Genomic DNA, 72,089 nt, shown 5'->3' with positions numbered 1-72,089 from the left:
TTCCCAGCAGCCATGTTGTGCTGCTCACAACTACTTGTAACTCCAGTTCCAGTTCTGAAGCCTCGGACTTCTTCAGGCACCTGCGCTCTTGTGCACATACCTCCATGTAGACACTTATAATTAAAAGTCATAAAAATTCACCTTTTAAAAGGGGAAGCTTAGAAACATTAATATAATTGTCTGCACTGAGACCAGCCTGTCAACGTCAGCTTGACAACCAAAGCCAGCCCAGACCCTCACCTAGTCTTGCTCCTTTCCCTGCCCATGACAGGCATTCAGGCAGTTGTTTCTCCTGTTTGCAGCTGGTCATCACTCAGCAAAAATTATTCCCACCACATGTCCTTGCCTTGGTTATCATTTATTTATTTAATTTTTGTGATCGGGTCAACATACCTGTCTGGAGGTTGTAGGGAAACTTGCAAGAGTTTTTTCTCTCTTTCCACCATTCAGGTAGGCTTTGAGGGATTGAGCTCAGGATGACACCTGGCAGGAAGCATCTTTACCCACTATGGCTGTTTCAATAAGAATGGCCCCCATAGGCTCATATATTTGAATCATTGATTGCCAGTTGGTGAACTACTTGGGAAGGATTAGGAGGTATGGTCTTGTTGGAGAGGGTTTGTCACTGGGGATGGGCTTTGAGGTTGTAAAAGCCCACACCTGACATAGTCTTTCTCTTTCTGCCTCTTGCTTGAGATTCAGATGTAGTCTCCCTGCTGTTGCTCTAGTTCCATGCCTGCCTGCCTCCTGCCGTGCCTCCTGCCATGGTTACTCTGGTTTGTATAAGGTCTTTTTCATGCAAGTATACCACATGCTCAGTGTCTGTCTCTTTCTGAGCTCTCCTGTCCTCCCCTCTCTTGTCCCTCCTTGCACTAGTCCTCCTTATTCCCAGAGAGTTTTACTTCTACTTTCTTGTCATCTGTACATTAGCGTTTTATGTGCATGTAGAAGATCTCTGAAGCACAACTGACAACGTGGAAACTGTCTTTCTGAGACTGAACTTAACAGACGTATTAAGGTTTCCTCCACGTTGCATCCGTTTTCCCCACAAACAACATCACTTTATTCCTCATAGCTGAAAAACACTGCGCTGTGTACATAAACCATAACTTTTGTTTGTTCATCTGTTGATGAACACCTAACTCAAATGCCACAAAAATACCTCTGTGCAGGCGTCTCTGTGATGTAGTAACTAATGTAGTGGAGAAACAGCTTATAGAATGAAAAAAAAGCACAATGGTCAATAAATCCAAGAAAGATGTTTCACTTCACAGGCCATGGAAGAAATGCAAACTACACCGAGATTTCATCTCACCCAAGTTGGAATGGTTGTCCTCAAGAAAATAAATAACAACAAGTGCTGTTGAGGATGTGGGCAAAGGACAACACTCATATACTGCTGCTGGGAATATAAACCAGTCCAGCCACTATGAAAGCCAGCAACAAGGTTCCTCAAAAGTAGGTCTACTGTACGATCTAGCTATCCCCTTCTTAGGTATCTATTCCAAATCTTCCCATTCTCTTTGAGGTACTAACCTCTCTTGGGGTCCATGGCACCAGATGGTTTTAAATTAGTTTTCACTTTATTTTTGTGTGAATGTATAGTCTGTGTGCACATAAGACACCATGTGTGTGGGTACCTGCAGAGGCTAGAAGTGGGAGTCAGGTCCCCTGAGCTAGAGTTACAGGGAGACTCAACTCAGGTCCCCTGGAAGAGCAATGAGTGCTTTTAATTGACGCCCCACCTCCCCCCGCCAGCTCCAGCCTGGCATCCAACTGTGATGTCCTTTCTTCTCTTCACCTGGCATCATCCCCCATGTCACCCCGTCCCCCAGTAGCTGTGCTGAGACTTTATGATTCTCTTTTATCAAATTCAGTTTTAAGACGTTTTATTTTTCTTTCAGAATGAAGAAAACCTGACCTCCTTGCTGTCTCTATTGTCTTTCAGGTCACTGGATTTCTCTTCCTTTGCTGTCTGACATACTGTGGACCAACATGGGACCTGTTGCCATCAGCCTCTTTGGATCTGTCCCATCCCCCTTCTCTACTACCTCTAAGGAGGTAAAATCCTTAGCCATGCTGCCATCCGGTTTCTCCTCTACCCTGGGACTGCTAGAAACGGCTGGAAGAAATAGTGCATCCTTACATGTCGGTGTTAGTGCTGAGTTAGAATCACCCATCAGCCTCTTACCTCCCTTTGCAGACTTTCTGGCCCACAGAATCAAGCTCAAATCTTCATCAAGTTCCTCTGGTTCCCACTCTCAGTCTCTGCCCCTCCTTTCACCTAACAGGCTCATGTCCTACTTCACTCAGAAGACTGAAGTCATCAGGGCTGACTCATGCCAACTTCCTGTCTCCCTCTAGTCTTCGCTTTATCTCAACTCACACCCTTCCTTCCTCCCTGCAATCTCGGAGGACACCATGGCGCTTCTCCAATCTGGAATCGTCACCCCCTCCCTTCCTCGCCATTCCTTTTCTCTCCATGTGTTTGTCCCCTTTCATCTGTTAAGGCTTCTTCAGCGGTGGTCACTCTTCTCAAAGAGTTTCTTAAGACCAGTCCCACAGTTGGGTTGGGTGACGCTCCTTGGAGCCTTCCCAGGGCACACATGTATCCTCTTGGTGACACTGTCATAAATCTGTTGGGTTGTCTGTTTCCTGTTGGGAGGTCCTTGGGATGAGAGGTCAGATTCTTCTCACCCAGTGCTTGGTGAAAACCTGTCCCGATAGAGAGACAGTTTTACTTTTCTGCTTTAAAAAAAAAAAAAAAAAAAAAATCACACTTTCATTCTTAATTGAGCCTGGCTGTATTCCCTTAAAAGCCTGGACCCAAATCAAAACCAAAGCAGGCCAAGTAGCTGGGAACGTAGCTCAGTGGTAGAGAGCTTTCCTGGCATCCACAAGGCCCTGAGTTCTTCCCCCAGCACTACAAACAAACAAACAAACAAACAAACAGAACAAAAGCAAGTCAAACAGATCCACAGCAGGGATGTCTCAGGCTCTCATACCTTTTTTTAAATTTGAAATAAAATACATATATGTGTGCTTCTTTATAACCATACAGAAATACATAGATACATTCCCATTTTCCTCAAACTTTATGTGTTATTAAGAACAGATTTGTGGATTCACATTCCTAATGCTGTCAAAAGGCAGGTTTTTGCTTTCGTCAAATGTCCTTTTAGTGCCTCGGTTTACAAAGTTGGAAGGTTAGATTAGGTAAAACACTGTGGCCATTGCCACATGGAGATGCCAGTTTCATTAATGATAATAATAATGACAGTAACGACAACAACACAGAGACTCTTCCCATGGAAAAATAGCAAAATCAAATCCGATAGTCTCAAAGTACTGTACTACATAATACTTCTCTTTTTGATACCTCCTAAAGACAAGGCTGTACCTTATAAGTTGATTTCAAATAAAATGAAGTAACTAAATAAAATTGTGAGCAGCTGGTCTTTCACATTCAGGGGTCCCTAATCTGTGGAGTCAATATACCATGAACTGAAAACTTAAGAAAAGACTTTGTAAATTTCCACAGAGCAAAACTTGACATTTTCATGTTGCCGAGGACCCTGCTGAGCCCACACGAACTATGCCATGGGGAAGGATCCCTGTCGTGTTCCTGCCGTGTCAGGGCCTTCCGCTTCCCTCACACACTTTCATGGACACTGCCCTGCAGCTTGGGCTGGTGCCAAGTCCTCAAACCTCTATGGGGTAATGACATCTGCGCCGAACGTGGGCAGACATTCTTCTTGCCATTATTCCCTTGACCACACAGTCTAAGAACTCTGCACGTAGCATATCGCTTGTGTTAGGTATCATGAGTGACCCACACAAGACTGAAAGTACACAGCAGGAATTCATATGTGATGGGCAATACAAACAGCACACTGCATAGTGAGATGTACTTAAGCATCCATGGCTTTCAGTACCCTGATCCTCGGATCAATAATTGGATACCAATGGACAATTTTATTTATTTACCATTTGACACTTTGAATCCATTCAATATGCTCTGAGAAAATTTCACATGTACATAATGCATAATGACCTCACGTTGACTTTTTCCCATCCTTCTACCCCTCCCCCACCACCCCTTCCTCTCCACAAAGCTCTCTGTCATTTGTGTCTATTCATTTTGCTTCGTGTCCTACTGAATTAACATTTTTAAGACAAACTTTAACTTTGATAATAGCTTTAGATTTATTTTAAAAAATTGTGAAAATAATAGTTTCTTTATGGTTCTTCACCCAAATGTTTCTTTCAGGTTAACATTTTACGATGTTGTGCTACATCTCCCACCAATATGGAACCAATATTGATTTTTTTTTTATTGCCATCCTAACCAAACTCTCTCAACCACACTGAATTTCACTGGTTCTTACAAGTAATGCCGTTTTTTGTGTTTCAGAATAGCATTCTAGATATGATATGATGTTTACTGGCTGCCACTGTCTCTTCAGTTTTAACTGGTTCTTTAGGGGTCTCCCAATCTATTTTTCAGAGCCTTAAGTGTTTTGAGAAGTGTGCCCTCCAAGAAATCCCTCAATCTGACTTTGGTATGTTTCTTATGGTGAGACTGAAATGATATATTTTGGGTAGAATAGATTCATTCAGCAGCATGGACAGCCATGAGCAGTATCACTAACCACCACGGCAACTGACCTTGACCTCCGTGTACACAGAGTTGTGGTGATATTGTGTTCCCCCAAAATATTGTGCACCCTAATAAACTTATCTGGGGTCAGAGAACAGAACAGCCACTAGATAGACATAGAGGCCAGAAAATGGTAGCACACACACACACACACACACACACACACACACATACACACACACACACACCTTTAATCCTAGCAATCCAAAGGCAGAGATTTGTCTGGATCTCTGTGAGCTCAAAGCCACACTGGAAACAGCCAGGCATAGTGACACATGCCTTTAATCCCAGGAAGTGATGGCAGAAAGCAGAAAGGTATTTAAGGTGTGAGGACCAGGAACTAGAGCTTGGTTAAGCTTTTAGGCTTTTAGCAGCAGTTCAGCTGAGATCCATTCAGGTGAGGACACAGAGGCTTCCAGTCTGAGGAAACAGGATCAGCTGAGGAACTGGCAAGGTGAGGTTGGATGAGGCTTGTTCTGCTTCTCTGATTTTCCAGTGTTCACCCCAATACCTAGCTTCAGGTTTGTTTTTATTAATAAGACATTTGAAGATTCGTGCTACACAGAATTCTCCTTATCTGTCCCTGGTTTGATTCCTTTAATGATCACTGAAGGAGCAAAGCTGTCACCTCCAGCTCTGTTTACAATGCAGGAACTTGAAGTGGCATCAGGGGCTTTGAAACACTGGTTGCCCCATAGAACTCCAACTACTTCCTTGAAATGACATATAAAAGACTAGAAAGCAGTACCTTAGAGTGCTTTCCAAAGTGTGACCCACTCCTCACACTCCCACAATTAGCCGCATTCAGGCTTCGATGATCCGCGGTTTCTTTATACTGCAGTGTAACCAGCGTTGGGAAAGATCCGCAACAGAGTAGCCAGCCAACCAAGTAACAAATGGTGAGCTGTATAACTAAACATCTCGATTCAAATGCATGTTGAAAATGAAATGCCTTTCTTCAAGGTGTTATTTTTTGTGTGTCTGTCAAAACGTATGTACCTCAAGATACATGGCTACTTTTAAAAAAGATTTATTTATTTGTATTTTATGTGTATGGGTGTTTTGCCTGCATACATGTCTGTACGCCATGCATATAAAGTGCTCTCAGGGCCAGGAGAGGGGGCTAGATTTCCTAGAAATGGGGTTACAGATGGTTGTCACAGATGGCTTTCCCACCACTAACTCTCTTCCCCACGTTCTGGAGGCCAAAGACCCCAGACGAAGGACTAAGGCCTGACAGGTTGATTTATTCTGATGTCTTTCTTCCTAGCTTGTGGAGAGAACTACGTTCTTATTTTTACTTCCATACTCTTTCTTTTTGAAGCAAATTCTTCTGGAATCTATGGGCCCCAATTTCTTCTTATCCTAAAGGCCATGGTGAGATTAGATGAATGCCTATACTGTGGTGGTTCTGCTCTTATGGATATGTTACTTTCCAAAGTCTGCAATGACTTATGATATTGCTTGAGAGTTGGGGTCCTAGCTCATCTGCCTTGCATGGGTTGGGTGCCTTGTACAATGACAAGGCAAGGGAATTTGTTGGTTTTGCCCTCCTGCTCTCTGTAATTCAATGGCACCCTGTGCTGCCCTTCAGAAAGTAGACTGCTTATTAGACCTATGACCCTGCCAGACTCTGAGATTTCCTCAGTACCTAGAATTATAAGTCACCAATTCACCATTGTGTGGACTAACTGTCTATTTAGTTGTGGTAACACACATGACTGAGGCAAGATCACGTTCTAACTTAATCATCTTTCTAAAGACTTTATCTCATAACTACTCTTGAAGAAACCACACATAGGGGGTTGAAACTAGACTTTTGTTTCCCATTATGTGCAAAAGACCTAGACATGAAGCCTGGGATTTTGGTGTTATTATAGAAAAACCTGGAATCACTTAAGCATATAGACCCAGGCAACTACTTTTTGAATAAGATACTAACAGATTAAAATAATGGAAAAATATCGACACTAGATTGAGTCAAATTTAAGTCTTTGCTCAACGAAAGAAACAATATACAGAGAGTAAAGGGGCTGTAGAATGGGAAAGAATCTGCCAGCTTCTCATTTAACGTAGACTGAATATCCAGAATGTATAAAGAACTCAAACTATTTAAAACACAAAGAGCATGCAACCCAACCAACAGAAGGGCAAATGAGCCAAACAGATAGTTTGAAGGAAGTGCAAATGGCCAATAAATACATAAAAAAGAATGCACAGTGTCCTTAGTCATTAGGAAGGGCAAATTAAAATTACATCATAATCCCATCTCACTTCAATTAGAATAGTTATCATGGGGAGAGTGAAAAAAATAAGGAATGCCTATAAGGATGGAGGAAGGGACCCTCACGCACTGTTGATAGGAATGTTGACTAGTTTGGCTACTCTGAAAATCAATATTGAGAATTTTCAATATTCTAAAAGAAGCATGCAGCCCAGTTTTGAGTATATATCTGAAGGCAGCAAAGGCACCATGTGAGGGAAACACTCGCACATCCACGCTGATCATGGGACACTGGTGACAGTAGCCAAGTTATGGAATCTGCCCAGTTGCCTGCCAACAGATGAATGAATAAAGAAGACATGGGGTAGACATCTTATAGACTGAAGAGCCATATTCACCATGAGGAAGAACTAAATAAGGGCACTTGCAGGAAAAATCATGGAACTGGAGATCTTTGGAAGCCAGTCTCAGAAGGACAATTATTGTAGTGTTCTCTCATGCGTTGAACGTAAAAAAAAATAAGAAAAGATAGCAATCAAGTGGGAAGAGAACTATTAAGAAGAGTAAGAGGTCAGGGGAAGGAGTGATAGATGGAAGGGAGAATAATGGGGTGTGTCCCCAAGAGTGTTATACTGTGTTGTACACGTGTCTGAAGGCATCACACTGAACCTGTGTATAAATGTTATAAATTAAGGCAATGCAAGGACAAGGACAAAAGATGACTTATTTCTAAATATAGTTGCATTCTGAGACACTGCGAGTAAGGACTTAAATGTAACATGGAAGGGAGAACAATCAACCTATAACAGATCCAAGGTTCAAATCTAGCCATACGGTCTGGAGGCTTATTAAACCACTCAACTGTTCTGAGAGCAGCCCAAACTCCAGCAAGTTTAGTATTCCTTACCACAAAAGATGGGGCAGGATTTTGTCTAAATGATGACCTTGCTTCCCATGACAGAATGGGATATTAGGCTCCCATGCTCTCAGGGAAGGCACTCATTGGCTTTATTTTTTTACATCCCACAAGAAGCTGGCCTAATGAGAAAACTCAGTGATAACATTTTCTGGGGGAATGAATGACATGTGTGCTGTGTGTGCTGTTCATTCAACCCTTTGTGTGCTGTTCATTCAACCCTTTTGATAATTCCATTTGTTTATTTAGCACATATTTGCTAAGGGCCTACATTTCTTCGGGCATTTTTCTAAGCACCTTTTAAAACACTAACCAGTTTAATCCTAACCAGAGACAAGAAGGTACCATCACCTCTCCCATGAAGTGACTTCACAACAGGCCTGTCACTTAAGAAGGAGACTGAGAGCCAAGAGTTGAAGAAAATGAGCAGATGTTAGACACATCTAGATATTTATCCAGACTTTAGCTGTTTTTGTCCCTCACTAGCTTCAAAGTGTCCACCTATTGATAATTACACTTGCATTGGCTTTTTTTTTTTTTTAAAGAGAAACAATCACTGGGGTTAATTGTTAGCTTTCTACTGTCCTCTTCTTTATCATAAACTTCCTGGGAGAGGTGCAGTTAATGTCTCATGCTTAAGCCACACATTTTAGGATAATCAGTAAATCTGTGAGTTTTATATTCTGGTTTATGAACTAGGAATGAAGATTCCACCTTTAAAATGACAGAAAAGTGTCTTAAGCCTAGAAGAACAGAATAGAAAAAGATGCTGGAAAGCACAGGAAAAGAATTTTAAGGACGTTCAGGCAGACACAATATGGGTAGAACTGTTTAAGTAGAGAAACCAGAGAAAATAAGACAGCCTCGGACAGCGAAGGGACCGAGTTCCTCCTCTGAGGACACCAGAGAAGCTGACACTGTAACCAGCAAGAGCAGACAGCAGCCGTGATCATGCGTTCAGCAGCTGTATCAGGAGCGGGAGAAATGGCTGCCCTTCATCTCTGCCTCCTTCCTCAAGGGTGCCGTCAGTGATTCCCTCAAAGTAATATGAGCAGTTCTCTAAAGGAGGGGGCAGGGGCTGGGTCTTGCATTAAGTTAAGCTGTAGAGGAGACTAAAGAGAAGTATCACAGGTGAGCAGCTGCCGATCTTCTCTGAAGCCACAGCTGGTACGAGGAGTACGGGGAGACCCATGGCTTAAATCACATCTATGGAGGCACACTCTAGCCTGTTGCCTGCCCCTCTTCATTGCACCCCGAAGGGAAAAGGATCTGACAAGTGTTTCATGCCCCTCAGTCTAGAACAACAGCCCGGGCAATGGACAAACAACAAATGGAGTGTCCATGCCCATGTCTGTAGCACGAATCTTAACAGGTCTTATTAATAAAAACCCGGACCCAGGTACTGGGGTCAACGCTGGAAGATCAGAGAAGCAGAACAAGCCACAGCCACCTCACCTCACCAATCCCTCAGCTGATCCTGTTTCCTCAGACTGGAAGCCTCTGTGTCCTTATCCGAATGGATCTCAGCTGAACTGCTGCTCAAAAGTCTAAAAGCTTAACCAGCTTTAGTTCCTGGTCCTCACGTCTTATATACCTTTCGGCTTCCTTCCATCACTTCCTGGGATTAAAGGTGTGTGTCACCATGCCTGGCTGTTTCCAGTGTGGCTTTGAACTCACAGAGATCCGAATGGATGTTTGCCTTTGGAATGCTAGGATTAAAGGTGTGTGTGTGCCACCATTTTCTGGCCTCTATATCTAGTGGCTGTTCTGTTCTCTGACCCCAGATAAGTTTATTAGAGTGCACAATGTACTGGGGAACACAATATCACCATACATGTCTATGTCCATGTCCATGTCGATGTATATGTATGTGTGTATGTTAATTTTCTTTGTCATTGCTGTGATAAAAATACCTGATATAAGTAACTTAGGGAAGACAAAGGCTGCTTTGGCTCACCGTTTAGGGGAATACAGTCCATCAAGTTGGGGGAAATCTGGCAGAGGAACACAAGACAATTGCCAGGAAGCAGAGAGAGAGAGAAGGCCAGAGTTCAGCCATTCTCTTTCTTTTCCCTGTTTCTTCAGGCTGGGATCCCAGCCTGCAGGGAGGTGTTGCTTACATTCAAGGTGCCCTTCTTCCCTCTTCTTAAACTGCTCTGGAACTGCCCTCCCACACCCCACCCTCAAAGGTGTATTTCTAAATGCTTCTAAATCCATTTAAGTTGATGGTGAAGACTGGTCATCACAGCCCATTCCACCTGACAGTCACCCCAGACAAAGATTCTCAGATGTGAGAAGCAAGAGAGCATCCTCAGATCATTTGAGAATATATCAACTACAAAACACTGACAGTGAAATGTGGCTGGAATAATGTGAGCAACTGAACAAAATAATTCAGGAGGACAGAATTACTTAAAGGCTGTAAGTAATATTATTAAAGATAGTTTAAAAGGCATTAGAATACACCAGCAAGAATAAGCCAGTGTGGAAAAAAAATAAGATATCAATTCACAATTAAATAACTTGACAAAATTCACTGCCGAAGTTTAATAATAGTCAAAAGACAACGTAGACATCCAGGAGATAAATGTTAGAAACACCATCAGAATATAGATGAAAAAGACAAAAAGATATATAGAAGACATTTATCTAGTTTACTTTTTGCTGTTGTGAAAAAAAATAAAATAAATACTGACCAAAAACAACCTGAGGAGGAGAAGCGTTATCTGGCTTTCAGGTTACATGAAGTCTGTGGAGAGAAGCCAAGACAGGAAGTCAAGGCAGGAACCTGGAGGTAGGAACTGAAGCAGAGACCATAGAAGAATGCTGCTTACTGACTTGCTTCCCCCCGGATTACTCGGCTGTCTTTCTTAGACAGGCCAGGCCCACCTGCCCAGGGACAGCATCGCCCTCAGCGGGCTGGGCCATGCTATACTAATCAGTAATCGTGAAAGCACACTGCATACTAGCCTGATGAGGGCAATTCCCTGATGATCCTGTCTTCTTAGGTGTGTCAGGTTAACAACTGATTCTAGCTGTGACCACATTCTAAAGGAAGGCAGTAGATGTAATGGAGAAATTACCAAAGAAATATTAGGAGATTCGACTGAGCTAAAGTGGAAGAATGTAAAATATATTTTAGAGGTGTGATTGTAGCCACCAGAGAAAGTAGCAATAAAAGGTCTTGATTGAGACTGATTCCTCTGGGGAATAGATGTACACCTCTGTGTAGTACTTGACTTTTTTTAAATCGTTGTCCTACACATCGGGACACACACACGTATGTGTCAAAATGATAACTAAATATGTACATGTAGTTAAGGGAAGAGTGGAGATTACCATGCCAGAGGAGTATGACATCTGACACCAACCTGACTCTTTAATAACCTCTGGATGGAGAGGTAACCTTGGACTGCATCCCCACTGCAAACACAAATGTCTTCACAATCACATGCCACAGTGTAGGCAGTATGAGGCAGGAACACCTGTATCATGGCAAGTATTCTGTGTTAGCATGTAAACACAGATAAGGAGGTTCTACCTGTGTCAGTCAACATACCTGTTATCCTCTATTCTACCACAACTTCGGCAACTCTTCCCAGAAGCCCGTGTTTGCCACACCAACTCCAGTGTCGTCCGTGTGATGTGAACAATTGTGTCAATAATGTTGGACGGGAGATACGTGTCCCACAGGACTAAGCTCCCTGGAGGTCCCTGGCAGAGTGCCTGCATTATGCTTCCTTCTCAAAGAAGATGTGCTTCACAGATCATGAGCTCCCTGGGCTATGGGTTCTGTATAACTGCTTTCTGATAATGTTCTAATTAATCTATGAAGCACAGCCAGAATTAATGAATGCTTGGGTTGTGAACTATGGAGGAAATGGGAAACTGGACATGGATCTTAATTAGATACAGCACAATGAGCTATTTCTTAAAAACCCCAAGCCACTAGGTAAAGAAAGTATAAAAGTTCAGGTACTTCTAAGGAATGAAAACTCACCACTAGGAATCCTTTTGGGAATCCCAACTGAAGTGATTTATGGTAGAAAACATTTTCTCATGGGAAGCAGATGGTGGGCCCCTCCGTTGGGGAAGTTCAGCATAGGAAACGTAAGGACTACAGCAGAACCCCTTCCCTTTACAGGTGTAAAAGTACAAGAGTCCATATTCCAGAGGTGAAAAGGTTTTATATTAGAAGAGATATGTGGTGGAGAACTGAAGAAAGACTTAGAGAGGGTCTGCAACATCCAAATTGGCTACATGGGCCATGAGAACCAGAAAAGTAGAAGTGTATAGTAAACTAGAAAACTGCTGGGCTAAGATAAGGGACACAGATGCAACCTCAAGAAGTCTGCACAAGTCTAGGGACTGTACTAAGTTTAGAAACCACAGACTGCTCTTTGGGCCATAAAGTTCCTGTGGGTGAAGGTATATGTCTAGCGCCAATCAATAATTGTGTGCTTGCTGTTTTTTAAAGATGATTACATAATTCAATTATATAATTGAATTATTGCCAAGCAATTGTTGTCCCTTGTATGACTTGATAGTTTTCTTTTCTGTATATGTATAAACTACTGATTTGCAGAAGTAAAATTGCAGCAGATTCAAACCACTTCTGAGTATGTTGTCTGTCTGTCATTCACCGAATCCTTGCCTTCCTGACTCCTCAAGCCCTGGTTCACCTACGGTCGTGGTACTCCTGGTGGGCCAGTCCATGGCACATGTTGAAGGACCTAGAAAGCTGCACTAAAGCATTGTGTAGGGACAGCCAGTAACTGAAGTGCAGTCAACCAGTAATCTGTGCATTGCTGGTGACAAGACCTGGTTAGCCACTTTATCATCACTGTGATAAAAGTGCTCAGCCTGAACAATAGAAGGGAGGAATGCTGTATTTTGGCTCACGGCTTCAGAATTTTCATTAGTGATTGGCAGACTCCACTTGTCTGGGTCCATGTTAAGGCAGATGCCATGGTGAATGTGGAATAGAGTAAAATTTATGTCACTCATTTCATAGATGCCAAGAAACAGAAGGCAGGCTATCTGGAGACAAGATACACCGTCAAAATCCAAACTCCAATGACACATCTTCAAATCATGCCTAAGTGTCTGCCATCTCCAATACCTCCCAATGATCGACCCAGTGAAGAGTCCATACACAGATCAACCCATCATTTAAGACAGCCACTCACATCCCCTCACTTCTCAGCAATACCATCAGCTAAGGACTAGACCTTTAACACATGAACCTCTGCTGTAATGTTCCAAATGCAACCCATAACTCCTGGTATCTAGAGTTAAAGGAAGTTAATAGAATCCCTTTCCAACTTCAGACATTTGGCTGGAAACCAACAAGGTCAGAGTGGCTGGGCACAGATCCACAAACTGCAACTCTCAGATCTCTGGTGTCACTCCAGTCCACAGCTGGCTTCCAGCTCCCATCACCTGTTCTTGGTTCTCAGGGATTCCGCCGCCGCCACTTTAGAACATGCATCCCCTCCCAGCAGCTACCCCTTTTACTTGAGTGAGCTTGGAAAAGGCTTTATTGCAACCCAAATGACAGTATTCCGAAAAGAAGCCCGAGAAAGAGCCATATTCATTTGGCATTCGGAAGTGATCAGAGGGCTTCTGGTGGCTACAGGGGAGCAGGTAGGAGGTGGCTGGTGTGTGTTGTGTGTAACAACAGCTGGCACCAAAGGGCCTAGGTATTGACACTGAGACCATTTTTTGTTTGGTTTTTTTTTTTCAAGCAGTATAGATATTTTAAATCGCTAAATGTTTTTATACATTTAAAAGGATTATTGGAGATCTCCGGATATTTCTCCAAGTCTCTTCTCTATTTAGATGGTGTCAAAAGAAAAGAAAGAAAACTTTTCAGCTGTTTTTAATGACAGTTTTGTCTTTCGGATCCAGACAAAGGACTACACACAATTCAAACTTTCAAAATCAGAATCAAGAAAATGTTGAGAAGACATTGGATGGATGTCACTTGTTGCATGTCCTTTCTGGACAACTCTTGCTGGGACACATGGAGTACAGAGAAGTCCCTGCCAGTAAGAGACTGGTGTGGCTCTCTCAGCACCTCTTGGAATTCTCCTCTTGAACAAGGGAAACTTCACACCAGAGAATGTCAACTCTGTGTGGCTGTAGATAGGGATATGAACAGTGTCCCTTTATATTCAGGTGTGATTACAGTCAAAAGGCCAACTCTGTGTTGCTGTAAATCAGGATATAGTATCCATTTATGCTCAGGTATGAACATAATTAAAACAAATTATTCAAGCTGTAAAAGACCAAACACTGTCCTATCCAAGTCAGACTTAGCAAGAAAGCCAGTCATGAAATTAATTCCACCTCTTTGTAGCATCTGATGTCTTTTTTTTTTTTTTTTTTTTGGTTTTTCGAGACAGGGTTTCTCTGTGTAGCTTTGCGCCTTTCCTGGGACTCACTTGGTAGCCCAAGCTGGCCTCGAACTCACAGAGATCCGCCTGGCTCTGCCTCCCGAGGCTGGGATTAAAGGCGTGCGCCACCACCGCCCGGCGCATCTGATGTCTTTAAGCCCCATGGTCACCTAAATTAAGTCCTGATGCTTTCTAATAACTCATTCCTGACATTTGAAAACTTTTCTAACACTCTTGCTGATCTGTTCTAGTTTCCATGGAGCGTCTTTCTCCAGGAAACCATAGTAAATCCAATTTATTTGGCTCCAGGGGCATTAGCTTGGTTTTTGCTGAAGCATTTGACAAGCCTCAGGAATGCTGTGGCTCTCTCAACCCTTTCTGATTTTCCTTGTCTCAATCACTAAAGAGCAGTGACTTCCTTGGACCCGGCAGTAATCTCCATGTTCGCCATCTGTGACCCGATGGGTGCTGTATACAGGTCTCTGATAACATCCCTCTAGGCTTTTCTTTCCATGTTACTTGTATGGACAAGAGAGCACCCTTGCTTCACAGTACTGTAACTGTCATTTTCAAAGCTCTCTGTGTCGCCAAACAAAGGGGGAGTTAGCAACACAGAGCTTTGAAGGCCCTAGGTAAATCTGGCAAGATTCCCACGACTTCATTCACTTAATTATTTTTACAACTGTCTCCCAGCTGTATAGCCTTTCAACTTACAAACAGCATAACTCTCTTCCACATATATTTCAGTGAGATTTTGAATCCAATTAAAGAAAAAAAAACCCCCTACAAAATAAATAATAAAAGCTTAGGGGACATCAAACAAGGAAATAAAAATCACGCGGGGCTTCGGAGCCATGACTTCCGTTACCTCTCTGGCTCTGATGCTTGGAGTTGAACTCACGATCTTCATCACAAGAGTTCTAGATTACAAACCTCTACCTAAAATACTCATAGTGTTCAAGGTTCTCCCTCCCTCCTTCCCACCCCTTCCCCCTATAATCCGCCCCCCCCCCCATACTAGGTGAGTACTCTAAGACTAAGCTAAAGCTGCAACCTTCCTTTACTTTTTTTCCGAGTTACGGTTTCACACTGTAGCCCAGGCTGGCTTGGAATTCGCAGCAATCCTCCTGCCTCCACCTCCTGGAGTTCCAGAGCCACCCGTTAAGAATAAGGTCTGCCAAGGCTGCCCATGCACTGAATGAGATGCTGGGAAAGGCCAGCCGGTCTGACTGCCTCTGGTCCCTGGAAGTTTCAATTCTTCAAACTGGGCAAAAACTTCAGTTCTAAAACTGCTTGGACAGCAGATTCTTTGGTTCTCCTGAGTCCCAGCTTCGCGAGCCACGAGGAGGGCTAACTGGCCTCCACTGAACGTGGGAAAGACCGAGAGAACACTTGGGTAGGAAAGCGAAGAGGGAGCGTGTGCTGTGCCGCTTTCCCCTTTCAGCCCTGCGGCACCTGGACCATCTGCTTACGTGGAGGGCATTCCTGTGGACTCCCTGGTGACCTGGGGGTGGGGAAGAGGGCAGGGATGGAGGCTAGCCCGGAGCATCTACGGGAGGATGGGCAGCGCTGCAGAGTAACACCCAGGGGAGCCTGGGTGGTGCAGCCTCAGATGCCTGCAGAGCCCAGCAATCAGGGGAAGCTGGCTTTGGACTCCGTCTTTGAAGAGTTCTCTGGAAGTTGGAGGGGCGGGGCGAGCAGGGCTCTCCTGTCCTACCAGAGTCCCGCGCGGGAGTGTGAGGAGGAACTCGGCCTGCAGACGCAGTCCCAGTGCTGTCCAGCTGCTGTCCCGCTCCTGAGCAGGGGTGGGCACAGGCTGCTGCCCACGGGGGTCGGCAGGGCGCAGGCGCCAGGATGGCAGAACGTACGGGCAGGATGGAGCGGCTGGTTTTGCTCAAGGCCCTGGTCACCAGGCTGCTGTTTGTGCTGCACTCCCTGGTCGCGGTCTGGCGAGTGACCTGGGTGAAGAAAGAGCACCGTTACTGGCTGCTGGCCCTGCTTAACCTCTTGCTGGTCCTGGAGACCGTGCTCACCCTCAAGTTCAAGCGCGGCAGAGGCTACAAATGGTGAGTGTCCTGGAAACGGAGGGTGCAGAGGGTCCTGGGCATTGTTCATCATGGTCCTAGCAGGTGGTACCAAAGCCCTTGTTCCCCGCGGTGTGTGGTTTCCTCGCTGGCTTTCAGGTCGGTTTGGTTCTCCGTTCGCCAGCACGTGGGATGCGGGTGCGTCTTTTGGGCAAGCTAGTGGTACCTTGGGCCCCAGTGCAGCGCTGGGAAGGCTGGAGTCTGGACGTATGTATTTGGCTGATCCAGCTGAAACTGTCTTCACTAGAGGAGTGGAGCTGATGCCCAGCTGCACTGCTTTCTAAGTTGTGAGACTGACCCGGGACCAGTCCAGGATGTATGTGCTTGCAAGAGTGGAGATGCCTTGCAGAGCTGAGCGCTTCCGAGCTTCCACTGCCCAGTGGCTCCCGCCGCACCCACCTTTGGTTTCAGCCTCTTCCTGTCTTGCCAGCCCTCAGTGCGCCTGTGGTTTTAGCCACTTCCAATTCCTTCCAACCCCAAACGTCCCTGGCTCTCCAGTGTGAAACCAGTTTCAAGTGTCTGGGTTTGGTGGCCTGGGAGCTTGGCAGCCTACCTCACCAGGCATGGTTTGTGCTAGCGATACTGGAAGAGGGACCAGCAGTGGTTTAGTCTTAACCTCAGCATGGGAACTCAGGGTTCCGCTGGTGGCTCTATTTCCTCCTATAGACGGAATGCAAGCGAAAAGATTGCCTGGCCATTTGCAGAAAGCACCCCCAGCCCCCGACCCTGACCTTCTAGGGTAGTTCCACCTCAACCTTCTCCAAGCTAGGCCTTTTTCCTCAAGAAAGGAGGCAGGGGTATTAGTTCATGTATTAATTGCACGCACTTTGCTGTTGAGTTAGCTGTCACATTCAGAGACAGAAGTCCTTCCGCGACAGAGCGCAGAAAGGTGGTATATATTTCAGTAGTCACTGTGGAAGAAAATGGGCTACCTTTGAAGATGATGGGAGCATGACTGAAAACCTCAGCTTTTGAAAAATGTCTTCAATTGTCAATGCTCAAGTCCTTGGAGGGCTCAGGATAGCTAACAGCAAGGGTAGGCATGTTACTTTCCACCCCCCCTTCCCACCAACAGTTTCTTAAGCATGAGGCTTTTGTGGTCATTTCTAATCTGATTTCTTGGTGTCACAAAGACAAATGCTATTCACTTCCCAAATGAAGACTCCTAAAGGAGAGAAACGTTACATTCACCTGCATATCCTTTAATGGATACATTTGAGATGTTTTTTGTCTTTTTTTTTCTCTTAGTTGTAACACACTAGAGCAGACAAATCTTTCATTGAAGGAGGAAGTCTGAAGCCAAAATCTGTCCAGTGTGAGGTAGTCCTGACACCAACCATGAGCGCTTCTGGGACAAATGTAGATCTCAGAAAGGAGCCAGCTAAGCAAAACCTGAACTAACCCCTTCCTCCCCAAGAGTTGTCCGGAGCCATTGTGTCTGTGTGGAAATACCATAGCTGGTGGAATATCAGCCTTTTGTATGTACTGCTGATTCAGGCTGTCATAGCACTTACAACGAAGAAGGGAAAAATAATCTGGACCAAATGTACATGAGTCAGTGAGTCAGATTAATGGGTGACTGGAGCCATGCTAGTATTTAAGGTGTAAGAGGCAGAATTGGGCTTAAAAAGAGCATAGATCATGGGCATTCCTTCTTACTTACTGTGTGACCTCAAGGGAGTTACTTAGTGTCTCCAAGCTTCAATTTCAGATCTGCAAATATGTATTTCATAGGTTGCTGGAGAATTATGTGAATTTATATATGTTGATAATTAATGAATAATAAGAGGCTTTCTTTATATCCTGATCTTTTCATTTCTTTCATATTATACTATTTTATACTAAAATATCAACTAGACACATTTTATTCTTATATGAGTCTAATAAACCATTAGTTCAGTGTGTAAAAACAAGGGGAAAAAAAACCCTCTGTTTCGAACTACAGACCTCTTCTGTGTGTTGTGTATTATATCACTGGTTCAAGAAAAAGTTTGCTGGCTTGATATCCCAACTAATATTTGAAAGTAAACGGGCACGGGAGGGGGCGGGGAGTTGATGCATTTGGCTTATTGCAGAAATTCAGGGACAAATGAGTGTTTGTAAAGTGGTGCAAAAGATCTGCTCCTAGTTCTACCCCATCCCCAGGCTATACTTTGATGTTACAGAACATAAGCTGTAAGTCAGCTTGCAAAGATGGTCATTTGCCCTGTAGATAAAAACCACAAGCTAGTAAGGGGAAAGTGAAAGAACGGACTGCGAAAAATACAAATGAAATTATCCTTGAAATAGCATGATGACAATGAGAAAGGTTTTGATTTGGGGCCTATTTCATTCTAAGTTGGAGTTTTCTGAGAAAAAAAAAAACACGGCATAATCGTTTTCTGTTTGAGAGTGTTAAGAACCATTTTCTATCCCAAAGTACTAGCTGATAGAATCAAAGAGAGGAAAAAAAAACCACTACAGCAATATCTATGCTAACCATATACAGTGAAATCTGACACATGGTATCTATGTGGGAAAATGGTAATTTTATAGAGTTGTGTGTGTAGATTCACATGAACTGAGGTAGATAAATAGGTAGGTAAGTTTTTGAACCATGGGCCAAAGAGAGAGAAAAAAAACACTATAGCAATATCTATGCTAACCATATACAGTGAAATCTGACACATGGTATCTATGTGGGAAAATGGTAATTTTATAGAGTTGTGTGTGTAGATTCACATGAACTGAGGTAGATAAATAGGTAGGTAAGTTTTTGAACCATGGGCCTTCTTTCTATTTTACAATCTGCCCATAGAACCAAAAGTATCTGTGTGTAAAGAAATGAGCAAAACTATTAACTCTCCCACATACTGGTGGAAAATAACAGTGAAAAATCCGGATTTATATCAAATGACCAGTGAGAAAATTGTGGTTTATTCCTACTGATACTATTGAAAAGGTTGAGATACACTTTTAACCGTTGTAGTAGAGGGCTCTCCATTGTGTATCTTCAGGACACAGAAGTTATAGACTTCTTTGTTATGGTTCATTTGTTACAAGGATGAATTGGAAAGAGAATTACACATTTTCCAATTGGAAACACCTGTTATACCCATCAAAGAAGAAGAAGAAAAAGAAGGGGGTGAATAAGAACAATTACAGAAGAGAAAGAAGAGGGGGGGGAGAAATTATCATTGAACTCAATGTTCTTTTGATTTTTTTTTCAGTTATCTGGAAAACAATCCAACTAATCTGAGGATTGTCATTTAGGTAAAGTCAAAGCACACAACATAGTGTTTTAACTGCTTTCCAGCCAACAGTGCTAGGGAGGAGGAGGCCATCCCAGCAGTGGAAGTTCTCCCATATTAAAAGATCAATTAAATCCAGTAGATTCCAATCAATGGCTATGACAGAGTAGAGTGAAGCAGAGCAGCTCAGTCCTGCAAGCAGAAGTAAGCATGCACACACAGGGAGTAGAAATCCCTTTGTAATGACTATCACATCCATGAAATTCCTTTGGACTATTCCAGGCTAATTTGAATATTATTCCTTTTGTTAAGATTTAAACCTGGACCCTGAAAAATTAAACGAGGGATGGAACAAATCCCAGTACTATAAAGGACAGTGGGGATTCAATTTCTCGATGTAGCAAGCATGCACATGTCCCCAAGGACATCTTCCCAGCCCTTTGGAAGGGAAACGTGGAACTAGATGCTGAGCTCAGCTGCCCAGGGACAAGGAGCATTACAGCATCCCGAGGAACTTGCCAGCTGGAATAGTTAACGCTGGAACCCTATAGAAGCCAGAGGGCGGACCCACCAGTGACACACCCGTAAGGAATGCCCGGGAAGCTTGCTTTTCATTCTCCCAGTGTTCACATTACCTGGATCTTCATTTGTGTTTCTCCAAGATGGAAACTGGCATCACTTAGCTTAATTGTTTCTTGATTTTTATTTTCAGTTGTCTGGGCAAAGATCCAATGGATCTGTGAATTATCATTTAGGTAAAATCAAATACAAGACAATATTATAATTGCTTCCCAGCAATACTCCTCAGAGGATAGAAAGATTTCCCAAGTTTGTGACAAGTTGGAGGCTTGTTTGCTTGGAAGGAAGTAGTATCTGAGAATTAAAAAAGAAAGAAATTCCAAACTGAGTTTACTGGCAAAAGTACAGAATTTTAAACACAGATCTTTCTTCATCAGAACTTTAATAATGCAAAGGATTTCGTTTTGTGAGCTTTTGAGATAGTAGATAACGACCTCTGTCATCTCTCCCTTCTGTTTCCTTTATGTTTGATTAGGCAAAAGCTATTTTTGTTTTTGTTTTGTTTTCTACACAGTCCTATGTACTCCTGGTAGCCTTTAGCCTGTGACATTCTTTCTTCCTCCTGGATGTTGGGATTATAGATATATGCCACTAAACCAGGTTTGAGAGTTATTTGTATGGTAAGTAACAACACTATTATGCAAGGTACTATGGCCTGACAAAAATAACAAAAAACAACAACAACAAAAAAACCTGAAAAATTTAAATAAAATGTAGCATTTTGATTAAGTGCTCTTAAGTGGGGCGTGAGAATCGTTGTGCATCTTTAGCGTTTATAAAGTTTCAGGGTCTGCCAGATTCTACACAGGTGGTCCCACATGATCCAACAACCACTGCAGGTGGGTTTGTTTCCTCTGTTTTCCCCATTTCATAAGGGAAACTGAGGCGTGGAGTTGCTAAACCTTTTCACCCAGGCTCACAGAGTTGGAAAGGAGGAGGGAGGAAGTCCTGAAGACTGCAAGCTCCCATGCTTGTCTGCTGCCTGATTCAACATTCCAGAGGAGTCAGGGTGGGTGAGCAAGAGAAGGGAGGAGAGGGAACTTTGCAGCAGCGTTTGAGCTGCAACCAGAGAAAAGGATGAGACTTGTGTCTGGAGGGGGGAATGCAAAGCCCAGCTGGGAGGAAGGACACGCCCAGCTGGCAGAGCATGGAGCCTTGAGCCTCACCCTTCATTCAAGCACAGTGACTGCCAACACTCATTAGATGTAGCAGATATGCAAATGTGGAAAATGTGGAAATAAATACAAGTAAACTCCTTCCCTCAGTCACCTCACTGTTTTTGAATGAAGGGATGAGAAAATCGCTAAAGAAACGCGTAATTAATAAACCGATGAGCTAACATAGCAAGTGAACAAATGATTGATAGAAACAATGGGCACCTGTGTGGTGTGGATTACAGAGTGAGAAATAGGCAGGTTCTGCTCAGTAGCTGGAAGGGTAGTTGGACTAGGCAGAGGTTTTCGAAGCCAAATGGTCTGTATCCACTACTTTTCTGTTGCTTTAAAGAAACACCATGACCAAGACAACTTGCAGAAGAGTCTACTTTGTCTTCTGACCCCAGATGGTTAGTCCACAACATTGGGGAGCATGGCAGCAGGCCACAGGCATGCTGGCAGGAGCAGGAAGCTGGGAGCTCACATCTTGAACCACAAAGGCCAATCAGAGAGAGTAAACTGGAAAGGGTGCAAGACTTTTGATCTCAAAGCCTACCCTCAGTGACATACTTCCTTCAGCAGGGCCACACCTCTTAAACTTCCCCAAGCAGCTGCACTGAATGCTGGGGAGCAAGTATTCAAATGCCTCAGGCTGTGGGAGATGTTTCTCATTCAAGCTCATATTAGAATCATCCAGGGAGAAGAAATAATTAAAAGGGAATCATCTTTATGTGCCATAGATACTAATGACACATCTCTCAAATGTGAGTCATTTTACTGTTATGTTCCTTTAACAAAACAAAAGTGTTTAGTTTTCCCCTTGGTCTATGGCCTACCTAGTCTCAGGTTCTTGGCTACCTGAGCAGTCAGGCGTGGGTTCTGTGGTAGGTTGAAAATAATTGCCCCCCCCCATCTCATATGGAGTGGCACCATTAGGAGGTGTGGATTTGTTGAAATGGGTATTGCCTTGTTGGAGGAAGTGTGTCACTGTGGGGGCAGGCTTTGATGTCTCCTATACTCAGGATACTACAGGGTGTCTCAGTTGACTTCCAGCTGCCTGCAATATGTAGGACTCTCAGCTACTACTCCAGTACCACCATATCTGCCTGCATGCCACCATGTTCCCCATCATGATAATAATGGACTGAATCTCTGAAACTGTAAGCGAGCCACCCTAATTAAATATTTTCTTTATGAGTTGTTGTGGTCATGGTGTCTTTTCACAGTGATAGAAATCCTAACTAAGACAGCTTCCATCCCATGGAGTGGACCTTAACTCCAATCAGATAATGTTCATTTTCAATCCCACTAATCTTCGAGATCCCAGACAGGATGAAATAGAGACCTTTGAATGGAGACCCAGTGACTTCCATGTGGCCAACTTAGGCCATGGAAGTTCTTTCATAAAGTAGGCTATGCTCTGCCTAATCTCAATCTAACTTATTGTTCGTATGTCCTGAACGCTCTCTGGATTTTTTTTTTTCAGTGAAATTTCCACTGTGAAGCAGGTTTTCCAGGCCTGTCTGCAGTGAGTCAATGTGTATCCTGAGTCTCATAACATTATCTTCTGAATTCTCTATTTCTTCTGGTGTGCTTGCAGGGGTATGTGTGCTGTATCCTGAGCCCCAGTCTCAAGCTAAAAATATGAATTAAGATTATGGTGATTTTGGAAACACACATGGAATACCCCCCTTCAATGACTTTGTTTTATGTCATTCATGTCGAGGCTCAATCTTGGTCTTCCCTTATAGTACTTCTGTGATGGACTGTCAAGGGAAAATTAGTGTTCTCTCTTTTATTCATGATGGACTGGGGACAGATATAATAATTACACTTGAGTTAGAGTAGGGTATCAAAGAAATTGAAGCACTGGCTGATGTCCAAACTTTGTCCATGGTTATACACAACTGATAACTTTTAGAACTGAAATCTAGGTGACTGACATCTTTTGATTTATTTTTCTTGTCTTAGAGCAAAACAAAGAAAAAAATCAATGTGGGTAGCTCAAATACATCAGCACAAAAATATTCCTATTTTTACATTTTTTGTGTTTCTCCTCACAGCAGTGACATTATTATGTACATAGAACTGGGACAAATGTGAACTGTTTAATTTTTCTCTGGTAGTGAAGAATTCACATTTACATCAAGGCTGAGCTCTTTGTGTGGGTACCCCACACCACTTTATAAATTCTTCTGAAGTATTAGTATCAGGAGATTGAAGCCCCAGGTGCATCAACTATGATGTTATGGAAAACCAGTGTTTTTTTTCTTTTAAAAGTCATAATGTATGTACCATATGAAGTTCTTGTTTAAAGGTCACATAGAAATGATATTTAAAATACAGGAAATTGCTCATGGAGAGTGGCAGGGTGGGTATTGACCTGGTTCCCTTTTCTGAATATATTACCCACGTATGTGTGTGTGTATCTCCACACACACACATATATATATATATATATATACATACATATACATTACATATATATATTATATATGTATATATAATATATGTGTATATATACACATTACAGAAGGGTATTATATTTTAATTGTGGTTTATATGTTGGGCCTGACACAGGCAGACAATGTGTAATTGTATTTGAGTAAAGATTAGTTATTCTTAAGAGAATGAAATCCCTCTTCTAACTTGGACTGCTAGCCCTGGTTGAATTATTTGCAGTCCCTTCCCGCTGCTTTCTATTTTCCTAGATATCCTTCTGTCTTATACAATATTTTGGTTCACCTAGATTAGCCAAATGATAACTTGGCTGTGTTATTCTTGGGCAGTCTCTGGTAATAGTGATGAGGTTGACGAGGTTGACGAGGTTGATGAAGAGGTGATAATGGAGGTGATAACAGTCACTAGTCATAGAACACTGAGGACATACTAAACTTTTTATACAGCCATATATCTTCTGTCATCCTCAAACGACATTACAAATTCATTTTCCTTTTTTAGTGCCATCTTAGTGTAACTCTACTTATTCACAGCAAGGTGACTTGCCTCAGGTCACAGGCAGTCACAATAAGCCAAGATCTCCATTTCCTTGTCTCCTCTTGCTGTCAGGTGTAGGATGTTTTCCATAAGGCAGAAAAGTTCATGCTACACACATGGCTCACACATTCATGTGCAAGCAGATGTTCTTGTAAAAACTAAGTAGGTTATAAAGAAAAAAAATGAGGAAAGAGAAATTCTACATGGCTTTAGTTTGGATCTCCAAGCAAAGACCCAACCTTGTCTACAGAAAAGAATACACATATATTATTATCTTTATGGAGAATGAAATAAATTGCAGTATTACATAAGTAACATTCATAATATATTTTATGTTACCAGAGATCACAAAAGTCCCTATAATCGTGGCCGACATAATTTCACTTATGTATTATTAAACAAACATTTATTCTTGATAAACAAACATTCCTCATAGAAGATGTTGTGATGTTCTTGAAGAAATATAAGGTCTGTGCAGCAAAGTGACATGTGAAGAAAAAAAGGAATTTCCAGCTAATTATGTCCAGGGTACAGGAAGGCTGGTGGGTCAAGATACAATGGCAAAGTCAGCTGTTGTCCGAGGGAAAAGAAGGGACACAATGACACAGGTTGAGGAACTGTCACGATGGTGCTGTCATCAGAAGGAAGAGCCGAGACTTAGTGACACAGGTTGAGGAACTGTCCTGATAGGGACCCTCAAGGTTTTTCTCAGAGCCAATTCATGTGGAAAGATGTCATGAGTTCCTCTGCTCAGAAATATTTCATGTTAAGAACTATACATGGGTCCCCCAAATCAATTCATACTTTTCCCCATCACCAATCTGGTTGTGAGGCAAGATCCTGAAGTTCAAATGCCAGCTCTGTGATTGTAATAAAGCTGGCCTGGTTTCAAACACCCTCTCGGGAATTTTGAGTTTGGGTGCAGTATGGAGAGCACAAGTTTCCCTTTCCATTTACATCATAATTCTGGAGTATGATTTTTATTTTAAAAATTATTAACAAAGAAATCAATTATTAAGAATTTTAACATTTACCTCCAAAATGACCTCTCTTGATAAAACCTATGTGTGAGCAGATCTCAAGGAATCTAAATTACAATGAATGATTTTATTGCAATGTGTAGTCTAAAACCTTTCAAAAAAATTCTTTTTTCCTCTCTGGCTGGTGTCTGTCTAGTGTAGACTTATATGGGATAAATTAAAAAAGAATCTGTCATCTGATTGACAGTCATGAAAATAGGCCCAATCTATTTCTTTGGGGAGTCTCGTGAGCTTATGGACACTCAGTAATGGCTTCCTTTGCCTGTCCAAGGCACATGTAAAGAGATCTGGGAATAGGGGTAGAGGGGAAGGTAGTTTACTGTAAAAAATAGAGGATGGTTGCTGGGGTCAAAACAGTGACTTCCCAGGAGTTCAGAGGCTATAGTCCTGCAAAAGAATTGGGCTAATTTTGAGATGCTACAGAGAGGCAGGTAAAGTACCAAGGTGTTGACAACCATAAATCCCCTGAGGCTCATGGACATCCCTTGCTGAAGAGCCAACATGGAAGTCACACATTCTGAAATCCCACCCAGAGAAACCAGCCCACTGATGAAGACGCCAAGAAATCCTTAAATCAGAACTCAGGGCCTCCAAAAAAAAAGACGACTTGGCATAGTTTCTTAATTTCCAAGAAAACAATATTTCCAGAAATCATACTGACCATATTTAAGAGACTTGAACATCAGATTTTAGAATTCGAGTGTATGATCCTTGCAACTCCATTCTGTTTTGTAGAGTGTCAAATATTAAAGAAGTGAAATAGTGCCGGGCAGTGGTGGCGCACGCCTTTAATCCCAGCACTCGGGAGACAGAGCCAGGCGGATCTCTGTGAGTTCGAGGCCAGCCTGGACTACCAAATGAGTTCCAGGAAAGGCGCAAAGCTACACAGAGAAACCCTGTCTCGAAAAACCGGAAAAAAAAAAAGAAGTGAAATAGAAATTAAATCTATATTCACATAGAAGTAACTTCTGACTGTTATTTTTTGCTTCATTTAAATATTATCCCATGTTCACATTTATATACATGATTGGAAAGCCAGAAAAAAAAAAGAAAAATGAATGTAACAAGTGATATTATGGTTAATTTCCCTCTACATGTGTGTATATAATGTTATGTGTCTAGAAATAAATGGGTGTTACATTTTCAATAAGAACAATAATTGTCATTTTTAGAAAGAGCAAAATTGAATCCTAATTCTAGACTAATGCTGAACTGAAATAAATAAAATCCACCCCAGCACTAAAGTGCTAAATGTCATGACATAATCATTTTATGAAAAGCATTATAATTTGTTGAAATGACTACTTTGTATGATAAATAGCATTTTAGTTTTAGTACAAAATGAAAGGAAAAACTCAGTAAGTACATCTTTTGAAGAACTCGGTGCTAAGCTGGATGTAGTGGTGCTCACCAATAGTCCCAACACCAGCAAGATGGAGGATAAAGAACTCCAAATTCAATGTCAGCTGTCTGAGCTGACTGAGACCCTGCTTTAAAAGATAAAAATAAAATAGCAAGTGTGAGAGCTCAGAGTAGTGTCCAGCAAGACATAGATGCTCATATAGTCAAGAATTAAAACCAAGTAACTTAATTTATTAATAAGCAAATAATTACATTAGTATCCATATGAAAAGCCTATGAGGTATTCCTTTGGAGAGAATTGGTATGCAGGAAAGAACTGTAAAGGAAATTTAATTTAGAAAACACATCCAAGCAAAATAATTTGGTCTTAAAATAGCAGCACCTGGCAACTTTAATTTTCTGACAATAATTGAGATCGTAATGCATTTGAGTTTCTCCAAGAAGCTAGCTCATTGGTGGTAGGCTATTGTTTGTTTCGTACAAATTTCCCACTTGGATGTGTCACACTCATTGTCCAGCAGTATACTGTGTGGCATTTTTTATAAGTGTTCAGAAACCAACTCATTTGACTTCTGAGCTGGTTAGGTCCTCTTGTGGCATTAGTCATCAAGCAAGTTGCTTGGAACCTAATGATTCCCAAAGCCATCAAGACCAAAACAACAACAGCAAAAACTATCATCTGAAAGCTCCTAAGAAATACCATGTGACTTGATTAATTACACAGCCAAACATGGGGAAAGGTTCAATTTATTAATTTTAAAATCCAAACTTTCCTTGGTCCCGAAACTGAATAGTACTGATGACACTAAATTGAGAATACTACAAACCTGGGACAGAAGGATGGCTCAATGGGTAAAGACACTTGCTGCCAAGTCCTAGGACCTGAGTTCAATCCCCAGAACCCACATGGTGGGGGAAGACATGAACTCCATAAAGTTATTCTCTGAACAGCATGCATGGGTTGTATCATGTGTGCATGCAACATATACAGAATAAATAAATTATAATAGCATTTTAAAGGGTACTCCAGTCCTTCAAACTAATACAACATAGCTATCTTCTCAGGGTGAGACCCCGAACTTTTACAAGGGCAGAAAACAACATTAGTTTCACTCAATAAAATGTCTAATAAAATTGATTTGTGGTTTTATTTCAAGAAGATATTTCTAATCAAACCAGGGTCTTTATTAAATCACTAAGTGTTTGTAGGTACCCCACATGTGCCAGGCACTATGAGGGAGCAGAGAGTATTGTTTAATTAGGAGCAGACCATCAAAATTGCATGTGCACTAAACTTTAGGATTACTTGGGGGAAGATACATAAGTAAATGATATCTAACTCATGCACATACACACTAACACACATATATAATTATAAATTTTGAAAGCACAGGGAGAAAACACGTGAAAGGAAAGCCTGAGAGCCGAGTGACATGTAAAAGGTTTCTAAGGGAGTCCCTACACCCTACATTGTTGACATGAACCAGCAGAAGGAAACAACCAGGCTGCATTGGGGGAGAGAGAATTCCAGAGAGGCAGACACATACATGAAGGTCTGAGTCAGGAAGGCGATACGTCATCTCTAGCATTGGAAGAATGCTGCAGAAGCTTGGCAAGGAAGAAAAGTAACACAGCCCAGAGGCATTCAGGGCCCAGAGTGGGCCGCATCTTAGAACCTAAAACAAGCGAGTGGCCCACACACTTCTGCACTCTGCAAAGGTCGTATGTGAAGCCAGCAGTTACGATGTTCTCAGCTGTGCTAACAGCATCCTCTGATTCAAGCGGTTTTAAATAGGTTTAGTTGTGAGAATCATGGTTTAAAAACAGGATTGATCTTAGGATATCTGAAAAAAAAAAAAACCACTCTACTAAAATGAACTAAATAATAGGTATGCATAGTCACCAATATGTAGTCATGGGTAAAATTTCAGAGCTGAGCCCAGGGAAGGCAGAAGCTATGTAATTGAACATCTGAAATGTCACCCATGTGGGTCACATTGCTTCTCCTAACACTCTTAACCAGCTTATGTCTCAAAAGGTAAGAAATTTCTGAGCATGAAGGGAAGGAAGAGGTGGTATTCCAATTCAGGTTGCCCAAATGTGACCATTTCTGCTCAGCATTCTGCTGTAGACATAGTGAGTCAGTGGGGAAGCAGCTCAGCAGTCAAGAGCGTTTGCTGCTCTTCCAGAGGACCCGACTTCGGTCCCTAGGCCCCACTTCAAGCAGCTCACAACCACTCGTAACTCCAGCTCCAGGAGGCCTGATGCTGTCTGCTGGCCTCTGTGGATACCTGCACAAATGTTACGTATACATACACACATGCATAAAAATGTATATTAATCTTTATAAAAAATAAGTGGTGAATAATAGTTCTTCAAAGGTCATGGCTCAAAGAATATCTTTGGTGCTGGACTTCCAGAAATAAAAGGTCCATGTGCATGTTAGTAGATTCATCCTTTTTACCCACTCTGTTATTCTTTATTCATAAGCACAAGCATTTAAACAGTTGAAACATCTGCTGAACAAACATTAACGGAACACTAAACAAGATAATGTAATAGCTTAGAGATGTGGATGTGAACAATCAGAGAGAGGGAAAGGTCGGAGGAGGGTCTGTCTTCAGAAAGCTTGAATTCAGAAAGCTAGTCTAACAACCACATGGGTGCAAAGTAGTGCAGTGTTCTCAGCAAGAGCAATGCAAGTTCAGAACAATGCCTGCCCTGCGCTGCCAGTCCAAGTCCAACATAAATGGACAGACATGTACAGAAGACCATTCCAAAAACGTTTTCACGTTTGGGGGAGATGTTCACATTTAAAGGCATTTCACATCCTCTCTCTGCAGCTCAGCCTAATTAGGATGCTACTCTAAACCAGAACCCACGGTTTGTTAGAGGAGGAGGCTGTGGACAGAGTTGAGTGAATTAATTCCTCAATTTGATTCTTGCTTCTCACCTCCTTCTTTATGTCAGATAACTCTCCTAAAGAAGGGTTGAAGAAAGGGAACCTCTCCCAAATTGCTTTTGCTTTAGCAACACTGGGGTTTGAACCCAAGGCTCCAGCAAAGCACGGTTTCACTGACCTAGTTCACCTTTCCATTTATTTGGTTTTCCTTTGTCTTAAATACGCAGCACTTTGGGCTGCTGAATCGCTAGTCTTGAGGGGATGTGGGAGGGACAAAGGAAAGTGACATAAAGACAGGCCATGGAGTCCTTGACTATGGGATGAAGGAGGTTAGACTTTCTATATTACACCATACAGAAAATCCTCAAGTAAGTGTGTGTGTGTGTGTGTGTGTGTGTGTGTGTGTGTGTGTGTGTGTGTGTGTTTGCAGAGCCAACCTCCTAATTAGGGGAAATACAATGAAATGGATAATATTTTTTCTAATTATAGAAATGAATCTAGTGCATCAAAGATATTAAGGTCATTGTTTTAGTCTCAACTTCTTTGAGAGCTACTGTATACTCAGCCTAATACTTCCCCAGATTATTATTGTAACAGTAGTACTAGGCATTAGTCCCCAAATTAATTTCAGGTTAACAATCTTTTGCTTTAGCCAACATTCAGCATGTCCAAACAAAAACAACTGCCATAGTGCAGCTTGCCCTCTAACCAGAATTTCCCTTCCTTCCCCATGTCACACGGTGACTCTTCCTCATGTTTCCTGTGGTATGTAAGGTCAAACAGTTGATGGTTCCTTTCTTTTAAGAGCATGCTCAACATGGGTTTTTGGCATTTCCCCACAGCTCAGACATCTTCCACATCAGATTTTAATAATATCTTGACCCGTAACCTTTTGCTTCAAAATTGGTTTTGGCAAGAAATCAAAAGTAGGAAAGTGTCTATATTAAATATTGATTTTTTAAAAGATCTCTTTTTTTTCTTGGCCTTTCTTTGGAGAAGGTAAAAGAAGATAACAAAGGGGTTAATAGCCTTTTAAAACTTCACCCCAATTTTTTCCCCTTTATCTTTGTTCCCTGGCTTATGATAGTGTAGTTCTGGCAATATTAAATCTCACAACTACAAATATGTACTAAAAACATTTTTAATAAGATGAATTAGCTTACAAATTTGACCTTGAGATACTCTATCAAGGAAGAGCTTAATCCAAAACAAAACAAGCCAGACAGTGGTGGCATACGCCTTTAATCCCAGCACTCAGGAGACAGAGGCAGGTGAATCTCTGTGAGTTCAAGGCTAGCCTGACACAGAGAAAACCAAAACCAAAACCAAAGCAAAACACACTTTGAAGAAATAAATTTGGAAAAGACATTTCTCTCATTTCAATTATTATTATTATTATTATTATTATTTATTAATATTTGGTTTTAAAAGGAATCCTGCTATCCATCGCAAATTGGCCTCAAGTTTGCAGTCCTCCTGCATAAACCTCCAGGGTACAGAGATTACAGGTGTGCATCACTGTGCCCAACTTATTATTTCAAAGTTTTAAGGGTACATTTTCATTTCACAATTGTGCTAGTTTCATTTCTGTTCCTGTGATTAAAAACACCCTGACCCCAAATCCACTTAGAGAAGAAAAGATTTATTTTGTCTCTGATTCTAAGTTACAGTCCATTACTGTGGGGAAGTCAGGCAATAACGGAATGCATCCTATCTGCAGTCGGAACAGAGAGAGGGAGAAAACTCTTGGCTCTTGATGCTTGTTTTATTGCCAGCTGTCTCCATGCTGACACAGCTCAGAGGCCAGCCTAGGGGATGGTGCTGCCCACCTTCAGAGTGGATCTTCCCAAGTCAATTAACTCACTTAAGAAAATCTCTCATGGATGCCGACATGCAACCTAATCCAGACAATCCCTCACTAAGACTCTATTCCCTGGTGATTCCAAACTGGGAAACAAAGGAGCGCAGGCACAATTGTACAACAAACAGGAGTATAATCCACCTTCCATTGAGTGCTTTCGTCTACCAGTTACTGAGACACACTGATCCCTGCCAGGTCAATGCAGCTACTGTATGCTAACCATGGTTCCTCTCTAGATTTCATATATAAATGGGACAGGATTTAGAGATTAAATTATGTTATACAAATGGCTCCTAGTCCTATGAAACTGCTTTAAATAGAGGAGGGGCATGAAAGGGCTTTGCCAATATGCAGTCTGGGACATGGTTATGCAAAGTCAACAGCCGAAAGTTCTCATGTAGGAGCCAGAATGGGCACCTCACCTGAACCCACCATGCTGGCCCATTGTGGTGAGCTTCAACCTTTAGAACTCTAAGAAAGTCAATTCCACTGGCCAAGCCACGCAGATTGGCCCTTGACATTAAAAGTTGGTGGTTACCATACTTGTCTCATTGTGTGGATTGGGAAACAAATTAGTAGGTTTAGCAGCACAGGCCATTTGAACCTAAGGGTGTCTCTATCAGCCCACTCTTCAGCTCTCCCTCTGATTTTTACACCAGGGAATAACAAATACTCAACTAACCTCTCGAAAATTCCCAAACCTCTGACTTGTTTTAATTTTCCAGGTTTAGGAAATGCACAGGAAACCAATGAATTGTTCCCCTTTCTTGTCCCTATCATTTGGGTTTTGTGTTTTAGCAAGAAGGTATCATCTAAGATCTCAGAATTCTACGTTGATAATTGAAAGAAAAAAATTACTATCAATTTCCCTGAAATCGCGATGTAGAAATAAATCCAGGATTTGCTCTGGCGGCATTTGCTTTCTCTAAAACATCTTAAACACAAAATAAGCAGTGTTGTGCCTGAAACTAATTGGCAGTGTCCCCAGTGACATATTACAGTCAGCTTCTATTAATTGGATTAGGGATTCAGTGAGAATGGCAGCTGGTAGAGGCTTTACAGTTACTGTGGATGTCTGTAATCCCTGTGGCAGAAATCCCGTAACAATAACAGAGAGTGACGGTGTTTGGGGAGGTACCCTGTGTGTGTGTGTGTGTGTGTGTGTGTGTGTGTGTGTGTGTGTGTGTCTGTGTGTCTGTGTCTGTCTGTCTGTCTGTCTGTCTCTCTCTCTGTGTGTGTGTGTGTGTGAGAGAGAGAGAGAGAGACAAAGAGAGACAGAGAGAGAGAGAAAGAGAGAGACAGAGACAGAGACAGAGGGAGAGGGAGAGGGAGAAGGGAGAGAATGACGTACATGTGTATTTACGTTGTGGGAGCTTGAGTGTTTAGGGGTGCATGTGCACATGGAAAGCAAAGGGTTGACATTGGATGCCTTCCTCGGTCCATCTTCACCCTCCATATCGAGGCAGGGTGTCACACTTGAACCTAGAATTTGCCCATTCAGCTAGCCTAGCCAGTCAGCTTACCCAGGGGGTCTTATGTCCCCACTTTCTGCATTTTGGGATTACCCAAGGTCACCTGGCATTTACATAGGTACCTGAGGTGTGACTTATTTAGGTTAGGTCCTTGGTTGTATAGCAATCACTATATCTGCTGAGCCATCTCCTTGGCCCCTTCTTTTTTTTTTTTTTTTTTGAAATTTTAAATATCAAAGCTAAACTCCCTTTCTCCCCTTTCAGGCTTTCTCCAGCCATCTTTTTATACCTGATCAACATCATGCCGTCCTTGTGGCTTCTTGAAATGCACCACGGAAACCAGGTACTCCTTTCTAAAAAGCAGAAAATGGTACTGTTCAGTAACAGTCCCTTCTCAGAAGAGGACATGATTGGTTTCAGTTATATGCTTTCCAAGGGTTTGGAAATCATCTAGAATTGAAGAAATAAGAGGCAAGCAGCAAAAGAAAGTGATGTCATAATCTATCAAAAAGAAATGAAATAATCACAATTACTTTTGAGTTATGATTATTTAATTAGCACTTGTGGGTGATTATTTTAGTTGGCTTTCTATTGCTGTGGTTAAAACCATGACCCAAAGTAACTTGGGAAAGAAAGAGTTTATTTGGCTTATATGCCTGATCACAGTCATTGAGGGAAGCCAAGACCAAAACTCAAACAAGGCAAGAGCCTAAGGGCAGGAACTGAAGCAGAAGTCATGGAGGAGTGCTTCTTACTGGCTTGCTCACCATGGCTTGCTTGGCCTGCTTTCTTACAGAACCCGGGACAACCTGCCTGAGAGTGGCACTGTCCATTGCTGTGGGATGGTCTGTTTGTCAAGTGTGTTGCTGATTGGTCAATAAATAAATCACTGATTGGCCAGTGGCCAGGCAGGAAGTATAGGCGGGACAAGGAGGAGAATAAAGCTGGGAAGTGGAAGGCTGAGTCAGAGAGACACTGCCAGCCGCCACGATGACAAACAGCATGTGAAGATGCCGGTAAGCCACGAGCCACGTGGCAAGGTATAGATTTATAGAAATGGATTAATTTAAGCTGTAAGAACAGTTACTAAGAAGCCTGCCACGGCCATACAGTTTGTAACCAATATAAGTCGCTGTGTTTACTTGGTCGGGTCTGAGCAGCTGTGGGACTGGCAGGTGAGAGAGATTTGTCCTGACTGTGAGGTAGGCAGGAAAACTCTAGCTACAGTCCATAGTGAACTGGGCTCTTCCATATCAATCGCCAATTAAGAAAATGCCTCCTAAGCTTGCCTACAGGCCAGTCTGATGGGGTCATTTTTATTCAGTTGAGTTTCTCTCTTCTCAGATGACCCTAGCTTGTATCAAGTTGACAAAAAAAAAAAAAAAAGAACCAATCAGCACAGTGATCTTCTTCTAAGATCTACCCTCCTTTTCTCCCAACATGCTAGCTAGAGTTCACTGGGGGACATGAACATGATATATTTATCTATTTATGTCTGTATGTATATGTGTGGATGTGATGTATGTATATGTGTCTAGTAGATATGCACGTGCATATCTGAAATTGTGCTCCTCCTGCAGAAGCCAACAGCAGATATAGGATGTTTTCCTCTGTCCCTCTCTGCCAAATTTCCTCAAGGCAAGATCTGTCACAGAACTGTGTCAGGAAGCCCAGGGATTCTCCTGTGTCTGTCCCTGCCAGCTCGGGGGTCACAGGATCTTGCAGGAAAGCCTACCTTTCACATGGGTGTTGGGAACTTGCGCTCAGGCCCTCATTCTCGCCACTAAGCTGTCTCTCTAGCTCTGTGAATATGACTTAGCACTTGCAGTTTAGGGGGTCCCAAGAAGTTATGCTAAGAGTCTCATTCTGCTAAGAACTGTTCTGTCATTCCCGGGAAGACATTTTTAAGAAATACAAAAGTAAAAAAATGAAACTACATTAAGAAAAAGAAACTTCATCTGTGCCCACATGAATGCATTCAAACTGCTAGGGACTGTCGAAAACACAAGTGAAGCAGATTCTAGGAGACACGCTTTCGGAGCTTGCTGGGGAATCCTAGTAAAATACAAATCTGTGGGTTGAAGAGGAAGCTCAGCGGTTAAGAGTCCTTGCTGCTCTTGCAGAGGACTGGAGTTCAGATCCTAGCACCCACATTTGGCTGCTCACAACTGCCTGTAACATTTCCAGGATCTCTAATGCCCTCTTCTGGCCTCAATAGACACCAGCATGCATGTGGCACGCGCGCGTGCACACACACACACCCCTAAAAATAGAAATAGAACAAAATATCTATGGACCAGGTATTAAACGTAAGGGAGTGATATCATGGATCCCATCATAGAGAAAGGTATCATACCATACCTATCCAACCACATGGAAAATGACCATGGCTTGCAATTCAAACCCCATTTATAAAGCAGTGACCATCACTCATGTTTGTTTTATTGAGTTACAGCCTAGCCTGGCATTTGCTATGTAGACCAGGATGGCCCTGAACTTGAAGTAATCCTCCTGGCTCACCTTCCTGAGTTCAGGCATCCCCCAGCTTACCTGGCTTATATAGTGTTTTAAATATTGACCTACTTCCTCCAGGGACTTGTCTGGCTCACAGACTCAAGACTGAGCCTGGCATTTGTTTTGTTAACTCTCTCGTACGAGCCTCAGAAGCTTCAATGATAAAATGCTTTAGGCAAGATTTGCTCAAAATTGACCCTGTATAGATTACTTTGCTACGGCTGTTATTTTATATCAAGGTTGAGTCTCCAATCTATATGTAACTTTATCTGAAAATGCTTTCTGAAAACCTGAAGCACGAAAAGAGTCGTTTACCTTTGTGCGTTGCCTTTGACGAAACTCCCAAGCAAATATCAATCATGCAGCCATTAAGAAAACCTTTCTCCTCCTCACATCTCATGCTGATATTCATTAAAGTCCAAGGCAACTTCAATGTCTGCATTAAAGTAGTTTTGTAACTGTAGATTGGTTGATTCAAGTCACCATGGCTTTGATAAAAAGACCACAACAAGCTAGAGGACCACTTCAGTCACCTTTCAGGACTATGAAAATATGCTATGGTGATTTGAATCAATTTCCCCTCTACACATTCAATTCTATGACATGGCTATCATCCACAATAACAATTCATTTTTCCCAAATGCTTTCATAATATAAATGGATTACACAGCTAATTGATACACAGGTCAAATCCTATTACAGCCAATAGCATGCAACCAAAAACTCCCTTTGTAGTGAGAGAGAGAGAGAGAGAGAGAGAGAGAGAGAGAGAGAGAGAGAGAGAGAGAGAGAGTTAGAGTTTTGAGCCTTGGGCAGAGCTCCTGTGATTTTCGTACTACAAAAGAAATCAAACCTTTATTGCTGTGGTTTGACACTGAAAATTAAAATGAATACCTGGAGATTGAAGCAGGCAGGACAAGCAGAGATGGAAGTTGAAAAAGAGGGAGAAAAATATTGGGATTATGTTTAAAGAAATAAAAAGTGGCATTTTGGAATCGAGGGAGATACAGAAATCCCCTCTGTCCTCTAGTGGTTGTGATAATCCATTTTGTTGCATAGAAACTGACATTTCACAGAGTTTTCAGATAGATTTTTTTCCCACTTAAAGATTTAAGGACTCCGTACATTAGGCATGGTCCAGATATTTCTATTTTATAGATGAGAACCCAGGGGCTTAGAAGGCTTTAAGTTCAGAACCAACACCTGGTCCAGAACACATTCTCTAATGTTTCAGGGGAGCTTGCAAAGGATCACCTGAGTTTTTCCATGATGGAATAGAATCATTTCTTTTCCATATATGAAATGACAGAGATGGATCAGTGGTTAAGAACACTTGCTAATCTTGCAGAGAATCCGAGTTCAGGTCTTGACGCCCACTGGACCCACGACTTCCTGTAACTCCAGTTCCAGGAAATTCTGACCCCCTTTTCTGGCCCCTTCAGTCACCTACAGACATGTGACATAAAAACACAGAGAGACATACATGTACACGTAATTAAAACTAAATAATAAATCTCTAATTTCCATTTGCATTCTCCATTTATTTACATCCCAGTTGTTCTAGATGACCAGTTTCATACCTTCATCCCTGAAGTAATGTGATCTGCACACACATAAACAAAAATGTCCTAAGGATTTCAATTCTAACCACATGTGAGCTCTGCTTGTGACAGAGCTCACTGAAAGCGAAGGAAACGCCCAGCTCTTCATGATGCCCTTGTTATCTTTGAGTCAAAGGGATATTTTAGGTTGTAATGACATAGCCATAAATAAGTAACATGCTGGTACCAAAATCACCTTCACAAAATCCCTTGCATGATGATGCCTACTCGAATGACAGACACAAAAGCAGAGAAAGTCAAATTAGGGTTGAGGAGTCAATCCCCTGTTCATGGCAGCCTCAATGTCCTGTAAAGAAGAGTCCCACCAATCTAAAACTGAGTAACAGGAGAGGAGAAGAGCTCACTTAGCACCATGATGCACATGCAAAGCTGTTTGCTTCCATATCAGAAGGCACCACCTTCAAGAGTCACATTTTCCTTTAACAGCAAGCTGTATGTGGAGTTTTGGAGATAAAAGTTATTGGAATCTATCACCTCACCACTTTTAACACACAGTATATTTTCATGCCTGCAACAAAAAGGTGGTCAAAATTTTGTCTCTAGTGACAATTACATACTTAGGTTCACAAAGCTACTCTTCCAATGATGATTTGGGCTTTGGATCAAAGATTAAATGTTTTGTCTCCATTATTTCTTTTTTAAACCTTAGTGGCATGCATGTATACATATTTGCACATGTATGCATGTAACCACAACATGCACACACATGCACCTACATTTACAGGAATATGCACAGAGTCATGCACACACATGTGCAGACACATACACATTCCACACACACATACACTTACTTGCACTTTTACTTGCATGTACACACATACATGCATGTATACACAGAGGTACATACACACATAGTGTGCATACTCCTAATTATTCATGTTACTTCACTTGCAACAGTAATCACTTAGGTTGAGAGAAGAAAACAATGGCTTCTGGGCCGACTTTGTTTACTTGTCAAATGGCTTAGAATAAATGGCATGATATTGAGAATAACTAGGGAAAAAACATTTCTTACAGCTTTAGCTCTTTTTTTCCCAATAATTTCTCTCTAGTGAAATGTGTAATCATGGAGTATGGTGGTGATGGTGGCAACCGTGGTAATAGTGGTGGTAGGAACTCTATGTGTGTCTTCTTAGACTCTCTCTTTGTGTCTCTTTCTCTCTCTGTCTCTCAGTCTCTGTCTGTCTGTCTGTCTCTCTCTGTCTCTCTCTCTTTGTCTCTGTCTGTCTCTCTTCTCTCTCTCTCTCGTGTGTGTGTGTACATGTGTGTGTGCGTGTGCATGTGCGTGTGCATGTGCGTGTGTGTGTGTGCGTGTGTGTGTTTATAAAACATGCCAGCACTGCAGATGCTGAGAAAGAGTTGACCACTCTCCCAAGCCAGCTTGTAAAGTATATGACCACAGCGGCTACACAGCCAGCTGTGTCTCCTTGTTGGCTTACAGATTTTTTTCCACCTCATATTCTATCTCAGTTTCCCAATATCTGGCTAGATAAGATTATAGACAGTTTGTTTGCAGAAATTCGTGTACAGGATGACAAAAGGAAAGAAGGAAATCATCTTTTCGGTCAATTATCAAATTTCCCACAGCCCTAAATTGGCTTAGTAACAGCACTGGCATCTGGGACACTGGACGTGCTGACTTTTTGTTTGTGCCGATGCCTGGCCCAAAGGGTGAAAAGTAATTAGATTATTTATTTAACTGGAATGATATTTTTAGATAGAGAGCTTTCTTGGTAAGAAACAGACTCAAATGTATTCTCAGAGTTTGTATCACAATTGTTCCAACAAAGATTCAAGAGAGGGACCCTAGTTACTATCCCATAGATTCTACAGCTGTCTATGATGGCTCAGCATCTGTATCCTCCTATGCTATGGGAAAGGGAGTCAGGCAGTGAGCACTCTCCCCCTCATATTCTGGTCTCAGGTAATGTTCATGAGGTCTCTGTAAATGTGCCACATCTTCATCGTCTCTTGCATGGAGTGAAGCTACTTTGCTGTTACTTTGTTGTGATAGTTTTTGTACACCCACCCTCAATTCTTAGTATTGCAGTGCCCAGACTGAGAAGCTGGCACAGAACTTCAGCAGAAGAGGAGATGTCAATCAAACCCTGGTGTCCCACAAATACACCAATGAAATGGAAAAGATCTTGGAGACGGTGAGAGCTTTTTCCACCATTTATGAAAAGTTTCATAAAGCTGCAAAAGTTTTTGGCATAAGAATTGTAAAAGAAGATGCATTTTATTCATTAAGCCCATATCACCTACATGATGATGTACTTTACATTAATAAACACATGCATTAGGAACACAACTCTTACAACAAGCGTATAGAACCGTAAACTAAAATGTATCATATTGCAGCATGTTAATTATATTGTCACAAATTTATGTGATCTAATTATGTCTATACTTTATATATAGTTGTGCATAATAATTATCTTGCTTTAATCAGAGTAAATTTAAATTCACAGCATAACTGAGAGGAAGGTGGCTGGATTACCCATATACCTCTTTTTTTCATACATATACAATCATCCCTCTTAACATATCTTGCACCTTGGTGATATTAGTCCAACATCTGTATAGATTTCAGACAGGCTATCACACAGCCAAGGTTGGGAGGCCTTACCTTTTTGGAGGAGGGAATGAGGCAAGACTGAGAGAGGGGATGGGAAGAGGGAAGAGAGGAGGATCTGTGGTTGGTATGTAAAAATATATAAAAAAATTCTTAATAAAGAAAAAAAACTCACTATGTAGCTAAGAATGACTTTGAACTTCTAATCTTCCTGCCTCTACCTTCCACATGCTAGGATTATAGGCATGTACCACCACCTCAGGTATATGTGGTGCTGGGGATTGGACCCAGGGCCTCATGAGTTTTAGGCACTCTACCAACTGAGCTATATTCCCCAGTCCCAATACTTTTAACCAAAAAATTGATGAACCTCCATGGATGTGTCATCATCACAAAATGTCTATAGTTTAGATAACAGCTCACTTTAGATATTGCATGTTCTATGAGCTTTTAGACACATGTATTAGAATATCTGTCTGAAATGTGTGCTTGCCTATCAATGACCCTCCCTTTTCCACACATCCGAACCACTTTTGACAAGGGAGACCCCTTCCTCTCTCCCTCCATCTCCCTCTCCATCTCCCCTTATCCCAGTGGTTTTCAACCTGTGGATCATGATCCCATTGGGGGTCAAAAGACACTTCCACAAGGGTCACCTAAGACCATTGGAAAACACAGATATTTAGATTATGACTCATAGTAGTAGCAAAATTATAATTCTGAAGTAGCAATAAAAGTACTTTTATGGTTGGGGGTTACCACACATGAGGGTTTCAGCATTAGGAAGGTAGAGAACACTGCTCTATCCTTTGTTTCTTCCAGCCCTTCTTCCCTTCTTCTCCCTCCTTCTTCTTCCACCTCTCCCCTCTCTCTCTCTCTGTGATGAAAGAGACAAAGCCCATGGTTCTGCACATGCTAAGCACATCCAGCCACTGAGCAGCATCCCCTAAATAGGCCCACTTGTCCATCTTGTCTGTTACCTTCTGGTTGAATTGTATGCGTCTTTATACGCTTTGGGTAACAGTCCTGTAGATGTGCCTCTCTTGGAAATATTTCTTCCAGTGCCTCTAGCTTGTCCTTTCATTCTCTTGCCTTCTACAGAATAGGAAAATTTAATTACAGTGAAGATCAGCTTACTAATGCTTTCTCAGATCCTACCTTAGATATTGTATCTAAAATCACCATCCTAACACACGCCATGCTGGCGTTCCCTGATGTAGCCTTCTGAGCACTTTACAGCTTTGTCTAATTCTTTGAATTAGATCCGTAGATCCATGTGGTTCATTTATTTATTTATTGGCTTGTGGAGGCCTGGTTATTCCAGCACTATTTTTTGAAAACAGTTGTCTCCACTGAATTACATTTTGCTAACACATTGAAAATTACTTATGGGTTTGTGCGGTCTGTTTCTGGGGTCTCTGTTCTGTCCCACGGACCTATTTGTCTACACTTTTTACCCAAAGCACACTGTCTTTGTAATGGCAGCAGTAATTACAAAACTCCAGTCTCGTGCTCCTTTAATATTGTGTGAGCTTTTGTGGATATTTTAGTTCTCCATGTTATCCTTAGACTCAGTTCTTCAACACTCACAAAATAACTTGATGATGCTATGGTTGAGCTGACATGTTGACAATGGTGAGTCTCCTTATCAATGAACATGAGGCATCTCTCTAGTTAGTCCATCATGATTGCAGCCTTCAAGGACTGTGGACATAGCTTACAGCTAGAGCATATGCCTCAAGATACAAGGTCCTGTGTTTGACTCCTAGTACTATCCAGAAAACAGAAAGACTGGTTTAACATCTCAGCATTTATTAGTTTTATTATCTATCTATCTATCTATCTATCTATCTATCCATCTACCTATCTATCTGATATACATGTATTAATATAACATATTTTAACATAGATGTATGTACAACATATATGTACTTTAACATTTTGTTAGATTCATAACCAAGTGTTTTATTTTTCACAGTGACAAAGTAAGTGATTCTGAATTTTAGCTTCAACATCTATTTCTTTACTAGTATACAGAAAGAAGATTGACTCTTGAATATCAATCTTTATTCTACAATTTGTTTATTCGCTCCAGGAAAGTTTTTTTCTTCTTTCCCCTACCAGTTCTTTAGGACTTTGTACATCTAAAAGTATGTGATATCTGAACAAAGACAGTTCTATTTCTTCTTCCAATGAGCATAACTTATTTTCTTTTCTTATTTTATTGAAGTAGCTGGAAATATATATATATATATATATATATATATATATATATATATATATGTATTCCATGTAACAGAAAAAGGTATTTGTCAAAATACAATGATAGAGTGGCTCTTTTTCTTCACACATCTTATATTCAGCAAGTTGATAATGACCTGTTTGAAAACAGTTCACAGAAGGGACTCAAGACAAGCAAAGGTCTCTACTGCCGAAAGATGTTTTCTAAAATAAGATACACTATGGAGCCCCAGAATAGACTAGAGCAGGGCATGCATTATTGTTCAAGTTCTAGTTAGTATGTACCTATGTCACTGTGGACAAGTCATTAGTTTTTCATCTTAACTAAAACAATAATATTTATCCTGATAATATGTTGCCCCTGTGAGTTGAATGAGTTATATGCGAAGCCTCACGGGAGAAACATTAAGAAGAAAGTGACCAAAAATTTCTGATCTTCCTGTATGGATTCGATCAGGTCCTCTTCTTCACTGGTCATTTCTCTTCCTTTGTACTGTGGCTTTGGGATGGATAATTGATCAAGACGTATGCGCCAATTTTGCACAAGGGTAACTGTGTCTTTTGCAGAGGTCATCCGGAATTACTATCTTTTCTACTTGTGACATAGATCTTGTAATCTTTAAATATTTTAGCCTAAGCCAGTAGTAACATAATTTGAAATTTACTTAGAAATTAAATGGGAAGGATATTTCCTCCAGGATATATTAGGGGACCTAAGTTTTCTCAAAACCTAAGAGTAAAGGTAGACTGAATTTTTCTTGTCAAATTATGGATTATTGAATAATATGCTATGTATTCAGAGTAAAGATAGAGAATATTACAATTATTCCCTTCAATTAAGTAAACAGATAAACACTAATTTTTTTCTGGTTAGAGTTTTAAAGCAACGATGAACAAAAGGAAGATTGTATTATGTTAAAAATTCCAATCTTAGTAAATTCAGGTTTAAAATCAGTAAAAGGAAAATATTGGATTTTTTTATAATTTTAATATAGAATTTATCACACTTTGCTATGTGTTATACTTTATTATGGAGTATAATAAAATACATAATGATCTTTAAAACATTATTACATTGGTCCTTTAACCATTACAAGGTATCATCTTACTAACAGTGTAAGGTTTAAATTAGCCACATGCTAAGTAAGTCCTACCTTAAGGACCCCATTATAGTTCCTTTTTAGAGTGTTCATCTAAAAGGAGTGCTGTTTTCCTTAGTAAATGAAGAATGACTCATGGGAAATGTTGACAATAGCACACTGTTGACTGAAAGCCATGTTGAAGTAGATAATCTTCTACACACTGATGGTTCCTAATCATGATGTCTACGGGATGTCTCTGTTCAACAGGCCTTGGTGCTTGTAAAAAACTTATCCATGGTCTGCGAATCAGTCTGGACCCTAGGACTCCATCAAACGCTGCTGTTAATATTGATCATTGGACGGTGGCTTCTGCCCATTGGAGGCACCATTACTCGAGACCAACTCTCAGAACTTCTTCTGATGTTTGTGGGGACAGCGGCAGACATACTGGAATTCACCACTGAGACTCTGAAGGAAAATAACGTCAGGTAAGGTCTGATTCTAAGTCGGCACCACACTTCTGTCTCATTGTCTCTAATTTGTACTTTGCGTGAGTAAGGTTTTTAAAGATATCTTTATATCAGGGTTCCAGGGATGACTTATTCAGTAAACTGTTTGCCACATGAGCATCAAGACCTGAGTTTGGATCTGCAGTTCCCATGTAAATACTAGGCACGGTGGTGTGTGTCTATGATCCTAGTACTTGCGATGTGGAAACAGGAGAATCTCTATGAGTCACTAGCTAGCCATTCAAGCCAAATCTGTAAACTCTAGGTTCAGTGAGAGAGACTCAGAAATAGGGTGAAGATTGATAGATGAGCACACCCAACATCAAACCTCTGGGCTTCACATGCACTTTCACACATGTGTGGTCACATCAGCACATGCACACCCATGAACATGTATTTACATATATACCACGTGTACTATATATACACGTATATTTTTAGAAATATACTAGGAACCAATCTTTATAGTAAAAAGGAAAAAAAGGGACAGGATATATCCAACCTCGATTAGAACCAACCATCATATATTTGCACCAGCAGTCCGTAAGGCCAGGGCAGAACCACAGTGACTCGAGGTATCTGGAGATTCTCTGGTGTCCCTTCATCTTCAGCCAGGTGTTAGGAATATAGCCAATGACAACATTTTCTCTTCGATCACAGCATAGTTCCAAGAGACATGGAGAAATTGTCCCTTTCTGCAGCTAAAGAATTTACATTTCCTGGTAAGATAGAAGAATGGAGCAGTTGAAGTTTTATTGTATGAAATTTTATATTTAGTCAGTTTTGTTCAAAGCGCCCAAAGGCTTTCTGGTGGAGATGCCTATAAATTAAAACTTATTGAGTTGGTACTTTTATTTTTGCCACAAGCAAATAAACTCAGAATCCATGATCACATCTGTTTATGGAGCTGCTTTCTTCCCATTAGGGATTTGAGTCCCCGCGCCTGAATGTACTTTAAGCTTGGGTTGTTTTGTATGATGCTATAAAAATAAATTGGAATGAGGCTGGCTTTTAATGCTACAGTTTACTTTATCCCACACTCCTCCAACAACATAGCATAAAGCCTGAGCAAAACACACCAACTTATTGAATAAGCTTAATTTCTCAATTATAGTGTGAATCATTATTTATAAACAAGAGATTTTTTTTTTTTACGAGAGCACTCATTGTTTTGTGCATACTAATTTTTCTTTTAGTTTATTAAGTTGACATTCTTTTTTGAGGAATCCGATATGAAGTGGATCACCGTCATCACAGTGTTTATTTTAGTCTTGTGGTTTCAATGCCTTATGGTTGATCAGCACTTTACATTGCATAATGCTTTCAAATATGTTTAAGATAATTATAATACAATGTCATTACTGGAAGAACATGAATGGATTGTAATGTAGCACATGAAATAATGAGTGTGGATAGTTATAAAGACATGACGCCATCATGATAACAAATTACCCCTATCTGGGAATGAATGCATACATGCTAAATATCTACAGAGAACAGAGGCGGCATGGGAGAGTAAAAGGGCTTGGGGAGGACTATGTTTTATGGAGCTAATCATAAAATGAGAGAAATGCCAAACCCAGTTATCTTAATGGGCTTTTCGAGTCCCATCCAGAAGTATCATCAAAGAGTAATGTATCCCGTGTTTACCAATAAATGTTGATTATTAAATAAGTTTATTTAATTGCTTGACCCATAAAAAGGACCCTTGAAAGTCACTAGGTACTGTTTAATTGACTAAGAACTGGTTTGTTATGTAACACGTGCCAGGTACTGTGTAGGATGGAGCCTGGGGAGCAAAACCATAAGCCAGTTATGAACCAAAGAACACGCAGTTCAGCCAGAACAGGACTGTTTTAGTTCAGCAAGAATTTAGGGAGCGTTTGATGTTTCAAAACACCATCAATCCCCCAAATTTTTCTGTCACTTACAATTCAATCTGAATGCTTTCTGAGTATATATTTTAGAAAAATTGAACTTGCATTTCATGCAAGTTGATGCTTAATGGAGCTGAATAAGTTATAGTTGGCCCTCGTGTCTGCAGGCTTCTCATCCATGGACAGAAAGTATGCTAGAAATGATTCCAAGTTGATTGTAGGATGTGTGTGGATTGTATGTTAATGTTATACAATATTTTATAAGAATTTGTGTGTCCTACACACACCTTCCCATGGATAGTATAGGATTTTTGTTACAGGTTCTGTTTTTAAATATTATTTTCAATTGTATTTTCTCAAAGTGAAGTCATTTTGTTTAGAAGGCTCCTGGACTGTGCCAGTGGCCCTTTGCAATCTCCCATCTGCCCCCTTGTGCCTCCATGACTCCAATGCACCTTACCCCGTGATCAAGTCCCAGAATGTATCTCGAGATTTTCCTCTCTTCATAAAGCTTGCTTCCAAGTTCTAAGTTCCTGGCTTGGGTCTTACCTATGTTTTAAGAAACGACACTCAAAATGGTGTGTGTGTGTGTGTGTGTGTGTGTGTGTGTGTGTGTGTGTGTGTGTGTTTCCATTTGATTTAATTGTGTGTACACTGTTAAGTAAACTTTCAAGTTCAGAGTTTTTGGCATTGACCAAGAATTATTTGTTGAATTCAACTAATTGTCTCACAATATTTATTGGAACTGTTCTTTCTGAGTTCAGCTGCCATATTTACTCAAAATCAATTGACTACAGGTGTACGAGTGCCAAGGGAGCCTGTGTTTGTCTTTATATGAACCTCACACCATTGTCATGGTAACTTATGGTGATTTTGAAGTAGGGTATTATAGACACTGCAGCATTGCTTTCTAAAATCATTGCTTCTGGTAACCCAGGGCCTTTGTGTATGCACACAGATGTGATTATCTTGCAAAGTTTAAAAAAAAAAATCAAACACACAAACGGAAAACCTTGTGGTCTTGGTAGAAAGTGAGGTGACTTTAAGGGTCCATTGGGAAGCTTCAGAATCTTGACATTATGAAGGCCTCTCATCGGTGAATGTGAAAAGTCTGAGCTTACATACTCTTCCATTCACCTTTGCTTTTCAAGTCTTTCTCTACTTTATAAATCATTCTCCTGAATCTTTTATTATTTCTTATATTCTTTCTAATGGAATTTTTTTAAACTTCCATTTTCTAATTTTTAGTTGCTTTAATAAGGCCGGGCGGTGGTGGCGCACGCCTTTAATCCCAGCACTCGGGAGGCAGAGCCAGGTGGATCTCTGTGAGTTCGAGGCCAGCCTGGGCTACCAAGTGAGTTCCAGGAGAGGCGCAAAGCTACACAGAGAAACCCTGTCTCGAAAAACCAAAAAAAAAAAAAACAAAAAAAAAAAACATATTTGCCTCCATAATGATTTTGGGGGGGCGTTTCAAGGCAGGGGTTTCTCTTTGTAGTTTTGGTGCCTCTCTTGGATCTCGCGCTGTAGACCAGGCTAACCTGGAACTCACAGAGATCCGCCTGGCTCTGCCTCCCAAGTGCTGGGATTGAAGGCATGCACCACCACCACCTGGCACCTCCATAATGATTTTATAACTAGCAATGACATACAAAACTTGCTTATTTTGTTTTATCTCTAGGTTTTATTATATATTATATCATACTATTCATTAAGAAAGGCACTTCTGATTGTTGCCGTTGTATGTTACATGAATTCCTTTTTCTTGTCTTATTCTACTACCTAGCAGCTTTTCTCCACATTGAACAGAAGTAGTGAGATTATTGCATGTCAATCTCCAGAGATAAGCATTCTGTCTGTCTCTCTTAAGGATGGTGTTGACACTTGATATGCACAAACTATTTTATTAATTTGAGGAAATGTCTTTTTATTTCTAGATTATTGAGAATTTATTCTTATGTGTGTTGAATATCGTGAAGTCTGCCTTTATTAATATGGTTTTATTTCGGTTACCCTCTATTATATTAACTGATTTTCAGATATTAAACTGCCTTTGATGTAAGTATGAATTGAATTTAGTTGTGCTGCATAATCCTTTATAATACACTTTTTGGTCATATTTACCAACATGTGTCATTTCTTCTAGCTTGTTTATGTGGTGTGTTATTTCCCAATATTATCTCTAACAGTGCCTTGTTCTGGCTTTTGAATTAGGGTAACCTGGCTTTTAGAGACACCTCAGGAAGAATTCCCTCTTTTTTTATTTTCCAAAAATAATTTTTGCATAACTGATATTATTTCCTTGATGATTTCACAGAATTCTCCAAGGCAGCAAGCTGGATCGAGCCTTTGTGGGAAGCGGTTTCCTTTACCCTTTCTTCTTTCCTCTTTCTTCTCTTCCTCACCTCTCTCCTTTCTTTCTTCATATTATCTAATTACTAATTCAGTATCATTGCTTCCTCTAGGACTAATTAGATACTTTACATTTTTCTGACTTTAGGTGTGTGTTCTTCTTTCTAGGATATTTTTTCCTCTTTCACCTAAATAATCCGTCTTTTGTCATGAAGTTCTCATAACGTTAATACACATGTGTTAATTTCTGTGGAGTCAGGGCTGAACCTCTTTTTCATTCCTGGATTTACATGCTTGTTCATGCCCTTGGCTTTCCCCAAGGGGGGATGGGCATGCTTACTTGTTGCGTAAGGACTATGGATTCTTCTTATTTTTCTAAATAAACAGCTTTGGGTTTTACTGACCTGATTGATATTCTGCTTTACATTTTATTCATTTTCTGCTCTGATGTTTGAGGGTTTTTCTTTTCTTTCTTATGATTGCTTTGGACTATTTGCAGTTTTTCATTTCTTACTGAGACCTTAGATTACTAATCTTTCTTCTCTAGCATAAGCCTCCAAAGACATACATTTTCTTCTCAGAACTGCTATCTCAACATCCTATAAATCCTGATGTGTTATCTCTTTATTTACTATAATTCAGAATATCCTGGAGCTGTTCCTGTTTTCTCTCCTTGGCTTGTGATTATTTGGAAGGGAGATGTTTTAATTTCCAAGTAAATAAACATTCTTCAAATTTCTTTCCTTTGTTTTTATTAATTCCACTGTAGTCTGTTATTATAATTTAAATTGGTTCAATAGTATAAATTTTCTATGTCTTGTTTTATGGTGAGGTGTATGGTTGCCTCTAGATTGGGGGTTCTCAACCTGTGGGTCACAACCCCATTAAGGGGTTGAATGATCATTTCACAGGGGTTGCCTAAGACGATCTGAAAACACATATATTTACTTTATGATTCATAACAGCAGCAAAATTACAGTGAAGAACTAGCAATGAAAATAATTTTATGGTTGGGAGTCGTCACAACATGAGGAACTGTATTAAACGGTCGCAAGCATTAGGAAGGTGAGAACCACTGCAATAGAGTATTATTCTTCTTGCTTAGACAGGGTGTGTTCTTGCCTACACTCTACAATGGGTTGATGCTGATGCGGTTACAGTAAAATACAACAGCGTCATTCCATTTCACCATCACTCCTGGCTCCATTCGCTTCGTGAAGGACCATAGCCTCCTTTGTTCTATTACAGCAACACACATATCATGCCTTGGTGTGTTATAGCACACAATATGGTTTTGTCCTTTACAATGTTTTCATTTTAAAAAGGGTGAGAACCCTTCCTATCCTGCATGGCATCATTTATTGTTTCTACTAAGATAAACTTAGTAAGAGTCTTTCTTTCTTTAACTAGAAAAAAAAATTTGTCTTTGTGTTTGAAGAATAGCTTTATTTTACCCAGAACATGTGACCAACAAACTTTCCTCTTTAACATACACATATACAGTGCAAATGTCTACATTACATATATGTAATTCAATCATCCACTTGTTTTCTGACTGCTATTTTCTCCTATCAGATGTTCATCCCTGCTTGTTCACGGTTGTCCTGCACATTGAGGATCAGTTTGCCCTTGCTGACTTCAAGGTTTCCTTTTCTCCATTGCCCAGCAATGTGTCTGTGCTGCTGGGCACACCCCTCCATGGTTGTCTCTAAATACTCACTCTGCTTTCTCTACTCCTCCCCTTTCTAAGGTGGCTGTTGGATGTGTGTGTGGTTGAATGTTTGGTCTCTTTTTCTTGGTCACTTTTGACTCTCTGAGCCTCAGATCAGATATTTCCAATGGGTCTATCTTCCAGGTCACTCCTTTCTTTTACGATCTCAAATCTAGATGTGAAGTCCAACTGTAGAGTCTTTTTAGTGGATTCTTCACATCAATCCCTGGACTGTTGACTCAGAGTGTCTTTATACTCATTTTGCATAGTTGCAAGATCTTTAGATTGTGGATTTGTTGAGTCTTTGACACACCATATTTCTTTAATTTATGCATTTCATTTTTTTTTCACTTTTGAAAATATTAGCTGCTTTGATGCCCTTATTTCTTGCTGAATCTTTTGATCTCTAGTTACAGGCTCTTCACTTCTGTTCTTGACATATCACATATGTTGTTGATAACTGGACATTTTCCCTATATCTCTAACATCATCACAAGCCACTTGGTTTGTCGCCTTTAAAAATGCTTTATTTTATGCATATGTGTTTGCCTGAATGCATGTATGTGCTCCACATGTGTTCCGTGCCTGCAGAGACCAGTAGGTGGTTCATGGAGTTGGAGTTATAGGTGGATGCTGGGAACTAAAACTGGGTCCTGAAGGGGGTAGCAAGTGCTCTTAACCACTGAGACACTTCTTTAGCCCTTGGCCTTGGTTTTTTTAATCTGAGGAATCTACCAACCTTTGGGTGACACCGGTTGATGCCTTGGCTTGCTTATCTATCTATCTATCTATCTATCTATCTATCTATCTATCTATCCATCCATCCACCTATTTATTTATCTATTTATTGTCAGTGTTAATTTTAGCTTGAATCCAGCACAGTTCCAGTAAAATGATATAGTTTGTGGTCAGTCTGTAATTTAGGCAGAAATGGTGATGAAACCTTTAAACTCTTAACATCTGTACCCACTGAAGACATGATGTACTGAGAGGCACATTTAGGGTCAGGAAATGTGTATGTGTTCCTCATCTTTTCATTTAAACAGGGCACTGTTGGGTTGTCACTGAACATGCCTGTAATTTCTTTTTTTTTTTTTTGAAATTTTATTCGAATAACATTTTTCATTTGTTTTACATACTGACCACAGTTTCCCCTCTCTCTGTTCCTCCCAGCCACCCTCCCTGCTTCTCATCTATCCCCCTCCACTCTCACTCCTCCTCTGCCTCCATTTTTTAATCAGCTGAGCACACAGAACTTATCACATCCCTCCATAACTTCCTTGTTTTAGAAATTCTCTACTAAAGTTGAAGTCCGTTCATCGCTCACATGAGTGAGCTTATAACCTTGAAGCAGAAGTTGTACATTTTCCCTTTTATTTCTAAACAAGCCCATCATGGCTGTGGAACACCACATTTCTGAGTGTGAGCTTTCTTTCTTTCTTTCTTTCTTTCTTTCTTTCTTTCTTTCTTTCTTTCTTTCTTTCCTTCCTTCCTTCCTCCCTTCCTTCCTTCCATTTTCTCCCTCCCTCTCTTTCTTTCCTTTTCCTTCCTCCTTCCTTCCTTCCTTCCTTCCCTTCTTTGAGACAGGGTCTCTGTGTAGCTTTGGCTATCCTGTAACTCACTATATAGACAGGGCTGACATTGAACTCACAGAGATCCACCTGCCTCTGCCTGCTCAATGCTGGGGTTAAGGGCATATACCAACATGCTTAGCCTGAGTGTCGGTTTTCATAGTGAATTCTAAATTAGTTCAGCTCCCTCAAGACCAAGTCTTCTCCTGTAACATTCCACTCAGATTGGCCAAGGTGGCCTTAACATGTTTTCATTTACATAAATTTTAGAACTGTGGCTACCCTTCCTTCCTTCCTTCCTTCCTTCCTTCCTTCCTTCCTTCCTTCCTTCCTTCCTTCCTTCCTTCCTCTCTTTCTTTCTTCCTTCTTAACTAGTTAGTTTTACTTTCCTGTTGACATAGTACAATACCCCAACAGAAAGCAACTTAGGGGCAAAGGGGGTTTATTTATCTTAAAGTTCCTGACAGGATACCTCCCATCATGCTGGGGAGGGTATGGCTGCAGAACAGGAAGCTGGCCTGGAAAACGGGAATCAGAGAGAAGAGAAGTAAGACCAAGCTATACACAAACCTCAAACCCCATCTCTAGTGACATGCTTCCTCTAGCCAGGCTCCACCTCCTAAAGGTTCCACAACCTCCTGAAAGTGCCACCAGCTGTGGACCACGTGTTCAAACACAGTGGGGGCAATACTTCGTGTTCAAATCACAGTCAGCCTTGGTTTTCTCTTCCTTGGAGCATTTCTTTTAGGAAAATTGAAAAGATTCTTTACTTCTCTGCCCTGTTGAATTTTAGTCTTCTCCCACCTCTTGTCGTTCTCAAGGACCAAGGATGTAGGACACATGTCTTCAAATGTATTAGATATTCTAATGAGGAGGCAATGTCATAGAGGAAAACTGGGCTCCATCTAACAGTGTTTGTGGAAACACTTTAAATCCCAATTAGCGAACAGAAATTCTCCACCCACATCAATCAGCTGCCACCCGAGGGTCCTCCAGTGCTTTCTCTCTTAGGGTTGAAAACCTCTCCTACCTTTTGTTGAAGCATATTAGAGTCAGTCTTCCCACTGATTGCAATCATCTGGAATAAATTCTTCTCTGCCCCTTTAACTTCACTCTATACAATTTTTCTTTCACACAGCTGAGCCATGAGCAAGGACGCTGCAGATTCTCTCTGCTCTTACCTGAAATTCTGCTGCATTAAGGAGAGTCGATGTTCCTGAATTTGTTGCTTGTCTCTGGTTAATTTCCACAGCATGAATGGTGATCTTTGACAGCGTGTCTAATAGAAGCCCTATTTGTTAAGGGGGAGAGGCATCTGTTGACCTTTTCATTTGCTGTAGCTTCTCTTCCAAAATGTTCGTAAGTCTAAATTCAGCATCTTTGGGAGAAATAGTTCATCACCTCTGGGAAACACTCTGTAGGGTTTCTGAACACAGATAATTTATTAAAAAGAAAAAGTCTGTTCCCTCACCATTTCTATATCTCGGAATATTTGACAATGCAGAGGAGGCCCTCCTTGAATTTCTCCTGTGCTCAGTCTCTTTACTCTGCAGTTTTCTGAGCAAAATGTTCCTTCTGAGAGCTTTGTACCTGTCCTTTTTCTCTCCCTCTCCTTCATTATCTTAACTCATTTGTCACATTTCAAATGTACATGGATCCTATTCACTGTCTCTTTTATATAAAAAAAACTTCATATTTCAAAAAGAATTAGTTAAGAAAAGGATCAAATTGTAACTTCTCTTATACATTCTTTTAAATTTTACTTTTATGTGTGTGGGTGTTTTGCTTGCATGCATAACTGTGTACCACGTGTGTGCCTGATATACATTTGGCCAGAAGACAGTGTCAGAGCCCCTGGGACTAGAGATACAGATGGTTGTGAGTCTCCATGTGGGTTTTGGGGAACAAACCAGGCCCCTATGACTTCATATTTTCAATGTTCACCTACTATGTTGGTTTTGTTGATCCATCAAAGGCTAATAACTTATCTCCGTGGTTACCAGAAAGAAAAAGTATGAACTTACCTCAGTAACTTTACCTCTGAAGATTCCTTATTTCATGATGAGAAGACCTGAAATTCAGGTACCATCCAGAATGTAGATGGTACCACTCCATGGGCTGAGATTTGACACTGAATAGAAAAGAAAAAAAAAAAATGAGACAACAAGCTGAGCATTAACACTCCTCTGCCTCTGTTTCCTGTGGATACAATGCGAAGCCCACTATAAGTCATGCTTCCTGGATAATAGTTCTAAAGGTCGGTTGATAGTGCAACAGTAGTAGATAAATCTGGCCTACAGTCTTTGAGATTCTTGACTGCTGCTTAAGCTCAGCAACTTGTTTATATTCTAGTGTTAACCATCCTGGGTTCACTCTCTGATCTAATAGTTCATTATTCTTCTTTAGATTTTTCTTTCTTTCTTTCTTTCTTTCTTTCTTTCTTTCTTTCTTTCTTTCTTTCTTTCTTTTTGTGGTTTTTCGAGACAAGGTTTCTCTGTGTAGCTTTGCGCCTTTCCTGGAACTCACTTGGTAGTCCAGGCTGGCCTCGAACTCACAGAGATCCACCTGGCTCTGCCTCCCGAGTGCTGGGATTAAAGGCGTGCGCCACCACCGCCCGGCTTAGATTTTTTTTTAGATGTACCTTTCCAACGTTATTTTTTGATAATTTTATTTCCTAGCACTTGAATTCTTCCATACTTTGTGTGTGGACAGGTTACGTGTGCATATGTGAAACTTTACAGTCGTTATTTGTGGTTCTTAATCTTGACTATCAACTTCATGGAATTTGAAGTCACCTAGAAGACACATCTTTGGGTGTGTCTTTGAGGGTCCTTGTGAAGAGGTTTAGCAGAGGAGGGAACAGCCTTCCTGAAGGTAGTGGCACCATTTCCTGGGCTGAGTTCCAAGACTGAATAACAAAGAAAAACTGAAAAACTGAGCTGAGGATTAGCTTTCTTCTCACTCTGCTTCCTGACTGTGGATACAATGTGATCTCTTGTTCCAGCCTCTAAGATTCTCCACAATGGTGAACTATACCCTTAAACTGTGAGCTAAATCAACCCCCAATTTCTTCTTTAGGTTGCTTTTGTCACAGCAATGGAAAAGGTAACTAATTTAGAAAATGATATGGTTACATTTGGACATGTTTAGATCTGGGAGTAGTCTACAATTTATCTCTATATAATGAGAAGATGAAATTGAGACACCAAGAATTTTAGACAGATGGTAGCATAAAAGTAACATATTCATTAAATAAATAACAGTTCCAGTTACTGCTTATTCATCGTGGTGTGTACCTGGAGTTGTTCTAAAGTCTTTGGGTTAATGAATTATTTAGTTTTTACATTCATACCGAGGCAGGCACTGTCATTATTATCTAATAAATACGAGCATTAGAAACATAGTCTCCGGGTTATATGTGATAACATAAGAATAACTAATGTGCATTGCTCCCCCCCCCACACAGCCAGAGTCAGGTGCTGTATCAAGATATGTTTCACAGTAAAATAATACACCGAAACAATCCTATGAAATCCAGCATCTATTGTAATTGTCATCCTCATGATGCACAGGAGTAAACAAAAGCCTGCAGATGTTAAATGACGTGTGGGAATGATGTAGCCTGTAAGCATCAGTATAGCATTAGGAACTTTATTCTGCTTCTCTGTGGGGGGAGTGGAGCTGGTGTTTGCTTTCCCATCCCTAGGAACCAGAGACTGTGCCCTGCCCCTGCACACCACTCCCTTACAGACCAATGTTTGGGGGTTGAATTATTGAAGTTTGAGATTGCAAGAAACTTCAAAAATGACCATTTTAGGAATACTCTCTTTGCCTTTATTTTTAAAAATCCTCTCTAAAATGTCAGCCATTTTCTTGTAAACTCTGTGGGATTAATCCTAACAGAGGCTATCTGCCCCGGAAGTGACATATTATGTCTTTAGGCAATATTATTAGAAATGGTGTATGCATCTAACATCCTTTGAGCCTGAGCTTTTGCTCTGACCTCATGAGAATGAATTTTATTTTATTTCCCTCACTGGATCCTTTTAACATATATAACACTGTTCTAAGTTTCCTGGCAATTATAGGCTCTGTCCCTTTGTGCAAGCTAACTTACACATTTCTCTCATCAAGCCTGAAGCATGTTTCAGATGTGTGCTGAGCAGTCTAACATACAGTAGGACTAACACTTTGAATCTAATTCCTGGAAATGCTATGGGAGGCTGGTGTGGTGAATGTTCTAGATTGCCAACTTTATGGCACTTTAGAATCACCCAGGAGACACATACCTGGAAATATTGGTGAGGATACTTCCAAACAGATTTAACAGAGAAAGAAGACATACTCTGAATCTGGGTGGCACGGTACAGTCTCTAGTGAGTTGTTTAGTTTTTACACGAGGTGTCAAGAGACTGGGATGAATGATAAGACTGAAAAAGAGAGAGTGAGCAGAGCACCAACGTTCGCCTCTGTCTGTCTCCTAATGCAGAATGCCTGCTCCACCGTTATAGGTGATGTCACACAAACCATGAGCCAGGATAAATCCTTCTCACCTAAACTTGCTTGGTTATCTGTTTTGTCACAGCCAGGAGAAAATGAACTATCACTACTAGCTAAAAGTCTGGATGTGGGCTGGAGTGATGGCTCAGGACTTAAGAGTGTGTAGCGTTCTTCCAGAAGCGTGGAGTTCAGTTCCTGGCATCCAAGTGAGGCAGCTCACAACTGCGATGCCTTCTTGTGGCTTCCATGGGACTCTGAACATACACATGTACATATGCACACAGATACACACACATATATAGAAATTTTTAAAAATTAAAAACAATGCTCTTAAGGGAATAGGTGCTGAAATCTGCTATCTAGCTTTATTCTTCCAAGAAAAATCAATTTGGACATATTTCCCCAACTCTCCATGTCTCAGTTTCCTTTTTGATCAAACACGAATAACACATGTGCCTTCTTTGTTGAGTTACTAGAGGATTAAGTGTAATCACAGAGTTGGACATGGAGAAAACTGCCTGTTGTGTAAGCCTGAAATCAGAAACCATATATAATATTAGTTAAAAATGGAAGGTTTGCTGTGTCCAGACATTGACACAGCAAAGAAGAAGTTTAGTCTACATTCTCAAAGGACTTCCACTTAAAATCCGATTTCATATTTCTTGTGAATTGACCTATGGTTGCGTTTGACTCTGGAACACTATAAATCATGTCACACCGTGGGCGCATAATTAGATGTCGAGGGAAAAGCCACGAGCTGCTTCTGGGAAATGGAATCTTCTCCATTCTGCTCCACCCCAATTTGGGTTATTCAGTCGCATCTTTTGGAGTTGTGATTGAGTTTTCTAGAGGACGGCTCTCTGTCTCCGTGTGTTATGTGCTCATGAGAAGCCTTCCATCTGCATCCTCAACAAGGTCATTGATCAAACACACAGTGGAGCAGAGTCAGAGACAGAGCCTGCAGCAATCAGTTAACACACTCTATTTGGGGAGTCATTTGCTCAGTCAGAAATCCACCTAGCCGTATTCACTCGCAATATTTCTTAATTTTGTTAATAAGACACTATGGGAGATATCTGAGGGAGGCTTATCTAGATCCAAGTGTCTATTATCAATTTATGGCATTACCTGCCTGGTAATCCCAAGTCAATTTTTGAAATAAAGAAGAAGTAAGCTTATTTGAGAGCAGTTATTCTCAGCTAACCCACATGCCTCTGGTAATTACTGCCTTCTCTGAGGGCTCTCAGAAACCTCCCGGAGACTCACTTACATAATCGAAGGAGGTGTTGATGGTAACTTGCCTTCTGCACTTAGGGATCTATCTCTGCTTCCTTTTGAAAGTGGAGGCTTCCTTTTATTTTTATTTCTGTCACCAACCCCTCCGCCACATCAACTGCCGAGGCAGATAAAAGCAGCTTAGACGTCTCCTTCCCAAACTCAGAGTTTTGGAGTTTAATTTCTCAAGGTCTCCACACTCGGTGCATTTACCGGCACCCCCTGAAACCACTAGTCTGCTTTGGAGCACACTTCCTGATGCCTCTCTAGCCCTTGCCCATCAAAACTCTCACTTGGGAAAAGCTGGGAACAAACTTTTATCCCACGTCGTCTTTGTTTTGTCTGTCTGCTTGTTTCTTCTTCAATATTCTTTGAATTTGTACCATTCTATTGTTTCTGACTCTAGTTTTCTGGATTGTTCTCCTAGGTCTGTGACATTTTTGGGTTTCTTTAAACATGGACCCTTCTTTTGTATGTCCAATCAAATTTTTCTATAAATATATACTGAATATCTATCATTGTCAGGTTCTGTTCTAGACATTGAGGGTACAATAGTGAAGGACACACCACACACACACACACACACACACACACACACACACACACACACCCTGCCCTTTGCCTCATAGTCTATTCTCTGCTGCAAGTCCTTGTTTAATGAAATTATCACTGCATTTTTCCCACCTAAGGGTGCTTTTCTTTTATTATGTTGAGCTTTAGGACAGATGAGTATCATTCCACCCTTTTGAATTGTCTCTTTATAAGGATTTTTTAAAGTTTTATGTGTTCCCCTGTGTTAACGTGTGTGTTTGGCGCTAGAGGTCAAAGGAGCCTGTCAGTTCCCTGTGGATGATGGTTGTAGACAGTTGTGAGCTACCCTATGGGACCTAGGAACCAACACTAGGTCCTCTGTAACAGCAGCAAGCGCTCTTAACCAAGAAGCCACCCCTCCAGCCTTTCGAATTATCTTTTTAATAGAGTCCTGGAGTCTTGGTGCTACAGTCTGCTTTTCTGGGATACCATTATTGACGTTGGAAGTCTGAATATTTATGTCTGTGTCTACTTCTTATAGCATTTCCCTCCTGTAATGCTTCTACAATGTGAGCAGATTAGAAAAAAATATGGGATCAGTAGTCTCTGTCCTCATTCATGCTTATTAGGATTTTTTATTTTGTTTTTCTTCTTAAAGACAAGATCACATGTAGACCAGGGTGGTCTCAAATTTGCTATGCAGCCAAGGGTCATATCTTTTATATGGTTCTATTATCATGCTTGGTTATTTTTTCGTGGACTTATTATAACACAAGATATTTTGCCAACTCACAAAAAGCTTTACTTAGTGCATAACGAGCTGTGATTTAGCTGATCTCTCTCTTCTGCATGTGGTCATATGTTTTCCTGTTAATTTAAAATGCTGTTGTCTTCTAGGAATAACACTATACTGGTCTCTGGCATCCTTGTGGTATGGACCTGGAGTATGCTGCAGTTTCCCCTGGACCTGGCAGGTAAATGTATTCATATTTGTGTAAAAAAAAAAAAAAACAGAAAATTATAACTTTTAAATATAAACCATCCTAGGACAAAGGAGGCAGCTGAGAGAACTCATGCTTTAATAACCTAGTGTTAGCTCTACTCCAACTTAGAAGGAAGGTAGGCTGAGAGTCAGGAAAGCCAACTGTGGACCCACTTTGTTGTGCAGTTGAGCCTAAGATAAATGAGTATAGCCAGGCCTGGTGATATGTACCCTTAATCCCAGCACTCTGGTGGTGGAGGCAGGAGGAGCAGGAGTTGAAAGTCACCCTTGGCTATATAGTAAGTTTGAAGTCAACCTGGTATATATAAGATTCTGTTTCCAAAAAGAACCCCCCAAATTAACAATAATAATAATAATAATAAATATTTGAGCAGTTAACTACACTGTTTTACATTCAACTCAACTAATACTTCTATTACTTATTATCTATAATCCTGCCAAAATTAATTAAGATGTATGTATGTGCCTCAGTTTTTCATCTGTGAAATGGGATGACACTCACAGCAGTTCAAGGGATGACTCAATAATATAGGGAGTGCTTAATGACCTGTTGATGTGCAGTCTCCATATTTTCAGCCAGTCACATTATGAGACCCCAAGGTAAGAGGTGCAACGTCAAACCCCAGGTGTAAAGTTATGATTCCCTTAATAGCGGCCTTTATTCTAACTTTAAGGAATACGTGAATCGTTAAGGGTCAGCAAAAAGTGAACTGTTCGACTGGCATTCCATAATATTGTTTTCCTATGGCTGTGCTTTTCCACAGTATGGTACCCACCAGCCCCCCACACACACAGCCGGGTGGATTGGTATTAAATAAAACTTAAGGAACAACTCTTCAGTGACCCTGGCCATATTTCAGTTTCTCCATTGCCACATGTGGCCCTCATGTTGGACAGCAAAGATATGAGACTGTTTTTAGCATCATAGAGTTCTATTGAATGGTTCCAGCTTGGAATCACACCCTGACTTTTGGTCCACTAGAAATGTGACTTGGCAATTCTTGTCCTTGGTTCTTTCCTCTGGAGGAGCCCCCAGACGGTAATAATTCTTTTTCTTAATCGATTTTATTCTTTGAGACACTCTTCCTGCTGGCTTCAGGGTGAGACTAAGACAGAGTATGTGAATTTAGGGGTCCACACTAATAGATTCGGAGGTCTTGTGAAAATTTTGGGTCTTAGGCACATACTTTCTTGGATAAAATTGTTTCCTGAATGGATGGGAAGAGTTGCCTGACTTTTTTCAAATTAAGTGGGGGGGAGGTTCTTTATTTAAATCCCTTTAATTATTTAATTATTTGGGATTTAATCCTTTAATCCCAAAACTCTAAAGACAGGGGTGTGCAGATCTCTGAGTTTGATGCCCTCCTGGTCTACTTTGTGAGTTCCAGGCCAGCCACAGCTACATATTGAGATCCTTTCTCAAAAAGAAAAAAAAAAAAAAAAAAAAAAAAGGAAAATACCAATCCAATTACAGATTAATAATCAGAAACAAATATATGCAAACAACATGCAGATGTTTTGCTGAAGTGTGCCTTAGGTACATGGTACTGGTTACCCAGCTAGAAGCCAGCCAGCTGCTGTTCTGATAGACTCCCGGGCTCCATCCTTTGTATAGTGAGTAATACCCTTGGGGGAGGGGGCCCTGCCAGGAGGGATTCCCTGAGCAGGGCTTCTCAAGAAAGGCGCTCCCTGACCTTGTGTGTGTCTCTCTTTTGTCGTTCACTCGCCCTCTCCTATCGTGTGGTTCGCAGACTTGCTAAGAAAGTTTTTATTTAAGAAAGAAATTGTGTAAACGTTCGGAGGTGATAATGCTATGCAGCTGTTTGAAAAACAAAGACCAAATGTCACTTCTGACTAAACCGCTATTGTACTCTCCAACAAGAAGTACATTATGTTCACCCCCTATCAAAGGCGCTTCATGATAGCTGCAGCACGCCCTTGCTGGATTGAGACATTCTTTGTTGGAAAACTCCAAATGGAAGGCTTTATTATTGCAAAAAGGATTATTTTCTACCCTTGACCCTGAGTTTAATTTACATCTTTGAAATTAAAACAAAAGTTTCATCTGTTGATGGAGTCTCCTTTTGTTCAACTGGCCAAAAAAAAAAAAAAAAAAAAAATCCGCAATTATTCTCAGTCTTTCTTTTTTAAACTGGGAAACAAAAGCAGAAAAAAAAAAAATGACAACACAATGAAATAATGGCCTTTATTTGGGTTCCCACACAGATACACACCATCATCCCCATTAGAAAAATATGTTTAATGTGAGTGAAAATTGAATTTGGATTCTGAGCACTTGCGTGAAGTAGGAAGTAGGGATGATCTAGAGAAAGCTCCTGAGATGGTCCAGCTGGGAACTCTTGTCATCCATATACTGCACTTACCAGTCAAGAAAGTCAGTTACCCATTCCCCCAAGAGGGAGACAGAAGGAAGAAGCAGAGACAGAAAGGGAGACAGGGTGCTAGTCTAACAGGAAACAAGCCAATGACTAGAGACCCTGGTCTCAGGATTCATGCTGTTCTAGGTTTCAACGGAGAAACTGAGGTAACTGGAGGTTCTGCAGCATAGCCAGTAGAGTGAGGCAGCTGAGAGAAATACCAGGCTCCTTGACTTGAGGACCCTGGAGTACAGACAGGTCTCTGTTGCCTTCCCACTCTGCAGACCCTTAAACACACACACACACATACACACACACACACACACACACACACACACACACACACCAGTTACCTTTACGTATTATGCTCTTTAGTCTATTTAATTGGTCCTTCCCTCCCTACAGGGAGGTTGAAAGGTGATGCAAAACCTTTAAAGTGGATGGAAGGATGCAGAGGGCTGAGGTGGAGAGAAATATCCGCTGTTCCTTCCAGGATTAAACTCCATCCTTCACAATCAGACCATCCTTAGTGACTTTTCAGCCGTCTCTTTCCATCTTGCATTTCAGAATGGTAATCGTTGTTGCCTTCCTTTTTCAGTCCAGTTGAAACTGGTCTGCCCCTCGTCTGTGAAAGCCAGGGGCTTCCTCAGGCTGTTCCTGTGCCAGTACAGTGCGGATCTATGGGCCATTGGCCTCAGCTTCTTCATCCAAGATGGCCCCTTCCTCATCGTGCGCCTTGTCCTGATGATCTATTTCAAAGTGATCAACCACATGCTGGTGTTCTTTGCTGTGAAGAATTCCCTGGTGATGGCACTGCACTTCTACCGGCTGGTGGCATTGATCATGGCCACCCGTGCTTCCATGCAAGGTCATCAAGAAAGCCTCCAGACAGGGCACAGTGGCCCAGACCAACCCTCTGAAAGTGGGCCCAGTGGTTGGAAGGACACCTCCAGGGAGGCCCTGCCTCTGCAAGCCTCACCTGTTACCTCTGAGGAGTCCTACTCCATACCTTAGTTATTTGTTCCCAGCATGCAACGCAGCCGGGAGGCTTAAATCCTCTTCTTCTTATAGACTAATTCTTTTTACCCCCATGCCCCTGCCCTCACCCAATTTTTTTGTGTGCATACAACAGTTTTTAAGGAAACAACATAAAAAAATGATCCTGTATCAAAGCCGACATACTCTTTATTTTTTCATCTGAATGGAAGAAACTTGGACGGGTGGCTGTCGTTACAATCTCCTGTGATGATAGCGGACATTACCCCCACGCTAAGAACCACCGTAAGTGATTGGTTCTGCGGGACTGTTTGGAAAGTTGTAGAAAGGGGTGTCATAGCACACCCTCTAAAGATTTAGGGCTGACAATTACCATCCCCACCACCAACCCTCTAGGGTGACCTGGTTATACAGAAGCCTTTAACTGTGGCTGGACTGTCAGACTCTCTCATCTGATCTTCTCTACGTTGAAAAAAAATCTATTTTCAATGAACACAGAACAAATGAGGGGGAAACGCATTTAAAATCATCTTGCCATGGGATGGAAGCTGTCTAGCTTCTTCAGTGCAGAAAATAGCCGTGGTCGCTGCACAGGTCCTCCCAGGAATCTCCTTCTTTTGGACCAAGGTGGTATTCAGCCATGGTACCTTTGTTCTTAGAGAAGAGTGACAGCTTTGGGCTTGGGTAGCACAAGGTTGACAGCAGGCCATTTTGGTTTGAATACCAAGTGAGTTAACTTTTTCTGCATTGTCAAGGTGCTCCACATGATCAGGTTCCAGGGAGCCCTGGCATGCAGTGATGAAGGCATCTGAGGCCCTTAGTGTTGCCATGGTCTCTGGTAGCTGCCAGTAACCATTTCAGGAGTAGCAACAGTAGCAGCATAAGTCACAGCTCCTGGGAAATGCCATCCCTGGCTCCAGTGTGGTTTCAGGAACAAGGTGATGGGAGGTGGGGCCAGCCTCATGCCCAGGGCCTCCATCAGTGTTGAGAGTCACCACAGTCCATCCTATCACCTCCCGGGAATTGTGGTGGCTTTGCTTCCCATGACTGAAATAGTCTTCCCCTTCCTTTACACATCTCTGTGCATTCTGGGTGGAAATGATTCCAAACCTTTGGAAGCAGCTCTTGCTTTTAAATACGTGGTGAAAACCGGACATGGCGATCTAGTAAACAACTCTAAAACTGTACTGTTAGAGTTCAAGGCATCAATCAGCCCACACTAGCATTCCCAGGAACTCAGAGACATTTATTCAGGGAACTTCCTAAATTAGATGTGACTGTTAGATGATCAGTTGGGACATTTTTTTAATCTATGAATTTCTAATATAGCATGGTATTTATCCATCACGTTTGATAACATGTTTTATAAGCAAATTCTATTTTACACAAAACCGCAATTGTTTTCTAATAATTTCTACTTCTTTTTATTCCTTGTGCTCTCCATTTTAACAATGTCACGGTTGTAAAATGTGTAGGAAACAAATGGAATGCATTTATATTTTTTTCATAATAATTGTATGCAAGCTAAGGTCAAGATTGTATTTATATAAAGTAAAGAATGTGACAATTTTGAAGGGGTGTTATTTAAAATGCTTAGCAATGGGACTTGGGGAGAAGTCTCATGGTTAAGAGCATGCACTGCTCTTGCAGAGGATTGGAGTTCATCCTAATGCTCACGGCCCAGGGCTTGCAATGCCCTCTTCCGGTCTTTGTGGCCACTGATTGTAGTCATGCACAAGGACACACACATACTTACACACAGAGAGAGAGAGAGAGAGAGAGAGAGAGAGAGAGAGAGAGAGAGAGAGAGAGAGAGAGAAATAATAAAAATATTTTTAAATAAAATACTCAGCAATGGGAAGCAAAAGGGAAAAAGTAATAATACCTGTTATTTGTCAAACCGCCTCAGCCTTCTCCTGCACTGCTGGCTGCTTTGGGCTGGATACCTTCTCCCATGACATGTATGTGCCACTCCACTCCTTTCTGCCTGTCTGTTTACTCATAGCATATTTTTTTTTGTGATTTGTCTTTTTCCCAGAAAAACAAACACTGAGCCCCTAAAAATAGAACATAAAGTAGTATGACTATTGCAAGGATATTTTTAAGTGCTTTCAAATCTGAGGCTTGGCTTGGTTTCATGACTTTCTAGTGTTTAAATGAAGTATTTTGTAATTAGCCCTCCTCCTCGGGCCTGTCCAAAATCTGGCTTAACTTAGAATGCCAGGAAGTCAGAGAGCACCGAGGACCAGCTTGGTAATTAATGGATGGTCAAAAATAGATACACAGTCTTCAAGGCTTTTCCAGGAAAATCTGCTAAAGGCAGCATTTAGCCTAACTGCCAGTGTTTCCATTTCCTTATGCTGGCTGCTTTGATCATAGAAAAAATGTCTGTTGCTTAGTCTAGTTTTTATCTCCGATGAAAAGTTAAAAATGTATTCAGTTAGTTGTATGTTTGTAATCATTACTATTATTTTACCCTTTAAAATTGTATGTTTTTATTGCAGACTGCTGCACACTGTAAATGTTTTAGATCTCCAAGCGCTTGTCATAAGCTGATCAGAGCATCAGTCATCTCCCATATGTCGGCATCTTGGGACATGTTTACATTTTATTTGTAGTGAGAGAGCTTACATTAAGTAGGATGCAGACTCCATCCTCTGTTCCCAGCCACAGTGCATGCCAAGTCCCAACCCCCGAGGGGGGGGGCTCACTTGCAGTTGCTGGAGTCATTACTGGTTGATTAAAGTCCAATCAAATGTCCTTCCTATAAACATGTTCTTCGACTTGTGAGAAAGCCCGGCATCTATATTTACATGATGCTGTGTGTGGACACACCTCAGAGTCCTCTCAGGCCTCATACATATTGACTGAGTCTTAAATGCCACAATACCATGCTTAGGATGAGCATACTGCTCTGTCTTTGATTATCCTGCCACGTTCTGTTGCAGTTGTAAACGACAGTGTTGGAATGTGGAGGCTTGAACTGGTCTATAACATTGGAAGCTTCCAGGGAGAAGTTCCAGAGAATTCTGCCACTGGCTCTGTTGTCCCACCCCAAGCCCTTCAGCAGCCATGATGACATGTCCAGATGATGATGGGATTCACCACTATCAACACACCTCTTCATTCAATAGGAGCCTTTCAGAGCTCTGGAAAGGCACACCTCACAGGCGTGAACCTGTCAGGATCGTCACGGGCCAGAGTTCAGTGTGGACTCTAATCATGTTGGGCATTTAGTACCAAGAACTGTTAGCCGGATTCTCCAATGAAAAGAGAACTGTTGAGATGAGTCCTGTCAACCTCCACTCCACTCCAAGACTCCTTAAAGTTAGACGACACAGCCTTACAGATCAAACAGCCTTGAATTATGAGATAAAAAGACACTGTTAGTTCTTCTGCTGTTTTCTAATTCTAGGCTTTGCTTTTCACTTAGCGGAACTTTTGATCTGTCCTCAGACATGTCTGATTAGGGCTAGACCAGGCAGCTGGAGGCTCCATTTAACTTTCAGAATGGCAACAGCAGCTTCACAATGATCGAGGAATGAGCCACCATGGCCTTCTACTTTATCAGTCTTTAACTTTGAGATCATTTTTACTGAAACAATATGTGAGTGTATTTTCTGTGAGTATTTCTATATTTTGCTGTGACTTGCCTTTTTGTTTTATTATGGACATTAAATACTTGTATACAGCTTTCTCCCAGTGCCTTTTTTTTTTTTTTTTTTTGCCTACTCTGTGTGTTTCTTTACTGTAACTCATTTCCTTCATGGTTTTTAAGCTCTGGCTTAATAAGTAAAACTGATCTATTTTGAACATGATTAAAGTGGCATTTCCAACCAGCAAGCAAAGAATGACCAATTTTATAAATGATGTTGGAAAATGTTGCTATCCATCTGGAAAACATAAAGTGGGATTTTTATCTCATGAAATCTATAGAAATAAATTCCAGATGGATTAAATCTCATTGTAAAATGAAAACTATAAATATTGGATGGAAATACAGAATGTGTCTTGAGCATGTGGGGGATGGGCAACTTTCTCTGAAGCAAGACCTAAAACCCAGAAGTGGTTGGCTGCTAGACTTTTCTACATGAATGTTTCACATTTCTGAGTGGCAAAGAGTATCATGAACATACCAGCTGGAGAAAATGAAAGAAAAAAAAAAGCTGATGTAGCCAATAATGAGAAGGGTAGATATTGAGAAGGAAGAGCCAAAGGTATATTTATCCATAAAAGACTGAGCATCTAAAAATTACTAAACCTAAGTAACAATTTAATAACTTACTTAAAAGTAAACAAACCCAATAGCATGTATGAACAAACAACATTCAACTAACTTTTGAACAGATTTCCATTACAATATGAATCAAGGCCTTAAAATGTGTAAGTTTAAACTTCAGAATATTAAGAAAAGTTTCAAATGACGCCGAGAGTCATAAATGAGTAAGTTACCAAGTAGACATATTCTACTGGGCAGTAAAAAGAGGCACTGATAAGTTAGAAGGGCCAAGTTCTTCTGAATTCATCTGTAGATCGGACATCATCTCCATCACGTTAGTAATAAAATCCTTTTTGCATGTATGTGTGTGTGAGCATGTGTGAAAGCCTTCACAGTTGTCAGATGTCTTCCTCAGCTGCTTTACACATTTTGTTGACTAAGGCAGGATCTCTCCATGAACCCAGTGCTAGCTAATTCAGTCAGTCCAGCCAGCCAGTTTGCTTGCTTCTGTTTTCCAGCACTGGGATTACCAATTGCCTGCCATACAGGAAGGCATGTTCATGAACTCTGCGGATTCAAATTCTGCTTCTCTTGCTTATAGGGCAAGTGCCTTACCCATTGGACCATCTTCCCATTCCAAGTCTTTAATTTCTAGTGACTACTATCAACTTTAACAACAAGCTTTACATTCTAGTGACTACTTCTTATGCTAGAAAGAATATTTCATAATAAAATAAGCACAAAAGAATATCTGGGACATGTTTTTAAAAGACAAATGGGAGAGTGATTTCAGTATATTTAACTACATTACACAGTTACAATAGACAAGACAATTTGGTTCTGTCATATGAAGAGGCAAGCCAAAAATTTGAATGGAATAAAGTCAATAAATATGCTGAACTATGTAAGGGATTCAGCTACATGACAAATCACAGGCCAGGAGTAGAATATTATGAATAGTTTAGGTTTTGTAAAATATTAAATTGGATCTTTACTTCAATCCATATGTTGAAAATACTTCCAGATGGATCAAGTGATTAAAGATTTAGAATAAAAAAACATAGAGAACATTGCCTTTGTACTTAAAATGGCAAGAATGACTTTTTAATAAGACATAAAACAAGGCTGCAGAGGGGATTCACACAGCAGCTCATGGAAAATTAGGCATCATAGGAACATCCTAAGCAAAGAAAGCTGACCAACAAACTAGTCAAGAGAAAAATAAAACAACACACCGGGTGGATGGCCTTACCACAAGTACACCTAAGCACGAGTTTTCCTACGGAACAAACAGCTCCCAGAAACAAGGAAAAAAAGGAAAATGCCACTGGAAACCAAAAACAGGAGCAAAAGATTTAGCATATGATTCCAGGCAAAGTGAATAAAGTCATGAAATAAGCCACAACAAAATACCATTTGTCAAACGAAAACTAAACTATGAGTAAGAGCTTTTCACATGTTGTGCAGAAAAAGAAGCCACATTTCTTGGGCGGTGCTACAGTAGGAGGAAGCTAGGAGGAGGTACCACTGTCGGTGGGCAGTGAGGGTCCACACTGGCTTACTTTGACAATAGATCTCAGAGATGGAAATTAACATTTGTGATCTGACCTAGCAACTCCATGTCTAGGCAACCATCCTATGGTTGTATGCATGCAAAATGTGAGAGCAGGCAGTCCCTGGAGTAATGAGTTAACAATGGAAATATGACACCCTATCAATTTCAGAAAGACTGATTGATCTAAAATCAGTGACAGAAACAATCACTTAGAGATTTTTGTTAAAATTAAGGATGAATGCAACTTTGTGTGTTGCTCTTTTTGTGCTAGTAACACCTGCATAAGTAGCTAATAAGAGTGAAACAATGCTTATTTTAAAAATTATAGACACTTCTGACTTTAATTTGCTTTTATGCTTTTTACTTCTTTATTAAAGATGTATTTGTCTTCATTAAGGGTCTGATTTTTTTTTCTTTTGCTTGCATGTATATATGTGCACCATGGGTATGCAGTGCCTGTGGAAGCCAGAAGAGGGTGTCAGATCCCATGGAACTGGAGTTGCAGATGGTTGCTGAGAACCAAACCTAGCCCTCTGCAAGAGCAGCAAGGGTTCTTAGTAGATGAGCCATCTCTTCATCTTTTATACTTTTTATAGCTTGGATTTTGGAAATGGGCAAATTACCTTCCATACATTAAAAAAAACAATTATCAATAAAAGGAAATATTGTTACCTTATAATCTTTACAAGAATCTTTTCTCTTGTATAGAAACATTGATATCATTTTACAAATAAAGCAGCAATCATTGCTATTTAATCCAAGAAAATAAAGACCACTGTAATCAAGAAAAATCCCATAGAGCATTGTATAAACCAACAGCTTAGACCATGTCAAATTATGCTTGCCTCATGAAGTATTGAATACATGGGAAATGAAATCATCATGAGTAGATCTATAATAGTCCAGAAAATCAAACATACTAAAGGATTCACTGGGTCCTGATGGATAAGCATCATAGAGATTGTGTTGTAATTACTAATCCAATAAATCCTTACTCTCTGACATTTGTGGAGCCACCAGAACAAACCATACAGAAATGTAGCTTTGAGTTACATAGCAAAACTTATTTTCTGAAGAAAGACAGAAAATTGAATGGAGCCTTGGGGGGAGAAGACTTCTGAAAGAATCAATGTGTTCATTTCCAAGTCCATTTTCACAGCTCATCTAATTTGAGTATGTAGCCATTCTAGATTTTGTCAAATATTTACTAAATGTACAATGGGTTGTGGTGCATGATCTAATGGGTCATATGCAAATCTGATCAAATCATGGAGCAAAACAAAAATTCCTAAGCCAACCATATGTCAGATACCATATAGACTTCATATCCAGTGAAGAATCTGGGCCAAGGAAAATTAGAGCTATAAGAAAAATATGTTTTCTCTGTGGAGACGATGCTCAGCTCCTGCCAATCATGTGGCTGGAAAATTCAGATGGCTGTGGTTCTGGTATCTTGGGGGTTGTTCCTACCTTCTGGCAAAGATTGCTGCTCTCTATTACTTGAGGGTTCCCATGTGACCTGACTGACAGCTTGTAGCTGGGTCAAAAGCTAAAATGATGTCATCAGCTGTCTCGATTTCAAATGGTTTGGATGACTAGTGGGGGTTTTCCTGTTTTTTTTTTTTGTTTTGTTTTTTTTTTTGTTTTTTTTTTTTTTACAGATACCGTGTTTGCTCTATATATCACAGACGCAGCATGTACATTCTACAAGGAGAACTCACTGGCTCTTCCGCTCAGGCACCAGTGGCAGAATCACATGCATCCACGACCCTTTCTCTCGGTTCTTGCTTCTCTGACCCAAACAGTCCCCAGTTTTGCAAGGTGTTTGGGTGGTTGCTTCTGCTTATGTTTCTCCTCCATCTTTATCCTGCCGTGGATAAAGCCAAGGTTTTGTAGAAGAACAAAACTGAGCGAATGAATGTATATTACGAAGGGGATTTATTAGATTGGCGTATGTCACACAGGCTGGAGGCTGGGCAGTTCCACCATGGTTATCGGCCCACGAGACAGCCAGAAAACTGACAGTTACTCAGGACACGAGGCTGGATGTCTCAGCAGTTAGTTGCAAAGTGTTGCTAAAGGCCTAACTAGGGGTTTCCTTGAGAGTCCCTGGCCTTCAGTCTATGCTGGAAGGCTGAAGAAGCTGGGCTCCAGTGTTGGTGAGGGATGGTGGCGGCCTTAACAGAAACACTTACCGGCAGATGCACTTACCGGCAAGGGATACAGGCAAACAGCAGGAAGCAGTCCTGATTTTTGCTCAGACATATTTATATCTGGGCTGCTACACCCATGAAGGTGTTGCTGACTCTAGGGGGGGTCTTCCCTGTCCACTCATCCTTTCAGGAAGTGGTCTCCCAGAGGGAACCTGCTTAGTTCATTGCAGATCCAATCACACATCTCTGAATCAACAAAATCAAAGTACCTAAGATATTCATAAAGACATGCTAGCCTGGACCCAGTGCTTTAGCTCTGTTCTCCATCATGGCAGGCTGCCCCTGCCTCTCACAAAATAGCCACCATAATAAACTTTCTTGTGCCTGTCATTATATTCTACACCATGGCCTTGTAAGCAGAGTTCTTTGTTTACATTTTGATTGTTTTTCCCAGCAAACTCCCTACAACTCCTGTTTCACTAGTCAGTTCACGTCTAATTGCCTTCTCCTCCCATGGACAGTACTTCTCAAGTACCCAGGGGAAGAAAGAACCTCAGCATCCACTCTTCCATCCTGTGAGCAGAATCCCCAGCCCTGACTCTTCATTTATGGAGTTTGCATTGGATCCACAATGCCAGGGAAGATAAAGCACACGCAGAGCCATGACTGCCTATTTATCAGGAACCCCAGCTACAATTTCAGGAGAGAAAACAAGCCCTGGATCTCTGGAAGTTTCCTCTTCTTGAGTCTGGATAAGCTGTACATGTCCCCCAGTGCCCACCGAGTCCTGATCCCTACAAAGGTTTTGCTTCACTCTTCCAACAGCATTTCTCACTCACGCTTTACCAGCTTGTTGGTACTATCCTCCACTAAAGTCTCAGCTCAGATATTGCACATTCCTGCTTCCAGCACTGAGTGGATCTCCTCTTCAGCTGTGGTTTACAGCAAGATGGACTTGCCTCTGTCCCTGTTCTCATCATCTGGATTGTGGCAGTGTGACTGTGACCCTATCTTTCCTGTCAGGCTGGCAGCTGCCTTGAGGCCACAAGTTATGATTTATACTCCCTTATAATAACCACAAAATTTGGTTCCCAGAATTCACCAGGATTTTTTTCTTTCTGTTACTTCTTGGGACAGCTCTGCCCCCTTCTCCCCTACTCTGAGCCAATTACTTCTCATTTGATTACAGTTTACATACAAGACCCTCAGGGAGGCCAACACATTTCTCTTTCCATAGTGTTCTCTTGTGCGTTTTGCTATAAATTTATTCTCCCATACATACATACATATATATATATATATGTATATACACACATATATATGTGTGTGTGTGTATGACCACATTCACTCCCCATCATTCTCTCTTATCCTGCTCTTCCTTCACAATGAATGACCCCTTTCTTCTTCCCAAGAAGTTCCCCTCCTGTGTGTGTGTGTGTGTGTGTGTGTGTACACGTGCATACGTGCGTGCACGCGCCCATTCTTGTAAAGACAACCACAACTAAAGTGAGTTCGTGACTTCACCAGCCATGACACATGACGAAGACCGAATTTCCTGATTAGGAATAATCACTGAACAGTCACTTATTCTCATCACATCAATCCATTATGAGTCTCTGCATTAACCTCTGTCCATGACAAACAGAACCTTTTCTCAGCACGGCCAAGAGCAGTACTGGGTACAAACACAACCATTTAGAAGGCGGTTTGACACCAAGTCCATTGAACCAAATAGCAGTGGTTGCCTCTTGCATATGACCTCCTCAGCCAGAGGCTTTTGAATGGGCTTTTACAGTAGCAGACATAATCTCCTTCCTACAAAAGGGGCCTCAAATCTAATTAGAAAGTGTTTGGTTATACCCATAACAGTTATGCCCCTAATGCATCTGTGGGCACATCTTACCTGGAATGTTATTATTATTGTAGCTCACAGGGTTCACAGCTGAGTATGTTCATTGTTGACTGCTCTCCCCCAGAGCCTGCCTAAGGCCTTCCGATACTGTGAAGGCTTGACAGCAGGGAGGAAGCTTCCAACTAAGTTCCAGTTTGGTTCCTTTACATTTTACAACCAAACCATTTGGCAACTTCAGCAAACGTCTTACCATATGGCTCTGATGGGCAGCCAAGAGTAATGGCAGTAGCTTGTAGTGTGTCAGGGAATTCTGAAGCCTCCCTGATTAACAGTCCGCAGGGAGGCATCCCTTATCACTCACTGGGATTTTCATAGTTTTCAGTTTATAACTATATTTATCTTTATTTCCTTCCTAACATTTTGACAGGTCAAAGTTTCTTATTTGATATGTTTATAGTGTCTAGCTTACCTACAATAAAATTTGAAGATCAGGAGTATCTGTCTTCTTCATCTCTGGCTATTGGCAAGTACATGAGTAGTTGCTCACATGTTGATTTTTAATATATTGTGTTTAGTATGCTCATGTATACAATAATCCTTTTATAATATGGAAAATCATACTTTATAGTTTTATATATATAAATATATTAATGTGTTATCATTGCTTGTGTGTTTCCTAATGTGCACTGTTTTTTGT

At 41.0% G+C, this 72,089-nt stretch overlaps 1 protein-coding gene across 1 annotated transcript; it reads left to right on the top strand.

Moving 5' to 3' along the window:
* Window positions 1-15,946: 15,946 nt before the first annotated feature.
* Tmem26 (transmembrane protein 26) lies at window positions 15,947-65,260 on the top strand. Its single transcript, XM_059282063.1, has 6 exons — window positions 15,947-16,264; window positions 33,144-33,222; window positions 39,058-39,171; window positions 43,181-43,401; window positions 58,134-58,210; window positions 61,216-65,260. The coding sequence occupies exons 1-6, from the start codon at window positions 16,053-16,055 to the stop codon at window positions 61,629-61,631; spliced, it is 1,119 nt and encodes a 372-aa protein (XP_059138046.1). The 5' UTR covers window positions 15,947-16,052; the 3' UTR covers window positions 61,632-65,260.
* Window positions 65,261-72,089: the final 6,829 nt, after the last annotated feature.

This window comes from Peromyscus eremicus, chromosome 16_21, assembly GCF_949786415.1.
Source record: "Peromyscus eremicus chromosome 16_21, PerEre_H2_v1, whole genome shotgun sequence".
Taxonomy (NCBI): Eukaryota; Metazoa; Chordata; class Mammalia; order Rodentia; family Cricetidae; genus Peromyscus; species Peromyscus eremicus.
Note: the sequence above shows the minus strand (reverse complement) of the source record. Positions and strands in the feature narration are given on the sequence as shown.

Excerpts from the sequence above, each read along its gene's own strand:
- Tmem26 (XM_059282063.1), top strand. The coding sequence starts at position 16,053 with ATGGCAGAACGTACGGGCAGGATGGAGCGGCTGGTTTTGCTCAAGGCC. Across the intron at positions 33,223-39,057 it reads AAATGCACCACGGAAACCAG|TATTGCAGTGCCCAGACTGA; the intron begins GTACTCCTTTCT and ends CTCAATTCTTAG. Across the intron at positions 39,172-43,180 it reads TGGAAAAGATCTTGGAGACG|GCCTTGGTGCTTGTAAAAAA; the intron begins GTGAGAGCTTTT and ends TCTGTTCAACAG.